Source organism: Oncorhynchus keta, chromosome 19 (assembly GCF_023373465.1).
Source record: "Oncorhynchus keta strain PuntledgeMale-10-30-2019 chromosome 19, Oket_V2, whole genome shotgun sequence".
NCBI lineage: Eukaryota > Metazoa > Chordata > Actinopteri > Salmoniformes > Salmonidae > Oncorhynchus > Oncorhynchus keta.
In genome coordinates this window covers 32587587-32659675 of record NC_068439.1, presented here as the reverse complement: position 1 = coordinate 32659675, position 72089 = coordinate 32587587, and the positions used below count along the sequence as shown (strand labels likewise).

At 42.6% G+C, this 72089-nt stretch overlaps 3 protein-coding genes and 1 non-coding gene across 5 annotated transcripts in view; 2 read left to right on the top strand and 2 right to left on the bottom strand.

Moving 5' to 3' along the window:
• The window catches only part of LOC118397672 (immunoglobulin superfamily DCC subclass member 3-like), a 24867-nt gene extending 476 nt beyond the window's left edge, over positions 1-24391 (bottom strand). Inside the window, exons 1-14 of the mRNA XM_035792576.1 lie at positions 24364-24391; positions 23305-23616; positions 20519-20663; positions 19571-19701; positions 19030-19167; positions 16695-16853; positions 8957-9122; positions 7686-7936; positions 7409-7573; positions 6424-6612; positions 5282-5395; positions 4902-5031; positions 4522-4657; positions 1-3765 (exon numbers count right to left, since the gene is read on the bottom strand). The exon at positions 1-3765 is cut by the window's left edge and continues 476 nt beyond it. Of these exons, the coding sequence (XP_035648469.1) occupies positions 3661-3765; positions 4522-4657; positions 4902-5031; positions 5282-5395; positions 6424-6612; positions 7409-7573; positions 7686-7936; positions 8957-9122; positions 16695-16853; positions 19030-19167; positions 19571-19701; positions 20519-20663; positions 23305-23616; positions 24364-24391 (2169 nt within the window). The 3' untranslated portion in view covers positions 1-3660. The remainder of the gene's footprint in view (positions 3766-4521; positions 4658-4901; positions 5032-5281; positions 5396-6423; positions 6613-7408; positions 7574-7685; positions 7937-8956; positions 9123-16694; positions 16854-19029; positions 19168-19570; positions 19702-20518; positions 20664-23304; positions 23617-24363) is intronic.
• Positions 24392-57565: 33174 nt separating this feature from the next.
• On the top strand, positions 57566-61650 carry LOC118398074 (translocon-associated protein subunit beta-like). The gene is made up of 6 exons (XM_035793070.2): positions 57566-57732; positions 58776-58933; positions 59091-59189; positions 59506-59614; positions 60187-60264; positions 60960-61650. Exons 2-6 carry the CDS (start codon positions 58776-58778, stop codon positions 61068-61070), a joined length of 555 nt encoding a protein of 184 aa, XP_035648963.1. The 5' UTR covers positions 57566-57732; the 3' UTR covers positions 61071-61650.
• On the top strand, positions 60553-60684 carry LOC118398898 (small nucleolar RNA SNORA57). Its single transcript, XR_004828719.1, has one exon. It is a non-coding gene; the product is annotated as a small nucleolar RNA SNORA57 (small nucleolar RNA).
• Positions 61513-70493, bottom strand: LOC118398072 (uncharacterized). 2 transcript variants are annotated; one of them, XM_035793067.2, is made up of 9 exons: positions 70365-70493; positions 68125-68327; positions 66872-67047; positions 65403-65492; positions 65143-65317; positions 64711-64962; positions 64227-64605; positions 62255-62379; positions 61513-62072 (listed from the first exon to the last, which is right to left on the bottom strand). In XM_035793067.2, exons 1-9 carry the CDS (start codon positions 70390-70392, stop codon positions 61911-61913), a joined length of 1590 nt encoding a protein of 529 aa, XP_035648960.1. In that variant the 5' UTR covers positions 70393-70493; the 3' UTR covers positions 61513-61910. The 2 variants fall into 2 exon arrangements, with proteins under 2 accessions (XP_035648960.1, XP_035648961.1); XM_035793068.2 differs by having other exon boundaries at positions 68194-68327.
• Between the last annotated feature and the right edge of the window lie 1596 nt (positions 70494-72089).

Sequence of the window (72089 nt, the reverse complement as noted above, 5' to 3'; positions counted from 1 at the left end):
ACTTGTGTATGTTTTTTTTTTCTTGAGTGTTATGTACTAAATAGTCTCAAGAAAACATTGTGTCACCAAGATGGCCGACTTGTTGTATTTTTACAAGGTTAACAGATAATGAGCCAGACAGCTCAATTAATTTAACTTCTGTGTGAATATGGTGACAGAAGCACGACATTCTTGAGTTGATTTATGTAATTCTGTGTCTTGAACTAATTCAATAAATACATCTGTAATGACGTTTGCTTTTTGTACCACACGGCCTGTGAAATGATCAATACAAAGACATGCAGAAAATGAGACAGCTCGGTCTCCGTCTATGGCTACAGCTTTCAAACACATTATGCTAGTCCCTTACTTTCTTTCTTGGCCCTGAGACAAGGACACATCATCGTCTCTAAACAGTGTCGTATTACAGTTTCATGTTATATACTCACCAGAGGTATGGTTTCAGAAAGCAAAAGAAATCAACTTTAAAGCATTGTTTTTTCTCATTGGTCCTAGCAATCAGTTTCTAGTTCTCTACATTTGTTTTGATTTGTTTCTATCTGATGGGCCTTGTGGGCAGATGAGTATCACGTTGTAAGGCTTTGCCAAGAAAAACTTGAATTTGTTTAAATGCTCTGTTAGGGTACACGTTATCTTTAAAGTATTATGTTTTCTCACCAAAATCCCACCTTCTTTTGCCCAAAACCCAACTAGTGTCCGTGTTTTTCTCTTAATTTCTAACAAATTGTTTTACATCATCCTTACATTTCTACAAACCAAAAAATGGGAAAGGGGTTAAGATAAAAAATCAAATAAAAATTTAAATTCACATAAAGTCTCAGTTTTGGTAACTTTTCCTGTCTACAGCAGTAAGAACAACATGTTGAGGAGGATAAATACATTTTTAAAAGAAGAACCAGCAAAGATTTGTATTAATGAGAAATCTAGTTCTGCCGCTAAAATGGCTTCAAACTAAAAAGAAAAGTAGTTTAAAACATCTCCCAGATCACAACACTTTTTTTTCTTTCTTTTGATATCACATTTGTTTCACCCCTTTCAATTCTAAAATAAGAAACGAGACCTGGAGTAAAAGTCTTTGTCAGACTTTTATACTGCAGTGTTTTTGCTAAACCTTTAACACTCATTGACATGAACCTTGAGGACTGTAGAGCTTTATTAGGAAACCACCTCTCTTGGTCCTTTTCCTTGGAATATGGGAGCCACTGTGGGCCTATACATCCGTTTTTATTTTGTACCAATATACCCTGTTAAAGACTTTAATAACAGTTCAGTTACATGTTTAATACAACCAAATGCGAGTAACAAGCACTTGTCTGATACTTGGACCTAAAATAGTTATGTTCTTTGGTTTATCCCGTTATCTTCTGTTAACAATTTAAAGCTGTTTTAGATGATTCCTGTTGGCATATTTTGCCCTCAAGGTTCACAAACTGTCACAGAGTACACACATATACATACATACTGTCATACATACACGGATGATCCTGTGCTTTGGTCATGAGTAAATGTCATCAAAGGTAAAGACTATGAATGTTAAAATATGTCAAAGGTATTTGGTCACAATAGTATTTTTCATAAGACAGCTAGTTATTTGGCAATTTCAACTCTACAATTAGAAAGAGAAAGTAAGTACTCATTTTTGTATCAACATAGAACATCTCCTTGAAAATATATCCCATTTTCATTTGGTTTCTCTTTAAAGGTTAAAAGTTATATTCAACAAAATGTGATAGTTCCATGTCAAAAGGGGCAAGCCAAGAAAGCCATACAAAAAGACTTGCTTCTATTAAACAAGGCTAATTCACGTATCCTATAATGGCAATTAAATCAAAAGGAACGTTTTTAGCTTAGGTTCAGTTAAAGCACTCTTCATACTGGCTACCCCTTAATACAGGAACAACACAAATCTGAAAACAATGGCGTAGTTTATCTCTTAAAGGAAGGTTTTGAAGGAAAAAAACGAAAACCATTACAAATTTTACATCTTTGGACATCATTCAGCTTGGTTTTCATATAAAAACTTTTTGGGATAGGCTGAGGAGGTGTTCTATAGTGGAAACTAGTGCCATGTCCATGCGTTCCAGGTTAGTATCTCCATTAAACTCCCTGGAAACAACATTTTCAGCCGTCGGCTCAAAGCACCCACAAGTTCCCATGACAACCGATTTGGCATCTGGAGAGCCAACCAATCAGTATGGCCTAGAACAATCACCTGTTTGGCTTTGTGTCGGAGACCTTTCGAAATTCCATCGGGTTTGTGTGGACAAAACAAGCAAGTGAATTGACCCTTTTTTTAAGGATGACCACCTCTTGTTTTTTTTTGGAGGACTCTATGAAAAAGGCCAGAGAATATCTCATTTCCTTTCATAACGGGGCAAAGGATCGTAGATACATTCTTTCGGGTCCATGTTTTCCATAAGGTACCATCCAATCACAAATACATCTTTGGAGATGGACATTCGTACAACATAGGAGGTGTTGTCGCAGGTATGATCAACAAAACGGCATGCCTACATCTTGAAGGAAATTGCCGGAAAATTACAAAACCTGTTGGACCCCCTGGACCTCCCCCTCAACCGGACGGAGTTCTGTCTCAGCAGGTCCCTGGCAAGGACAAAGGCTTGTGCTCGTGACAAAGGGTGGAGTGGGTTTGGCTAAGGCAAGTGGACAGGGTGTCGGGATGTTAACGCTCAGACACTGCCACAGTTTGGCTCTCCATGGCAGTCATTCAGGTGGGCACCCTGATGCTGGGCGGTGGCTGGCACGGGACTCTGGCATTGGCACAAAAAGTAAGGGGGAAGGGGGGATCAAGGGTATAGGATTTATTATGGGGTTCTGAGGTAGGCTTGCTCAAGCAGCATCCATCAGGCTAACGTTAGCCTCAATCACATCAGACTGAGGTAGCTATCTTTGGAGGTAGATTTTGGTTAGAGTGGTTTGGGTAAATGTGGGGGAGGGTTGTGGTTGCCTTAAATGGTTCCTCCGGACATTGAGGCTAGTATGGTGATAAAGACAATCAACTCAATAAGGCTATTAGCAAGGCCGCGTCGTCACTTGTGTCTGTTAAGTATTGCAGAGGCTAATTAAAGATAATGTAATGTTCCCTGACAAGAAGTTAGCAGGAATTCTCAGTGGAGTTTAGTACACTTAGTGCAAAGATTTCCTAAGTGGACCGGAACGTATATAGAGATCCTAAAAGGCCCCAGTAAGTCATTATATTTGGCATCAGCTGGGGCCTTATTAGCACAGTGTGAATGCATGTACTGTTACCAAGGGGACATCATTGAAACAGAACATTTTGGTTATATCTGCTCCCCTTGGCAAGATAAGAAAGCCCAACATAATAGGACGGCATCTGTAGGAGGAGGCATTTCTCAAGGCTAGCGTTCTGAATTCACATGTGCACGTGCACAGAACAGACTTTGGTTTAAGAGGAGGGAAGGCGAGAGAGTACAGTGGAAACATGGAGCCTTTTTTTGTTTGTTAGCAGCAGCAGGTTTGTTGGTGGATGGATAGAACTATGGCGGACCCCTGGCATCACAGGATACTAGGGTGGCGTGTGGATGGGGATTTGGTTGGGCAGGCGAGGTAGAGTATCCATCGTGAGGCAAACTGTTGGGATGGAGGGTAGGTAAGGGTTTGGGGGGTTATTGGCCAATGCTAGCCTGTGCCCATGCCAGGCAGACCAGACGAGTGCTGCTCGATGAGGACCTGGCATTGGGCCGGACGCACCGGAGCCCCGCCATGACAGGTGGAGTCACGACTCTGGAAAAGAAAGAAAGAGAAAAGACAGAGTGTCAGTCTATCATTTATTCCTCCTTTTGTCCAATGATAATTGCTTCTGCATTGTTCACAATCATCTTTTTCACAATTTCTACTCCTGGACTTAGTAACATCGATATTGTTCAACACAGCTCTGGGGATCCAATTCAATCAAATAAAAAAACGAAGTGCCACGTTAGCCCCAAAGCTTTTGAAAAACACACCCTAGTCTCTAGAACACCTTGAAGTAATATTTTTTCCTTGACGTGGTAACAATGTTTCGTTCAGTGGTAACAAATCCAGGCTTGATTGACTAGAGCCCGGAGGCTTGTAATCTATCATGGGGTCAGAAATCACAGACGGATGAGATCTAGATCTCAGATTGAATAGTTGGATGAGCTTGTGACAACAGAGAGATGGGAGTGCGAGCATGATAGATCAATTCATCCTGAGATATTGGATGTCCTTGAAGGTGTCAACTTTGTTTTAGAAAGTGAGTTACAACTGGAGGCCAAACTAATGTGACGTCAATGCATGTGTCCTGGCAACTCATATCCTGCAGCTCTGATGTCATCGATGATTCAATTATAAGACTGCGACCTCTATTTAGCCACCTCCTGTCTGTTACAGGGATGAAAATAGCCAATAGAACCGTGGGCGAACAAAACGAATGGCCACATTGCGTGAGAGGTTAGCTTAGTGTTTGCTGTGCAGTGAATGAGTCAGTATGCCAATGTATCAGCGCACCGGCCCTCCTACCTGAGGCACTAACTCCAGGGTGACTTCTACAGGACGAGTGACCCCCTCTTTGGGGATCCCGTTTTGTCCCAGCTGTCCCCGGTCCTCCCCTCTTGGAACAGACCAGCTGTACTGAGTCCCTTTACTGCAGAACAAACTGGGGACATTAATACATTTCAATATTACATGCATACAAGTCCACTGTAAAAAAAAAACACACACGGCTTCACAAATACAACTAACATGTAATGTACCAAAGTTGACGTTCACAATCTCACACTGACGAGATACATCATAGGCGATCAGGATATATCTAAAGTTTACCTGGCCTTAAAAACCCAATCTTATAATGAAAGTACAGTACTAGAAGCAAAGCAACACCTAGTGGTTCCCCTCCTTACCTGTGACGGTACCCAAACATGAGGAAGAGCACACAGAAGATGATGCAGGCCATGCCGATATGAATGCCCACCACTATACCACCCATCGAGCCCTCACTCTCCTGTCTACAGGTACACTGGTTCTCCCCACCTGCAACCAAGAAACACATGATGAGTACATCCATACATTCATTAGCCCGCACAAATACAGAGACAGAAACATTATGAGAAAACATTTTGTATCCTTGTGGCAATGCCAAACACAAGTCTAACTAAGAGATTCACCCCAAAATAAACTTGAAGCAAAAATGACAGATGATGACCAAATAATTAATACTTGTCTTGAAAATAGTGTTTATTATGCAGTACTGACTCGACTCTAATATTTATTGGAAACTCACCACTGGTTTTGGCACTGCTGCCTTCTTCTGCCAGTGACACCAGCCTCTTGGAGCAGTCGCTCTCGCCGTTCCCGTTATAGGCCACTAGTTTGACTTCATACACCGCGCCGGTTTCTGCAAGAACAAGTCATAAGGCGACAGTGCCACATTATAAAATCCCTTCGACAATTTCGAAGGTCATATTTTTTTTAAATGGGGAGAAATTGAACGAGTTTTATTGACTGCTTGCGCGATATAAGCCACGCTATTGATTGGGCGATTGAAAGAGATTGAATTTTGGGAGCATGTCATTTTTCACTCTTCCCTGGACTATTCCTTTCCCCTAATGCCTCCCTCCCTAACCCACTTAAACTGTCTTTCCTCTCACTCTGTCATCTCTATCTTGATATCTCCAACATCCTCCCATGTCTCCCTCTTTTAATCTCTCCATATAGATTTAGTCATTGCTACAGTATGAGAAAGCTTATGCTCTGAATGCAATGATGCCGATAGCTGACACCAATCCATCCAGTAATTTTCCACTAGGTGGCTTCACATTTAACAGTTGTTGTTTTTTTTTACAGATACAGCAAAACATGTCAGAAAAATAAACTAAAGGAACATTCGAAGGTCTCCTTTTCACATTTCGTGAAGTTTATCTTCCATGCGCATGGTAATTAACTCGCTGTCACATGATCATTCAAATATGGGGTAATTGTTATTCTCGGCACCACTACAACCTTTTAAATCCAGCACTGGCCTGAAGATAACCTCATTGGAAAATCAATATCACATTTCATCTTCTTCAGAATTTTCTGACATTCAGTTATAGGACAAAACATGTGGCGGCAGTGCAGGAGTATAGGATGAAAGATTGGACCCCAGATGGTTAAAACTGCTGTATTACACCAGGTGTAAGTACAACTTATTTGAATGATGACAAAGTATTTAAAAATATTTTTTTTATTATTTAATATATTATTTTATACCATCAAATATAATAAATCTCTCACTCTCTCTCTCACTCTCACTCTCACTCTCTCACTCTCTCTCACTCTCACTCTCTCACTCTCACTCTCTCTCTCTCACTCTCTCACTCTTACTCTCACTCTCACTCTCACTCTCTCACTCTCTCACTCTGTCACTCTCACTCTCTCACTCACCAAGGCGGGAGATGGTGTGGGCATTGACGTGGCAAGGGAACTGAACTGGCCCCTGGAAGTCGGCATGGGGGACCCTGCGGTAGGTGAGCCTGAAGCCCTCTGCCTTGCCAGGCTTGCTGGGGAGCTCCCATAGCACCTGGACTGCAGTGGAGTTCACCACCTTGGTGAAGAAGGTAGGGGGAGAGGGCACTACAGGAGGACAGATGAAGATTAGAACATTGGATGTGAAAAATAGAAATGAATGAATGATTGAAAAGGTCAGCGGAAAGAAAGAAAGACTATAGAGATGGTTAGAGAAGCAGTATGACTGAGAGATTGTGTAGTAATTCAATTCATATGGAGAGAGAGAAAAAGAGAGGGGTGAGGATGAAATGATGATCGAACTCAAAGAGATAGTAAGACAGGGAGGTGTTTTTATCAGTGACAGTAGATGATTGGAATAGTATATGGGAAATTAAATAAGTGCACGGACGTGGAGAGAACAGATGAGAAAAGTGGGATGTGAGATGTAAAATTGATGAAATTACATAAAGAGAGGGAAGAGGCGATAAGCACCTTTGATCGATCACAGGTTGTAAATAACCAGGCAGACTATCAGACCGTAGAACCATTTAAAAAACATCTCAATCTTACCCCAGCCATATTCTAAATCTTATACTAGTCTAGCTACATCATCCTAAACACTCTGCTGTCCGCTTTGTGCAATATACATGGAGCTACTGTATTTGGGGTAGGGGGAAGTACAGTTTGACATTTTCTCCCATAATATAATAGATTATGAATAATATAATATTATCTATGTTTAGGAATGCTTATAAATGTGAGTACATGTTTTCAAATGTTTGCAAATAATAAAATACTCATTTATTAATAGTATATGTACACTATAGGTATAATCATACACCGTTTATAAATGGTTATTGTTGAAAGTAATTATAAAGTGTAACTGATCATAGCGTGTAATAGCATGTTCCTGGTGACTTACCACCCCCTAGTGTTGTGGCCACCACAGTGCTGGACTGCTGGCTGGCACCCAGTGGGGAGTAGGCCTTGAGGTAGATAGAGTAGGTGGTGGCTGGCTCCAGGTTGGTGAAGTCATGCTGGAAGGTGGTTTTACTGACTGCTTCCTGCAGCTCTCTACTGTCTGGCTCTGGGGGGAACAACAAGCAGTGGTATCATTAGGGTTAGGTTCCATTTCAGCAGGCATACTCAGTCAAGTGAAGCTACAGTATTTAAAAGAAAACACAAAGACTCTCACTCACCGCTGATCTTGCGGATGTGGAGCACATAGCCGATGATGCCGTCGGTGATCTCTACGGGCGGTTGGATCCAAGCGAGCTGCAGGGCGCTGGGGGAGAGGGCGGTGGCCGTGAGGCCCTGGGGGGAGTCGGGCAGATCCTTGGCCAGGGATACGGCCAGACGGGCGCTAGCCTGGTTGGTGCCAGCCATGTTCTCAGCGATGCACTGGTAGATGGCCTCGTCCTCCGAGGTGATGCGCGTCACGGCCAGGGTGCTGGAGGATGGAGATTAAAGATGATTTTTTCATAATTTATTTGAGTTACGACATATTAAAACATTGGTATATTGGGTAAACAACAAGGGTTCATTTCTAACAGATGGGTTGGTTGGTTGTATGAATATGCATTCAAACAAATATTCAGATATACAACAGAATTATTTGTGATTCAAAACATAATCAGGCAGCTAATGAATCCCATCCTCTCGTGTTCAGTGCAAATGCAGAATTTCAGCCTACTTAACAGAGAGAGATGTCAGCCACTGTCGAACAGTGCCACCTTCAGGTGGAATATTCTCTTGATGAGAATGATATCATACCAGCACGAACTAATTTATATCAATTGAGAGGATGGGACCATGGTCCCAAAGCGTACACATCATTCAGTTAAATTGGTAATTCATAAATAATGTCTCGGATATGTCAAGGCAAAAACATTAAACACAGGATAATGGAAAGATCAACATTACTTCAAATGAGATTACACATATTTCACCATTTCTGATCATGGACTTTAGCCTAAATCAACTGCTAGTATGTGGGAATAACAAAATCATCTCTATTGCTGCCCAACAAAAGTACTTTGTTTCTGCTTTCAGTGGACAACCTTGGTTCCAGAGAATCTGGATGTTGATTTGGGGGTCTTTACGATTCCCCTTGGAAAAAAATCTAGGGGAAACGCTGATTTTACAGATTTAGCGTCTATTGTCAACAAACGTTTTACTTGCAATGATTTTGGTATGTGTTTGTTTTACAAACTTAAGCTGAATGCACTGACTGTAGGCCTAATTCACTATAGATAAGACTAAATTACAAAAAAAAACATACATGTAAACCCATGGATGTATTCATTATATAACCTGCTTACCGTTTAAGAATGGAAGCAAACACAACAAAACAAGAGTTTCTATTGTACAAATTCAGGAAGGCCCCTCCCCGTTTCATTCAGTTTGCTTCCGTTTAAGAAATGTCTTGCAACAGAATCGGTGGAATGAATACACCTCTGGTGTACAGTACCTGTTGTTGTTGGTGAGCTTGACATTGTCACCGGGCATCAGGATCTTGCCATTCTTCAGCCAGATGAGGTGAGGCTCGGGGACGCCCTGGGCCACACAGGTGAACACAGCACTGCCTCCCGCTGGTTTTGAGACAGACTGCGGCCACTGCATGAACTCAGGGGGAGCTGGTGGGAAGAGAATGATGTAAATTCAGCAAATAAAAAAAATGTTCTCTCACTGTCAACTGTGCTTATTTTCAGCAAACTTAACGTGTAAATATTTGTATGAACTTAACAAGATTCAACAACTGAGACATAAACTGAACAAGTTCCACAGACATGGGACTAACAGAAATTGAATAATGTGTCCCTGAACAAAGGGGCAGGGGGTCTAAATCAAAATGAACAGTCAGTATCTGGTGTGGCCACCAGCTGAATGAAATACTGCAGTGCATCTCTTCCTCAAGGACTGCACCATATTTTCTGGTGTTACCCCACCAGAGATGTTACCCCACTCTTCCACCAAGGCACCTGCAAGTTCCCGGACATTTCTGGGGGGAATGTCCCTAGCCCTCACCTTCTGATTCAATAGGTCCCAGACGTGCTCAATGGGATTTAGATCCGGGCTCTTCGCTGGCCATGGCAGAACACTGACATTCCTGTCTTGCAGGAAATCACGCACAGAACGAGCCGTTTGGCTGGTGGCATTGTCATGCTGGAGGGTCATGTCAGGATGAGCCTGCAGGAAGGGTACCACATAAGGGAGGAGGATGTCTTCCCTGTAAAGTTCAGCATAGAGATTGCCTGTAATAACAACAAGCTCAGTCCCATGATGCTGTGACACACCGCCCCAGACCATGACGGACCCTCCACCTTCAAATCGATCCCGCTCCAGAGTACAAGCCTCAATGTAACGCTCATTCCTTCAACAATAAATCCAACCATCACCCCTGGTGAGACAAAACCACGACTCGTCAGTGAAGAGCACTTTTTTGCCAGTCCTGTCTAGTCCCGCAACGGTGGGTTTGTGCCCATAGGCGACGTTGTTGCCGGTGATGTCTGGTGAGAACCTGCCTTACAACAAGCCTACAAGCCCTCAGTCCAGCCTCTCTCATCCTATTGCAGACAGTCTGAGAACTGATGGAGGGATTGTGTGTTCCTGGTGTAACTCGGGTAGTTGTTGTTGCCATCCTGTACCTGTCCTGTAGTTGCCATCCTGTACCTGTCCCGCAGGTGTGATGTTCAGATACCAATCCTGTGCAGGTGCTGTCACTGCAAGGACGATCAGCTGTCCGTCCTGTCTCCTTTTAGCGCTGCCTTAAGGAGTCTCACAGTACGGACATTGCAATGTATTGCCCTGGCCACATCTACAGTCCTCATGCTTCCTTGCAGCATGCCTAAGGCACATTCACACAGATGAGCAGGGACCCTGGGCTTCTTTCTTTTGGTGTTTTTCAGATTTAGTAGAAAGGCCTCTTTAGTGTCCTAAGTTTTCATAACTGTGACCTTAATTACCTACCATCTGTAAGCTGTTAGTGACCGTTCCACAGGTCCATGTTCATTAATTGTTTATGGTTCATTGAACAAGCATGGGAAACAGTGTTTAAACCCTTTACAATGAAGATCTGTGAAGTTGTTTGGATTTTTACAAATTATCTTTGAAAGACAGGGCCGTTTCTTTTTTTGCTGAGTTTATTTGTATGTAAGTGTATTGATTCATCTTTGTACTAATGGCATTCGCTTGTGATACTATGTAACTTTGCATGAAAGTAAAATATAGGACTAGCACTTTCAAGAAGTCAAGAGGGGAGGTGGAGGATATGAGGAAAATGGGAGGAGGCCAATAGTAGAGGAGAAGAGAGGAGAGGAGACGAAAGGAGAGTAAGCAGGTTAGTGATGTGGAGTGATGAAAAGGTTGTTTGGAGAAAAGATAGGAAGAAGGCAGAAGAACAGAGGAGGATGACAATAGAGGAATGATCTAGGGTGAAAGTAGAGAGAGGGAGAACGGCATCGATTAGAATGACAAGGCCTTTTGGGGGAGAGCATTGAGTTCTATGTGCTGTCAGTCTCACAATGAACTATAGAGGGCAGTACTGATCATGTTTTGGGGCAGCTGTACTATCATATAAAGGTGGTTATGATAATTGCAGTCCTTATAGTAAGGACCTTGAGAAGTGAATGTGATTTGATCATATCTCTAGACCCTATAGTTTTATACAGTTTCCTCTAACTTGGTAGAAACATAGCTCTCAAATCTAACTATCTAAATACACAGTAGGTCCCTGAGTTTGTCCTGACCATGTGACCTGACCAGGAAACACTTTGTCCTTAGTTATAGTAGCCTATAGCATACAACCCACATTACATATACTTCAATGTGTATCAATACATACAAACATCCCTACATCTACCACAACAGATCGATAAAAACATTCCCAATGATTTCCCCTCCTCTTCCCGGAGCTTGAACTTAACATATGGAGAGCCTAGACTTCCAGAGGACAGCCTAATCTAACCCTAACCCCAGTCCCCACTTCTCTATCCCCATTTTGACCCTGCCTGGCCCTCTGGTGTCCCCGGGACAGATGCAGGGTTCGTCGTCCCGCCTGACACCAGGCTCAATAGCACACAATGGGACATGCATATATGTAGAGACCCCCAGCCCCTTTTCCCCTAAGCATCTAATTGATCTATTGACACTGACACCCCCTGAGCCCCTGTCCTCACCCCTCCCTGGCTGAGACCCGGAGAGACTGGGCCTGGGAAGAGAGAGAAACAGGGTCCAATGGGAGGTAGAGAGGGAGGGAGGGAGGGAGGGAGGGAGGGAGGGAGGGAGGGAGGGAGGGAGGGAGGGAGGGAGGGAGGGAGGGAGGGAGGGAGGGAGGGAGGGAGGGAGAGTATGAGAGAAGACAGAGAGAGAGTGTGAGAGAGAAGGGAGAAATATAGAGAAAGAGAAAGGGAGAGAGAGAGATGAAGAAAGAAAGAAAGAAAGAAAGAAAGAAAGAAAGAAAGAAAGAAAGGGAGAGAGATGGAGGGAGGGAGGGAGGGAGGGAGGGATGGAGAGATGAGGTTGTGAGTACTGGAGGGTGTGTGTGTCTGGGGGGGGTCAAGGGTCATAGAGACACCCATTAAAATAGAAGACCATTAATCAATGGAGGCATAGATTTTATATTCCCCAAACTGCTTTCCCTCTGATGGGCCCCAATTTCTTTAAACATACGGACACCAATACAGATCCCCAGGATCTATAAAAGGCTTGGAGGGAGTTGTTGTTGAGCAATGGCCGTCAAAGTGTCTTTTGTCTTTTGCTTGTTTGTTTAATCGGTAAGAGGAATGTTGAGGGAGGTGTGAGGACATAGAGAGACATTAAAAGAAATTGAATTGCAAGAGAACTCTTGGAAGTTAATCTGAAGTTCACTTCAGCCTGTTTGAGTTTGTCATTAAATCTAAGGCATTGCCAGCTGTAGCACTGAGCACTGTAGCATTTAGGTTAATGGCCTTCAAATATGTCTACACTATGTTTTTTTCCATTATATTTTACACCGAATTCTCACAGAGCTCTAATGGATGATGAACAATAACTTGAAATTGAGAGTGACTATATCATGTCACTACTATGTCATGTCACTACTATATCACGTAGGTTATGTTGTTACTAGTTATAGTTTCCTAGATAGTGTGAATCAGAGTTGTATAGAGATCCTTATACAGTATGACTTGAATATGGCCCTCGCCTCCGTTACTTCATATACATTGTGTGAAGTATATTTATCAAAAGGTAACTGATTTAGTTCTAACACAATTTATTTTGTAAATCGAGTTTTGGAATATGTTTTACATATTTACATAATGGACACAATTTGGTATGTTTCTAACATGTGTTTTATAGTCCGCTTACAAAGTATGACGGTGATGTTTCTAACTTTATACATTCTGATGTTTATTTTATTCTAATCCATGTGGTGTGTTCTGTCACTTAAGTGACACATTCATGAAATAATGCCCTATTTCCAAATATGTATGTTCTACTTTCTGACAAATATGCCGTTTGGTTCTGACACTCATATCTAACGTGAGCAATTCCCCCTCAGTAAGCTGACAGCTGTGGGATATGAATTTTAAAGCATTTCAACGATTCCAACCTTCTCCACATTTTTCATATGAAAATGTTCTACCCCAAAAAAAGTCTATGGATGAGGGGATGGTTATAACTGGCGCTCCATTCAGAGAAAGCAGTCATCACACAATGGCCTGGCACCTTTTGTGTCCCCCCTCACTCGGTGTGTCCCCCTGAACTCTGTCCCCCACCTCCTGACCACCAGCTGTGACAAGAACAACTGCCCCCCCCCCCCCCACCCAAACACCGCAGTAACGAACGACAGGGGGTGGGGACTGGGGGAGTGGTCACCTTCCTCCCTCTTTGGGGATGCATCTGTCTTACCCTCCTCCAACTAAAACCCCACCCCCTTCTCTATCTCCTTCCATATCTGTCCAGTCCGGTACGGTGTCCCGTCCTCTCTCCTCCCTGACTTTGACGATTTTCCTATAGCAGGCCCTCCAGGACAGGACAGGGGTAAGGGATGAGAGGTGATCCCTCCCCTCCCCTCCCACACACAATGACCATCTTCAGCTTCTGCTCCTTCTTTTTTCTCCCTCATTCTTTCTCTCCTCTCTCCCATTGTTCAAATCTCTGGCCTTGCATCTGTCCTGTCCTATCCTGGCTGTCCTCCTGTCCTGTCCATGACCATGACCATGACTGGTTCAAGAGCAGAAGGGAGAGGGAATTGGACTGTCTGTCATGAGGACAGTGTGTGTGAAAGAGCAGACCTCTATGCCCTCCAATAACCTTTAAGCAGTGCATATGGCTAAGGGTTACCAACTTTAAAGTAGGACTTTCAACTTGTGTGGAGTCTGACATCACAATAACAGCATGATATCTCAGGGTATTCCATATTATTCTATATTATCAGACTTGCCTTATTGGTAGAAATAGGGAACAAAAAATAGATGAATGAGCTAAAAATAGTGAATTAATTAAATAATGAATTCGTCCCATGGTCATTGCTATTCTATATGATTTGTGCCTAACCAATACGTTTGTATTATTATTATTGGGTGCAGCATGGCCATTTTAAGTCCATACTATGGTGGTGGATTGTAGCCACAGTATCAAGTATCATAGAAAATATTGAGAGGACATTCAAGCTGAATAAACCTTGAGTATCACACTTTGAAAGGGACTAAGATTTTAGATCACTTTGGGCCTCCATTTGACATTGACAATGTCCATGAACCAATAATTTCACCCATTTCATGTGACCACCATCCTAAAAAGCTCTTTGTTCTTTTTTTCTTTAACAAATAGAGAGAAATAAATAAATGAATTAATTAATACATTAAAGACCACCTCGTCCAGGGCCAATCCACTTGTGAAAGACTGATAGGGAGAACTATTGATTGACCAGGTCAAAGAGGCTGACACAACATGGATATGGGAGAGCCTTAACAGCTGGGTGCAAAGTAGAGTGATTTAAATGGAATACGGGGGTGAAGGGATATATGGATATTTACGTTACATGACTAAGATATAGGCCTACCTTCTTTTAGGTTTTTACTTTCTAGGTAATATTCTGCTAGCTTGGTATCAGGTAACATTTTGCTAGCTATAGGTTACATTTTGTTAGGTATTATGTAAGGTGTTGGTAGCTAGGGATTGTAACAGTTTGCTTACTACTAGCTATTGTAACTAAGCAAGCAAGCCTTGTCGAAACCAGAACTCCCATAAGGGCAGGAGCCTATCTCCTGTTTCTGTAGCTTGAGGCAGCTTTATGTACAAGTACACCCCCTGGGCAGGACGCTAGCCTATCACAGGTATTGTCACTAGGTATTGTAATAAGTCCTCCAAAACAACTATATTTGGCTAGATCATTAAGGAAAAGCTAAATACATTGTAATATACTGATTGACTTTGAAAGTGCAAATGCATTATTAGATATATTACATCAACATCAATATATTGCATATACAGTATCAGTTACATATTCAGTGGGAATTATTGCTTCTAGAGAGGCAGGGGAGAAAACGCATGATTACATTCTGATATACAGTGCATTCGGAAAGTATTCAGATCCCTTGACTTTTTCCACATTTTGTTACGTTACAGCCTTATTCTAAAATGGATTAAATGGTTTTTTTCCTCTGATAAATCTACACACAATATCCCGTTATGAAAAAGAAAAACAGTTTTTTTGACGTTTTAGCAAATGTATTAAAAATGAAAAAAATAAATATCACATTTACGTAAGTATTCAGTCCCTTTACTCTGTACTTTGTTGAAGCACCTTTGTCAGTCTCTGAGCTCTATGGACAATTCCTTCATGGCTTGGTTTTTGCTCTGACATGCACTGTCAACTGGGGACCTTAAATAGACAGGTGTGTGCCTTTCCAAATCATGTCCAATCAATTGAATTTACCACAGGTGGACTCCAATTAAGTTGTAGAAACATCTCAAGGATGATCGATGGAACCAGGATGCACCTGAGCTCAATTTCGAGTCTCATAGTAAAGGGTCTGAATACTTATATAAATAAGCTATTTCAATACATTTGCAAAAATGACAAAAAAAATGTTTTCACTTTGTCATTATGGGGTATTATGTGCAGATTAATGAGAATCCATTTTAATCCATTTTCTAATAAGGCTGTAATGTCACAAAATGTGAAAAAAGTCAAGGGGTTTGAATACTTTCCAAATGCACTGTAATCCTATCCATAGTTGTTTATGGTAGGGCAATTTTTTTCTTATTATGTTGTTGGTCACTCACATTACCCAGAGATGGTCCTTAGTATATTGGTCAACCCTTAGGATAGCCAATTAAAATGGGGGAGGGTGAAATATGAGGAGGGTGAACATATGGACAGTTCCTGGGTGATGGATGGGCCTGATGGATGAGGTATTGGTAGCAGTGGACACACACACAAGTCCAGCTGGAGACCAGTGTCAATGTTTAATTACAAGTGGGAACTCGGGGTCTCTCTCACGCCAATAGTATCACCAAAAACGACCAACCCCCATCCCCACCTGCACCTCACCCCTCCCTTCAAAGCTCTAAGGGGGCCAAAGGTGAGGTGAAAGGGTGGAGCTTGGGTATCGACTCCTCTCTCCCAAACTCACCCATTTTCCTTCCCTTCCCTGGCAGAAGTCATGGCCAATACAGGTTCATGTGATGGCATCAGCAAGTCCCAATAGCCCAAAGTTCAAACCCTACACCCACACACCCCCATCACCACCACACTTTCTGGACATGGACCCCCCCATCCCCTATCCTGCTCCTGTGATCACGTGTATCTGTCAGTGTCACAGTCAGTTGATGGTCATTTACTGACCCAGGATAAAGCTTTATCAATGTGATCAGCAGCACTGGGTTGAAACGATAGAACCATTGGCTAAGGCTCACTCTGTGACTTGTAAAGCTATTCTTGGAGGATATCACTTACTGTATAAATGCTTAATTAATCATTTAAACTTTACTTTGACTCAGGCTCTGCCTCTTAGTGAGGTGAGGCAGGTACAGTATTACAGTTTGCATACTATTGTGTTGACCTTAACTGTACTCTCCTGGCTCTGATATTTTATTTTCACATTGTCATGTTCAGCACAGTGCTAGCAACATTGGTGGATGTGATACTAGGCCAGCTCAACAACCTGGCTCGGGTTGCTTCGGCATAGTAGTGTGGAAAGGGTTAGGAGGGAGCTCACCTTGCACCACCAGTCTTCCCAGTGCAGTACGCCTCATCCTGGTCCCGGGGCGGTTGGCGGCGCACACGTACACCCCCGAGTGCTGCAGCGACACGTCCGAGATCATCAGGTTTCCAGTGCCCAACACCTGGATGCCCTCCACCCCGATGGAGCGCCCATCTGGAGAAGGCACACACACACAAAGGAATAAGACATAGGCCAACATAATACAAAAAAACACAGGGTTTAATGAAAATCAAGTTTGAAACCTTAAGTTTATAGGAGGGTTGGTTGTTTAGCAACAAAATCAACGCGTGCACAACTATGGGGCAAAACAGGGTTGGCTTAGATTGTTGACAACATGTAAACTAGATTTCATCTCCAATGTTTATTAAAAACATAACGTTGTACAATGAGCACTTGTTGTCTCAAATACAGCATTACAGTTGTTGGTTAGCTAGCTAGCACATTTTTGCCATGTTAGCATAGACGTGACATCAGTAAAAACACCTCAAAACAAGGTATGGTATCAAGAAGAAGATAAAACTAACTAAAACAAGCCACTTACGATTCCCTACACGGCAGTTTATTGTTATTGTTGCTAGCTATCAGGCCATCCACAATCACAACAACAACAGCCTTCTGCCCCATTGAAGGGGGCACATTGTTTTCGTGATGTTCTCAGCTCACTCATCTATAGAGCAACATAGTACATAATACGCAGAATAGCTAATACAGAGATCAACTAATTGTTTAGCTACAGTCGTGGCCAAAAGTTTTGAGAATGACACAAATATTAATTTTCACAAAGTCTGCTGCCTCAGTTTGTATGATGGCAATTCGCATATACTCCAGAATGTTATGAAGAGTGATCAGATGAATTGCAATTAATTGCAAAATCCCTCTTTGCCATGCAAATTAAATGAATAAAAAAAACATTTCCACTGCATTTCAGCCATGCCACAAAAGGACCAGCTGACATCATGTCAGTGATTCTCTCGTTAACACAGGTGTGAGTGTTGACGAGGACAAGGCTGGAGATCACTCTGTCATGCTGATTGAGTTCGAATAACAGACTGGATGCTTCAAAAGAAGGGTGATGCTTGGCATCATTGTTCTTCTCTGTCAACCATGGTTACCTGCAAGGAAACACGTGCCGTCATCATTGCTTTGCACAAAAAGGGCTTCACAGGCAAGGATATTGCTGCCAGTAAGATTGCACCTAAATCAACCATTTATCGAATCATCAAGAAGGAGAGCAATTGTTGTGAAGAAGGCTTCAGGGCCCCCAAGAAAGTCCAGCAAGAGCAAGGACCGTCTCCTAAAGTTGATTCAGCTGCGGGATCGGGGCACCACCAGTACAGAGCTTTCTCAGGAATGGCAGCAGGCAGGTGTGAGTGCATCTGCATGCACAGTGAGGCAAAGACTTGGAGGATGGCCTGGTGTTTTCTCTCCAGGAAAAACATCAGGAACAGACTGATATTCTGCAAAAGGTACAGGGATTGGACTGCTGAGGACTGGGGTAAAGTCATTTTCTCTGATGCATCCCCTTTCCGATTGTTTAGGACATTTGGAAAAAAGCTTGTCCGGAGAAGACAAGCTACCACCAGTCCTGTGTCATGCCAACAGTAAGGCATCCTGAGACCATTCACGTGTGGGGTTGCTTCTCAGCCAAGGGAGTGGTCTCTCTCACAATTTTGCCTAAGAACACAGCAATGAATAAAGAATGGTACCAACACATCCTCCGAGAGCAACTTCTCCCAACCATCCAGGAACAGTTTGGTGACGAACAATGCCTTTTCCAGCATGATGGAGCACCTTGCAATAAGGCAAAAGTGATAACTAAGTGGCTCGGGGAACAAAACATCGATAATTTGGGTCCATGGCCAGGAAACTCCCAGACCTTAATCCCATTGAGAACTTGTGGTCAATCCTCAAGAGGCGGGTGGACAAACAAAACCCCACAAATTCTGAAGAACTCCAAGCATTGATTATGCAAGAATGGGCTGCCATCAGTCAGGATGTGGCCCAGAAGTTAATTGACAGCATGCCAGGGCGGATTGAAGAGGTCTTGAAAAAGAAGGGTCAACACTGCAAATATTGACTCTTTGCATCAACTTCATGTAATTGTCAATAAAAGCCTTTGACACTTATGAAATGCTTGTAATTATACTTCAGTATTCCATAGTAACATCTGACAAAAATATCTAAAGACACTGAGGCAGCAAACTTTGTGGAAATTAATATTTGTGTCACTCTCAAAACTTTTGGCCACGACTGTACCATCATTAACTCAGTGTGTGGTATAAATTAAGGCTAATGTATGCCATTCTGATTGCATGAGAATAGTTGTTACCCAGCCTGCTCCAGGACACAATGGGCCGGGGGTTCCCTGTGGCAATGCACTCCAAAATGGCTGTCTGGTGGACGGTGATGGTCAGGTTCTGGGGCCCAGAGAGGATAACTGGCTCCTTGTAGATCCTGGAAGCCTCACCTGTAGAGAGCGAAAAAGGACACGAACACAAACAAAGAGAGAGAAGATAAAACTACTGTTAAACAGGTTCCTCGGCTGAACCAGACCATGTTCGGACTTTGGCTTTAGCCTATAGGGATTTTTGTCAACATTTATGTGATTAGCATAAACGTGGTCAGTTTGATATTCTTTATAGTGTCCAAAACAACTAAAATATAGATTGAAAAGCTACATGAACAAACCCATTGAAAGTGCACTATTGACAGGTCCCTCTAATTATATGATCTATACTGTAAGGGCTGGTTTCCCAGGAACAGATTAAGACTAGTCCTGAAATAAGATGTGCTATCAATGGAGAGCTGCCATTGAGCATGCTTTTTAGTCCAGGACATGGCTTCATGTGAGTGGGGTCAGTACCACTCACCGGTTACATTGAGCACAGCCTCATGGCTGAAGCGTGTGTTGGCGATGTTGGAGGCCATACAACGGTACACCCCGGCATCAATCCGCCTCACACCAGTCACCTGGAGGATACCCATTGGCAGGAGAGTGTACCTGGACAAGGGAAAGAGAGGGGTTTAGAGAGGTGTGAGTGCACAGGTAGATGTGACATATAGTTCGGCTGAGAATTTAAAAGTTAGCTACTTTTTCAAAATCTCTGTCTGCAGCATGGTAGCTACATCGCTAATGTAGCAATTTATCTTGCAGGGTGACACCAAGCGCCAAGTTCATTAGCAATCATCCCAAAATAATAACATTATGAACCGTGTGTGTCTGTGTGTGTGTGCGTGCGTAGGAGTGTATAGGCCTATATACACTGAGTGTCCAAAACATAAGAAACCCCTTCCTAATTTTCAGTTACAGCCCCTTTTGCCCTCAGAACAGACTCAATTTGTCAGGTTTAGACTACAATGTGTTGAAATCGTTTCACAGGGATGCTGGCACATGTTGACTCCGAAGCTTCCAACAGTTGTGTCAAGTTGGCTGGAATGTTCTTTGGGTGGTGGACCATTCTTGATACACAAGGGAAACTGTTGAGCGTGGAAACCCCAGCAGTGTTGCAGTTCTTGACACACTCAACCCAGTGCACCTGGCAGCTACTGCCATAACCCACTCAAAGGCACTTAAATCTTTTTTCTTGCCCATTCACCCGCTGAATGGCACACATACACAATTCATGTCTCAATTGTCTTCAGGCTTAAAAATCCTTCTTTAACCTGACTCCTCCCCTTCATCTACACTGATTGAAGTGGACTTAACAGGTGACATTAATAAGGGATCATAGCTTTACCGTGGATTCACCTGGTCAGTCTATGTCATGGAAAGGTGTTCGTAAATGTTTTATACATTCAGTGTATTATGATGATGTTACCTGTTGTCGGTAGTAGTGAGTGGGGTTCTGTCCCTTTCCCAAGTGATGTTGGCCTCTGGCACACTATTAACTTGGCACTTGAAGCGAGCCACACCGCCATCGTCCACTGACATGGACTCTGGGTGTGTGTGGAACTTAGGGAGGGCTGAGGAAGAAAGAACAACAAAAGTTATATCTCCATTTAACATTTATTGACACGGGATATTCAAATTGAGAGAAAATCTCTCTTGTGCAAGAGGAGACCTGGTCCAAGAGCCAACAATATTATACAAAAATATATATCTATAAGATGTACATATAATTAATATGCATATGCACAACATATGAAAGTCGTTCATTCGGTCACGTGTGTGTGTGTGTGTGTGTGTGTGTGTGTGTGTGTGTGTGTGTGTGTGTGTGTGTGTGTGTGTGTGTGTGTGTGTGTGTGTGCGTGTGTGCGTGTGTGTGTGTGTGTGTGTGTGTGTGTGTGTGTGTGTGTGTGTGTGTGTGTGTGTGTGTGTGTGTGTGTGTGTGTGTGTGTGTGTGAAAGAGACAGCAAAAGGAGAGGAAGAGAGCGAGAGAGATGAGGGCTTTGGGATTTGGGTGTTGAACAGTATGCGTAGGACAGTTTGTGTCTGTACAGAATGCACGTGTTTATCTCTTGTCTGAACACAATGCTTTGTGTGTGTGTGTGTGTTTTGTGTGTGGCAGTACACTTAGTCGGGTGTACCATTCATCACCCACAATGTCACAAAGAAACACAAGAGATGAAAAAGTCTGAGGTGGTCTCGGGTTGCCAGATATGCAATTAAGGTGTTCTCAGCGTGGAGCATCATGTATAACAGTCTATAGATTCCGATGGGGTTTTGGGTTGCCAGGTATGTGACAATGGTGTTCGCAGTATGGAGAACAGAACAGACTCTCCTGTTATGACAGAAAGGGGACTACATGTAGTGATCTCCTATAGATAAGACAAAAGCCGTTGTTTGGCCTCCGCTGTTTTTATGACTTCTGATTAAAGCAGGGACATATAAACAATGTCTGGTAAAATGACTATAGCATTACACTGGAGTGAATGGGAGGACCTGGTAACATTCACTGCTGGTTCTCTTATAAATCACATTCAGAGGGGAATATTATTGACTAATTGTGTGTTTGTGTAGCCAGGCTACACATTGAACATATTACTCATTGTAAAGCCTTGTTCACATTACCCATAAGCACTCCGTTACGAATGTCATGCATTTCAATGGGGACGTCCACAACGGAGGGAAAATTAAACGGCCCCTTGTGTTTGAAGGCTCCGTTGCGAGCGAGACGCCGCATACTTTGACATTTTCCAAACTTTGCTTCGTCTTCAATCCAGCCAGAGTCCGTTGAAAAACAGAAAGTTACCAAACCAAAGCAGACGGTGAAAATATTTGGTTTTCGGTGATGTCTTTCTGGGATAGCTAGAAACATATAAACAATTACCCATTATATTATATGACTGTTGCCTCCCGTTTAAGTTTATTGTGATTGTAATGATTTAAATAAAAATTATAATTATTAGGTGGAGGTTGCTGGCTACAGTGAGGTCCTGTGCGCTCTGGAGCAGGTTTTCATCAAGGATCTCTCTGTACTCCATTCATCTTTCCCTCGACTAGTCTCCCAGTCCCTGCCACTGAAAATATCACCACAGCATGATGCTCCCACCACCATGTTTCACCGTAGGGATGGTGCCAGTTTACTTATAGACATGCTTGACATTCAGGCCAAAGACTTCAATCTTGGTTTCATCAGACCAGAGAATCTTGTTTCTCATGGTCTGAGAATCCTTTAGGTGCCTTTTGGCAAACTCCAAGCAGGCTGTCATGTGCTTTTTACTGAGGAGTGGATTCCTTCTGGCCACTCTACCATAAAGGCCTGATTGGTAGAGTCCTGCAGAGATGGTTGTCCTTCTGGAAGGTTGTCCCAACTCCACAAAGAAATTCTGGATCTCTGTCATAGTGACCATCGGGTTCTTGGTCACCTCCCTGACAAAGTCCATTCTCCTCCGGTTGCAGAGTTTGGCCGGGCGGCCAAGTCTTGGAAGAGTCGCCACCATTCTTCTATTTAAGAACGATGGAGGCCACTGTGCTCTTGGGGCCCTTCAATGCTTCAGACATTTTTGGTACCCTTCCCCACAATCCTGTCTCGGAGCTCTACGGGCAATTCCTTCGACCTCATGGCTTGGTTTTTGCTCTGACATGCACTGTCAACTGTGGGACCTTTTTATCTACATATGTGTGCCTTTCCAAATCATGTCCAATCAATTGAATTTACCACAGGTGGACTCCAATCAATTCGTAGAAACATCTAAAGGATGATCAATGGAAACAGCAGGCACCAGAGCTCAATTTCGAGTTTCATAGCAAAGGGTCTGACTTAAGATGGGTAATCTTTGCATTGATACAGTCTTTAAAATTAGTTATTTAGCTACTGTATTTCTAAGTGAAATTAGCACAAGTAGTGAGTGATTGGCTGGTGGAGAGCAACCATGCCAGAAAGAGTAAATTAACCATTTCCTTTAATACTCAATACTATTGTGTCTTGTGTTGTGTATAGATAGATAGATAGATAGATAGATAGATAGATAGATAGATAGATAGATAGATAGATAGATAGATAGATAGATAGATAGATAGATGTAAGTGTTTTCTGTTTATTGTACTGTATGTGTATTGAGTGTTAGATATGCCCTCTACATAAGTGACTGTTACGTAGGTCACCATTACATAAATAACACTAGTGAACCATAAAACAGTATGTAAGGCAGGTGAACTCACATGCCAGCTGAACCCGGGCCTTGCGGCTGACCAGCATGCCAAAGCGGTTCTGAGCGGCGCAGTCGTACTCTCCAACATCCGTCTCACTTCCGACTCTGTCTAGTCGTTTCTGGAAGCTCTGGATGAAGAGGGTCCCATTGGGCAGCACCTGTACACGCTCCCCCACAACTACGGGCACCCCGTTCTTGCGCCACGTGATCGAGATGGAACCCTCGCCCTCTACCCGGCAGTCCAGCATCAGCGGCCGATCCCGCACAGCGATGACGTCACTGGGCTCCAATAGGATCGCCAGCTCCTTGGCACCACATACATCTAGAAAGGGGTGTGAAGAAGATCATTGGCTGTTAAGGTTGAGAACATCAGTGTTGGTTCATTTTGTAGACCAGTACAGTGGGGGTGATGCTATTGCATGTGTCTAATCACCCACTATGAGTGAATTCACTAAGGAACTTTATGTTGGCTATATATAGTAGCTTACCTGTTCATCCAATCACTTTAAGATCAGTTAAGAGGACCAGTAAGGGAGATTGATACTCTGACCCTATGGGACCATCCATTAAAGGAAAAACTTCAAACTGAATTTGTAAACTATACCTCACAGAACTTTCTACTTGGGCATTGACCATGCCATGGCGGGAGCCTTGCCTGTCTCTAATCCATTCATACACCAAGATTCCTATCCCATTCCATATGTATCTGTGTTTACAAGCAAAGTCTGAGACGCAACAACACAGAAGGGGACCGGAATAGAGATGGACAGCCACGTTCGCCAGGTGACGAACTCTTCCTACCCCAAAAACTGCCCTTGACACTCTACACTGGCCAACTGATTGATGGCTGTGTTAGTTCCGCGACCAAAACACTTTTACTGAAACCGGCCACAATAATAGGGCTGAATGCCGGGGAGTCATTGAGCCAAAGAGGGCAGGAACAATGGCTGAGATGGAGGCAGAAGACTAGAGCGGGTTAGTGGGGTCAAGTTAGGAGAACTTCTATTGAACCAAGCGCAGACCGGCAACAATGGCGCAGTGACGACACTTACACTTGTTTTTACCCTACCTTCCGACAACCCCCTAGAAAGTCCCATCACCATAAACCTACACCCCCACCCCCTATGGGGGCCATCTGCCCCTCTTATGCCCCCCCCCTGCATCCCTGCCTCCCTTTCACCAAGGCTCCGGGGTGACTTTCCCATGCCACTGGATCACCCCATTCGCCTCTTGAAGTTGACCCCACCAACATGGCAAGTCTTCCCAAAAACCGCTGTCCCGCCCTGACCCCTCAAGATGGCCGTTCCCTTTCTCCCAGCTGTTGAAGTGGGGGAGGGAAAGGGAGTCAGAGAGTGACACACCCGAAAAGCCTCAATGCCCCCTGCTCTTGAACTTGCATGATAAGACACACCATCAAAATAATGGATAACTTTTGCATGTTTATCTGAACTGAATAGTCATTTACACCATTAAAACTGTCTACACTGTATTTCTGATCAATTTGATGTTATGTAATGGACAAAAAAAGGCTTTTCTTTAAAAAACAAGGACATTTCTAAGTAACCCCAAACTGTTGAACGGGAGTGTAGCTCTCGCTACTTTGCACAGAAGGATACCTTTTTTCTAAGGGTACCTTGCCAAGCCTTAAAGAAAAAACACTTTTCATTAGTCCACTGTTGATAGAAAAAAAAAAAAATGTAACACTAGCTGTCAAGGTTTTCATTTTGCATCATCATGATGATGTCGCTGGTGTTACTTTGCTTCATGCAAAACCTTTAGGGACTGTATCAACAGTTAACTAATGAAACAAATACCAAAATATATATATTTTTTGTTGTTGTTGCATTTCACCCCTTTTTTCTCCCCAATTTCGTGGTATCCAATTGGTAGTAGTTACAGTCTTGTCTCATCGCTGCAACTTCCGTACGGACTCGGGAGAGGCGAAGGTCAAGAGCCATGCGTCCCCCGAAACACAACCCAACCAAGCCGCACTGTTTCTTGACACAATGCCCATCCAACCCAGAAGCCAGCCGCACCAATGTGTCAGAGGAAACACCGTACACCTGGCGACCGTGTCAGCATGCACTGCGCCTGGCCCGCCACAGGAGTCACTAGTGCGCAATGAGACAAGTATATCCCTGCCGGCCAAACCCTCCCCTAACCTGGATGACGCTGGGCCCCATGGGCCTCCCTGTTGCGGCCGGCTGCGACAGAGCTTGGACTTGAATACAGAATCTCTAGTGGCACAGCTAGCACTGCGATGCAGTGCCTTAGACCACTGCTCCACTCAGGAGGCCCTCAAAATATTGTTTTTGAGTGTATTTTCCATTTAAGCTTCTACAGCCCCAAAGTGGTAAGGTCAGGTTCCAAGTTCAGCTCAGAACAACATAATATATCACATCCAGGCTGCATCACATCCGGACATGATTGGGAGTCCCATAGGGCAGCGTACAATTGACACAGCATCGTCCGGGTGTGGCCAGGGTAGGCCGTCATTATAAATAAGAATTTGTTCTTAACTGACTTGCCTTGTTAAATAAAGGTTAAATAAAATAAAAAATAAATACAACATGTATGGTATTCACACTTTTCCCACATTTTGTTATGCTACCGCATTAATTTAAAATGGACTAAATTGAGATGTTGTGTCACTGGCCGACACACAATACCCCATAATATCAAGGTGGAATTGTGTTTTTAGAAATGTTTACAAATTAATTCAAAATTAAAAGCTGAAATGTCTTGAGTCAACAAGTATTCAACCCCTTTGTTATGGCAAGCCTAAATAAGTTCAGGAGTAGAAATGTGCTTAACAAGTCAAGTAAGTTGCATGGACTCACTATGTGTGCAATAATAGTGTTTAACGTGATTTTTGGATGACTACTTCATCTCTGTATCCCGCACATACAATTTTCTGTAAGGTCCTTCAGTCGAGTAGGGAATTTCAAACACAAATTCAACCACAAAGACCAGGCAGGTTTTCCAATGCCTCGCAAAGAAGGGCACCTATTGGTAGATGGGTAAATGTAAAAACAGCAGACATTGAATATCCGTTTGAGCATGGTGAAGTTATTAATTACACTTTCGATGGTGTATCAATACACCCAGTCACTACAAAGATACAGGCCTCCTTCCTAACTCAGTTGCCGAAGAAGAAGGAACCCGCTCAGGGATTTCACAATGAGGCCAATAGTAACTTTAAAACAGAGTTTAATTGGCTGTGATAGGAGAAAACTGAGGATGGATCAACAACATTGTAGCTACTCCACAATACTAACCTACAGAAATTACTGAGTGAAAAGAAGGAAGCCTGTACATAATAAATGATTCCCAAACCTGCATTCTGTTTGCATTCTGTCCAACAATGATCAACAACCAAATTGACAAAGCTTGAAGAATTTTTAAAATAATAATGTTTAAATATTGTACAAAGCTCTTAGATAGTTACCCAGAAAGACTCACAGCTGTAATTGCTGCCAAAGGTGATTCTAACATGTATTTACTCAGAGGTATGAATGCTTATGTAAATTTGATAATTCTGTATTTAATTTTCAATACATTTTCAAACATTTCCAAAAACATGTTTTCACAATGTCATTATGGGATATTGTGTGTAGATGGTGGTGAAAAAAATGTATCAATACATTTTTATTTCAGGGTGTAACACTAAGAAATGTGGAATAAGTGAAGGGTAATGAATATTTTCTGAAGGCACTGTGTCAGTATAATGGACCAACATATTTTAGATATATGGCTTTCTAAACCCAGTTCAAATTGCTAGGCCACAGCCTAACTTTGCACTGAATAGCCACCATAATAATATGCATCTCTATACGCATCGACAAAGAGATTGATCAAGGGTCCCCTTCTTTTGTGTCCGGATAAACGTATTCACAATGCTCTAATCTGGGTGATGTGATGCCTTCAAGGCAGCAATGCAATCACTATGGCCACGGCTGCTACATATTGCTAGCTAGCGACAAGAAATTGGGTGCTAGATTAAGGCCTTTGAAGTTAGCCCACATGTGCTCTCTCTCTCTCTAAAACAGTCAAATGTTGGCCCAACTATGCTACTTATCCATTATTACCATGTGGTCTGTTCTTATATGGATGTGTGATGGAGTGCTCAAATTAGAGGAATTTCAATTTCAGAGGTGGAGGGTCCGAAAATAGTTTTTTGGGGGTTTTCCTGAGCAGCAGGGATCCCCCACCCTGTCCTCACCCTGGAGGCTGTGACCCTAATCCTTCAGGGGTCATGAGAGAGTTGGAGAAGAGTTTATGGAAGGGAGGAGGAGGGGATGGAGGGATAGAGGGGACACTTGGATCCGGCCACCAGGTCTGTCACATCCCCCCCCACTCGGTAACCAATGTCTCCTGGGCCGCTGGCCCTGAACTTTACAAGCTATTGTGACGTGGACCAGTGATCTTCTTAGCCAGCCACCCACACCCAAAAAAGAGAGGGAGAGAGTGAAAGGGGGTCCTGAGCGCCGGGATAAGGCAAACATACGCAAATCCCCTCATTGATTGTGTAATGCTTTCCTCTAGCATTGCCTTCCCTGTCTCTCTCTATATCTGTTTGAGTGGCAGCCAGCTACGGCTGACTATGACTGAAGAACCAGTATATTAAAACTGAGAAACTCCCGCTTTACAGGGCTGTAACAGTGCAATGAAGTTTTGAGGCAAGGAGAGAACATTTGGTCTCACATTCGTAATCAGGTGGCATATTTGATTTAAAAAATCCAATGACTATTGGCCTTAGTGTTATAACCAGTAGTGCATCAAATGTAGGCTGCACTTGTGCTGAAAATGTCTAAAAGTAGAAAACACATGTTTAAGCTTGCAGGCATAATGACTTAAATCCTGCAGGCATAATGACTGAAAGCCTGCAGGCATAATGACTTAAAGCCTGCAGGCATAATGACTGAAAGCCTGCAGGCATAATGACTGAAAGCCTGCAGGCATAATGACTTAAAGCCTGCAGGCATAATGACTGAAAGCCTGCAGGCATAATGACTTAAAGCCTGCAGGCATAATGACTGAAAGCCTGCAGGCATAATGACTGAAAGCCTGCAGGCATAATGACTGAAAGCCTGCAGGCATAATGACTTAAAGCCTGCAGGCATAATGACTGAAAGCCTGCAGGCATAATGACTGAAAGCCTGCAGGCATAATGACTTAAAGCCTGCAGGCATAATGACTGAAAGCCTGCAGGCATAATGACTTAAAGCCTGCAGGCATAATGACTGAAAGCCTGCAGGCATAATGACTGAAAGCCTGCAGGCATAATGACTAAAAGCCTGCAGGCATAATGACTGAAAGCCTGCAGGCATAATGACTTAAAGCCTGCAGGCATAATGACTGAAAGCCTGCAGGCATAATGACTTAAAGCCTGCAGGCATAATGACTGAAAGCCTGCAGGCATAATGACTTAAAGCCTGCAGGCATAATGACTGAAAGCCTGCAGGCATAATGACTGAAAGCCTGCAGGCATAATGACTAAAAGCCTGCAGGCATAATGACTTAAAGCCTGCAGGCATAATGACTGAAAGCCTGCAGGCATAATGACTAAAAGCCTGCAGGCATAATGACTTAAAGCCTGCAGGCATAATGACTGAAAGCCTGCAGGCATAATGACTTAAAGCCTGCAGGCATAATGACTGAAAGCCTGCAGGCATAATGACTTAAAGCCTGCAGGCATAATGACTGAAAGCCTGCAGGCATAATGACTTAAAGCCTGCAGGCATAATGACTGAAAGCCTGCAGGCATAATGACTGAAAGCCTGCAGGCATAATGACTGAAAGCCTGCAGGCATAATGACTTAAAGCCTGCAGGCATAATGACTGAAAGCCTGCAGGCATAATGACTTAAAGCCTGCAGGCATAATGACTGAAAGCCTGCAGGCATAATGACTTAAAGCCTGCAGGCATAATGACTGAAAGCCTGCAGGCATAATGACTTAAAGCCTGCAGGCATAATGACTGAAAGCCTGCAGGCATAATGACTTAAAGCCTGCAGGCATAATGACTGAAAGCCTGCAGGCATAATGACTTAAAGCCTGCAGGCATAATGACTGAAAGCCTGCAGGCATAATGACTGAAAGCCTGCAGGCATAATGACTAAAAGCCTGCAGGCATAATGACTTAAAGCCTGCAGGCATAATGACTGAAAGCCTGCAGGCATAATGACTAAAAGCCTGCAGGCATAATGACTTAAAGCCTGCAGGCATAATGACTTAAAGCCTGCAGGCATAATGCTTTATAACTTGATATAATTTGTTGTGAGCTTTTATCATGTCTGGTAATAAGTCTTGCAATACCTTATGGGGGGAAAAGTGTAACAAAATATACTGTATATATATGTTCGAAGACTGAATTGTAACTACTTTCTTTGGCCACTTTGTTCATCCTCCACAACGGATTATCATTTCAATTTCTGTGGCCAAAAAGGATGAAAAAAGTGAGAAAAACTATTGAAACTATCCCTTTCCTTCCTATCCAAAAAGTAAACCCGGGCTTTTGTGTGGGATTACAAATGTATTCTATGCACCTTGAAAAATTCCTCCCCTCCCCTCCCCTCTCCTCTCCCCATTAGATCCATTACAGCAGTGGGGGAGCCGGCGTAAACAATGCCTGAATGCAGAGCTAGGGAGCTAGGAGGAGAAATCCTGAAGGAACGGGGTGTGGAAATGGGAATCGCTGGGAGGTGTGAGGCTCAGTACCCAGCGGCAAGCCCCTTTGTCTCGCTAATGGGAGTTAAACTCTCTCCCTCGCTCCGTAGCCCCATCTCCTTTTAGTGGTTATGCAAACATGCTATTGTCGCGGGCTACCGGCTTGCGAGGCGGGGGCACCCAAATTGCCCAAGTGTTTTGTTTGAGGATCGTGATTATCTGGCATATGCCAAGTTCAAAGTGGAGTAAACACGACACCACTGTTTCCGATGTTGAGGAGGAAGCTAAGCATGTGCCACCCATGTTTGGACTCCTCCCTCACAGATGTAAATGAGGCAATTAACTAACACTGCATGCAAATTACTGAACTGATTTTGATTGTAATGGCCACATATTATCCATTCATTGGGAGAAGAAAACAATGAATCAGCTAATTTAAAGCTTCGCTTTCTTAGCTGTGGGTTTGTTTTCATGCCTGGAGACATTAACACATTTAATTGACAGCCTTACATTTCAGGCTATTTGCGTGTTTGGATCAACTACATAATCCAGGCCCAATTTGAAACATCTCCACCTCAACTCAAAGAGCCAAGAAATCAGAACGGTCTCTTTTTTTTAGAACTATTGATCCTCTCAGTTCTTATTTATATCACCAGAGAAGGTCCCCAGAGGACAAAGAGCAGAAATGACCATCTGCATTTGGAGATTGGATTGTTTCTGATGGGGATGGACAAACACACCGGTCTTAAAAGGGCCTGGACAAATTTCGGCCTACTCTGGACCCCTCGTTGGATCAATAAACAATAATCTCCAATGCGATGGGGTTGGAGACCTCACTGCTTGCCCTCCCGTTTTTAATCACTTGGGTGTGGGCCAGCAGAAGGGGACACAGCTTATTCCTAGTATCAAGGAAATGTCATTAAACAGAGAAAGGCATTGTGGGCCATGGTGGGTCCTCCTAGGACATAACATAATAAACTACACAGAGGGTGCTATCTTGTAAGGTCCTACCACACTGGGCCTGAAGGCTTTCAATAAATCAATCTACTGGTATATCTGCAGTACCTGGGTGGTATTCAGTTGTGCACACTGTAGCAAAACGCTTTGCAACGGAAAACAAAAACAAGCGCTTCTTACTGGACAGATAGTTCAGATAGTCCCTGAAAGTTCGGCCCAGAGTTAGCAAACTATTGTCTGCTCATTGATTGGGTCATTAATGCTTCTCTTCACCTTTTCCATGTCTGAATGTCTGTTTGAGTTTAACACTGGCTAAAGTTTCTAAAACCTCTATGGTAATTTTGAGTACAAAGTCTTCCATTTTGAATTTGATACCACAGTCACGACCACTGGATATGGCTTCAGAAAATGACACCAAGCCAGGTACCATGTTGGTACCGTGGTAAATATCATTGACAAGTCTGTGCTTTATTTACCTAAACGATGGGTTGGGACTTAATGAAAACCTACAATGATGCAGCCTTTTAATTCAAAACACCAGCTCCTCTGTAAAGGTTACCTCACACTCTGGGTGTTTTAATTAAAATAACGGATGTTTGTACTATACACTGCCGCTCGGGTTAAACATTGAGCATTGGCCTCCCAAGTGGCGCAGGGGTCTAAGGCACTGCATCACACTGCTATCCAGGTTCAGACTCGATCTGTAGATCCGGGTTTGACCTGGGAGACCCATGAGGTGGCGCACAATTGGCCCAGCGTCGTCCGGGTTAGGGGAGGATTTGGCCGGCTAGGATGTCCTTGTCCCATTGCGGTCTAGCGACTCCTTGTGGCGGCCGGGCGCATGCACGCTGACTTCGGACGCCAGCTGTACAGTGTTTCCTAAGAAACATTGGTGCGGCTGGCTTCCAAGTTAAGCGAGCATTGTGTCAAGAAGCAGTGCGGCGTGTCGGGGTTGTGTTTTGGAGGACGTACGGCTGTCGACCTTCGCCTCTCCCGAGTCTGTACGGGAGTTGCAGCGATGGGACAAGACTGTAACTACTAGATTAGATATCATGAAAGTGGGGAGAAAAAAAAAGAGATAAAAAGTACCAAAAAATATACAATGACATTGAGCATTAATACCAGAGAGAATTAACTAACCAGGTGCTCGATCAGGCCACTAATTGTCTGGCCGACTATTGATAAAAACCCAGGCAAAGAGCGATGTCTAATGTCCCAGGTGCCCTTGATGATAGACACACACGGAAGCTGAACTGGAACATTGGAGTGTGTCAGACAATGTTCTGTGTTTGTCACCAACTTCAACTGACTGTTTGTCTCGTAGTTCTGTATAGAGTACCTGTTTTGGTCTCATTAATTGCACACCAAAAGCAAATGGTACAACATATAACTCTCATCAGATAATGGCTTGGATGGCAAAGCTTTAAGAATAACAATAGCATTGAACGGCATGGGAAGTGCATGTCCCAAGGATGCTTACTGCTTGTGTAATTAGAAAGAGCAGTACACATTTGAGCAGATCATGACAGGGTCTCCATAGGACTTCTCTGTCCCCATCATCCCATCAGTGAATGTCAGTGATAGGGGAGGCTATAGTAGGCTCATGTAGCGGCCAATGAATGGGAGCCGCTCTGCTACACAGGAAGAGTAGAGTGAACGTCTGTGGAGGTTTGAGGACCTAGTAGCCTAGGTGAACTCACACTATTAAACACTCACATTATTTAAGCACCTAGAGATGTTGGATATTGATTTAATCACCCTGTTGAAGGAAAACCTTCCTGCAATTCAGGACATTTAAAACTTGTAGTTTATTTGACGGTTTAAAAAGGTTTCTGAAGTTTGTGATTTCCATTTAGAAATTTCAGACTTGATTTTCCCTAATGAAAAATGTATCAACCCCTACAACAATGCCCATTGATTATAATCTACATTTCCTGTTGCTGCAGGATTCTTTTCCTGCCGTAGCAAAATGGCTCAAATTAAGATCCTACATATTTATGGATTGCGATATGCTAATATCATCCACTTCCGTTCCGAATTGATCTTAAAAATAACGGTAGGTTCTATTTTGAGCGGAACATCCCTTTAAGAGATTAGTGACACTGGTTCTACATCTGCTTTACACAACACAGTGGTAGAAAACCCACACACCATGTCATCAGCACGCTATCAGTGTCTCTGTGTCAGGTTTCCCACGAGTCGCCCTGCATGTGTGGGTTATGGGGTGGGATTAGCTCTGTCAGATCTGTGCTGCGATAGGCCTGTCACGTTGGCCCCCATAATTGTATCTTCAGCAGGGGAGATCTGCCATGTATTACCATAAGCCCAAAGAGGATAGAGATGTTTCCCTCCTTTAATGCTGGATGGAGGGATGGAGCAGTGGCCCAGCACAGGGTTGTTGTCCCTGTGTGGATTATACCAATTGAGGGTCTTGTTGGACTTGGAGGGGTCCTATGGTCCCATCCCTATATCTAGGTACCTCTGGATGGTGTGTGTGTGTGGGGGGGGGATATGTGATGTGGACATGGTCCCAGGCAGCTGTGGGAGGATTACCCTTGACGGACACACACACACACCATTTTTAATAAGGTCTCTGGGCCAGACTCACAAAGAGGGAGTGGGGCCAGTATTATGGAGATGAGGGTGTGTGAGGGTCAGGTCACTACTGGGGCGGGGTGAGGCGCCTGGCCATTGTCTCCCTGGCTTTTCTTGTTCCCCCATTACCAACCACTCCATTGACCAGAAGGGGACCCCAAAGGTTAAGTCCCCCACCCTACCCCACCACCCTAGGTCACAACAGCCCCTTCTTTCTCCCTAAAAGGTCATAGGTCCCTCCCTAAAACCCCTTTCTCTAGTCCAACTCTCCCACACACCTTCTGTTCTGCTCCTTCACTGAGTTGTTGTTTAGACTGGATACTATATGTTGCCAGATTTGATTACAATACAAAGGACCCCAACACACTGGGCCTAGGGCCTATTTTAAGTTAGGCCTTAACTTTCTAAATCATATGAAATGCTTTATCTTAGTTTCTTTATATGAAGTCTTCGTATGAGTTGTTAGGCCTATTCATGTGTTTGTGTGTTACAAACTTGGGGGGACATTTTTAAGAGGCAGATGATTTTTTTGGTATTGTTCTAAAAGGAGCCGAAATTAACTTGACTTTGATTTGATCATCACATTTTAGGGTTGAGGAGAGTTGTTCCTATCTGTAATTCCAATGTGGTGTACGTGTTAGGCAAATTATAAATGGGCCTAATCAAACTACCCTTGGTCTCTTCAACTCATTTGATATCACCAGATTTGGTCTCGATATTTATCGATTGACTTGAAAAAAGGTAGCAAAAAATAGCCTCTTCTTTTGAAGTTGGAGTTGGAAGATGAACTCTACGTCAGCAATGGATGGAAGGGGAAGCGATCAAATGATTTTGTAGGCCTATAACTGAGAGGGAAAGGTTGTATCGAAAACGTTTGCATATTATCACATAGGCCTACCTTAGCTCCAAAATAAGGAGCACACACGTGTGTATTCAATGTTCTCTGAAAAGGAACATATTACATTTTATCCTGAAAAGAGCAACATTGTTGTAACAGGATTAACCATACATGAATAGATAATGTTTTATATCTACGTGTAATAGCATCTTATTTTAAATCAAGAGAGAAAATACTTTGTCTAAGGAAATGTAGAGCCGACATAAAGAAAATGCATATGCTTACACACGGCTATTTAAACAGCATAACCAGATGTTGTTCAATGAGACAAGCTAAACAATGAACAAAACATTATTTCGATTCGACATTATGCCGTTTCCATGAATTATAGGCCAACTGTTACGTCCTAATTTATTAAACACATAGACAGAAGAATGAACCGCTGAACCATTGTAGGCCATCAATAGGTCCCCAGTCCCCCACTCCATCAAAGTTGTAGTGCAAAAACAACAAACCCATATAACCGCATACATATTATAATAAAATGCATACTTACTCAAACAGATATAGGCCGCCAAACATGTGAGCAGCATCCTTGGCTGATTCATTTTTTAATTTAAAAAAAACAAGTATTTTGGTCTTGCTAAAATGTCTTCTGACCCCCAACATAAAAATATATATATTCCAATTGCTGAGATGTATCTTCTTTCAACGCATTTGCTGAGATATCCTCTTTGGAGAGGTTGCAATAAATTGGATTCACTTTAATTAAAACATTTATACTGTTCTTTAAAATCCCTTGGCCAGCATATTGGCAGGAGCTGGCTACTGGTCACGTCCAAAGCTACTTTCAGAATAGTATTTTGTCTATTCAGGAACCACGGAAGGGACAGCGGACATTAGGTATGTAGCGTTATTGTTGTCCCCGCTGACACCTACGGTCAGTGAATGGACATTGATACAACAGCTTTCGCCGGCGCTGGCAGGTTGGTCCCCACTGAACCAATCACAGACCGCGGGGCGTTCGAGGGGAGGGGCGTTTTGCATGATTGATATTCATTTGAATGGAGGCCTGGCCACTTCTCCGCTCCGCTCCGCTCTGCTCCGCTGCTCTGTCTTGATGTCACATAACAGAATCACCACCGACAGCTGTGGCCAACCTGTAGAGCAGTGAGGTGTCATGCGCTGTTTTCCTCAGCATATATTGGTGGCACAGGTCTTTTGACAACATTTTCAGCCTGCAGATATACATTTAATGATGTGGTTATAATGCATAATACGACTTAGAATATGACTATGTTGTAATATTTAATAAGGTGAAGCTCATAGGTTTATTTTCATTTGTGAAAAACAATATAAGCAGGATGCATATTTATTGAGCCCTTTCACATAATCCCTTTAATGTTGTGCATTGCCATCAAAAACCATAAGCCATATGACCTCAACCAAGTCCTCCTCTCAGCAGATCCTGTGACATAATAGTCATTACAGACCCTTATCCTGACATATGTCCTATGGCAAGAAATCTCATGACTGTGTGTTATGTAATGAAAGGCGAGATGAACACAGTGCAGTCTAATATACTGAACAAAAATATAAACGCAACATGTAAAGTGTTGGTCCCATGTTTCATGAGCTGAAATAAAACATCCTAGAAATGTTCCATATGTATGAAAGCTTATTTCTCTCAAATTTTGTGCACCAATTTTTTTTACATCCCTGTTAGTGAACACTTCTCCTTTGCCAAGATAATCCATCCACCTGACAGGTGTGCCATAACAAGAAGCTGATCATTACACAGTTGCACCTTGTGCTGGGGACAATAAAAAGCCATTCTAAATTGTGCAGTTTTGTCGCAAAGCATAATATCACAGATGACTCACATTTTGAGGGAGCGTGCAATTGGTATGCTGACTGTTGCCATAGAATTGAATATTAATTCAATTTCTCTACTATAAGCCTCCTGCAACATACATTTTGAGAATTTGGCAGTATGTCCAACCGGCCTCACAACAGCAGACCACATGTAACCATGCCAGCCCAGGACCTCCACATCCGGCTTCTTCACCTGGTTACCCATGGACATCAACCACCCGAGCCACGGCCTGTTCACACCGCTATCATCCAGAAGGTGAGGTCAGTGCAGGTGTATCAAAGCTGGGACAGAGAGACTGAAAAACAGCTTCTATCTCAAGGCCATCAGACTGTTAAATAGACATTTCTAGCTGGGTACCCTGCCCGGGAACTTAGTCACTGTCACTAGCCGGCTACCAGCAGGTTACTCAACCCTGCACCTTAGATGCTGCTGCCCTATGTACATAGACATGGAATCACTGGTCACTTTAATAATGTTTACATAGTGTTTTACTCATTTCATACCTATATATACTGTATTCTAGTCAATGCCACTCCAACATTGCTCGTCCTAATATTTATATATTTCTTAATTCCATTCTTTTAATGTCAGAGTCGTGTGTATAGGTGGCAGGGAAGTCAGGCGCAGGAGAGTCAAACGGAGTGTAAAATGGAGTCTTTTAATGAATGTCCACGTAACATGCTCCATAACACTAATAAGAATAGAATATAAACAAACATGGGTACGAGGACCTGTCGCGCACCTATACAATAAACACAACACTGACAATAAACAATCTCTGACAAAGACATGAGGGGAAACAGAGGGTTAAATACACAACAGGTAATGAAGGGGATTGAAAACAGGTGTGTGGGAAGACAAGACAAAAAATGAAAAATGGATCAATGATGGCTAGAAGACCGGTGACGTCGACCACCGAGCACCGCCCGAACAAGGAGAGGCAACGACTTCGGCAGAAGTCGTGACATTTAATTTTAGATTTGTGTGTATTGTTGTGAAATGTTAGATATTACTGCACTGTTGGAGCTAGGAACACAAGCTTTCCGCCACCCCCACAATAACATATGCTAAATATATGTATGCAACCAATAAAATGTGATTTGATTTGATTTAAAGATCACAGCGCTCTAATCCGTGCTCGCATTCAGGCGGCAGGCCCCACGCGCATTTCACACTATCACTTTCACAAGCTGTTGACTCCATTCTACACAGGCAAATAGAAAGAGAAAGGGGGAAGGAAAAGGGGAGTGTAGGTGAGCAAGAAGAGAAAGAAGGAGCATTGAGGGAAGGAAGAGAGAAGAAGGGAGCCCAGGCCACCATAAAAGCCCAGGAGGGGAGAGAGGCACACAACTGTAAAAGGGGAAGCAAAGAGCAAAGAGATGACAGGATAAAGGAGGTTGAATGAGAGAAGAGAGAGACGACAGGGTAAAGGAGCTTGAATGAGAGAAGAGAGAGACGACAGGGTAAAGGAGGTTGAATGAGAGAAGAGAGAGACGACAGGGTAAAGGAGGTTGAATGAGAGAAGAGAGAGATGACAGGGTAAAGGAGGTTGAATGAGAGAAGAGAGAGACGACAGGGTAAAGGAGCTTGAATGAGAGAAGAGAGAGACGACAGGGTAAAGGAGGTTGAATGAGAGAAGAGAGAGATGACAGGGTAAAGGAGGTTGAATGAGAGAAGAGAGAGATTACAGGGTAAAGGAGGTTGAATGAGAGAAGAGAGACGACAGGGTAAAGGAGGTTGAATGAGAGAAGAGAGAGACGACAGGGTAAAGGAGGTTGAATGAGAGAAGAGAGACGACAGGGTAAAGGAGGTTGAATGAGAGAAGAGAGAGACGACAGGGTAAAGGAGGTTGAATGAGAGAAGAGAGAGATTACAGGGTAAAGGAGGTTGAATGAGAGAAGAGAGACGACAGGGTAAAGGAGGTTGAATGAGAGAAGAGAGAGACGACAGGGTAAAGGAGGTTGAATGAGAGAAGAGAGAGACGACAGTGTAAAGGAGGTTGAATGAGAGAAGAGAGAGATGACAGGGTAAAGGAAGTTGAATGAGAGAAGAGAGACGACAGGGTAAAGGAGGTTGAATGAGAGAAGAGAGAGACGACAGGGTAAAGGAGGTTGAATGAGAGAAGAGAGAGACGACAGTGTAAAGGAGGTTGAATGAGAGAAGAGAGACGACAGGATAAAGGAGGTTGAATGAGAGAAGAGAGAGACGACAGGGTAAAGGAGGTTGAATGAGAGAAGAGAGAGACGACAGGGTAAAGGAGGTTGAATGAGAGAAGAGAGACGACAGGGTAAAGGAGGTTGAATGAGAGAAGAGAGAGACGACAGGGTAAAGGAGGTTGAATGAGAGAAGAGAGAGACGACAGTGTAAAGGAGGTTGAATGAGAGAAGAGAGAGATGACAGGGTAAAGGAGGTTGAATGAGAGAAGAGAGAGATGACAGGGTAAAGGAGGTTGAATGAGAGAAGAGAGAGATTACAGGGTAAAGGAGGTTGAATGAGAGAAGAGAGAGATTACAGGGTAAAGGAGGTTGAATGAGAGAAGAGAGACGACAGGGTAAAGGAGGTTGAATGAGAGAAGAGAGAGACGACAGGGTAAAGGAGGTTGAATGAGAGAAGAGAGACGACAGGGTAAAGGAGGTTGAATGAGAGAAGAGAGAGACGACAGGGTAAAGGAGGTTGAATGAGAGAAGAGAGAGACGACAGGGTAAAGGAGGTTGAATGAGAGAAGAGAGACGACAGGGTAAAGGAGGTTGAATGAGAGAAGAGAGAGACGACAGGTAAAGGAGGTTGAATGAGAGAAGAGAGAGACGACAGGAGGTTGAATGAGAGAAGAGAGAGATGACAGGGTAAAGGAGGTTGAATGAGAGAGAGAGACGACAGGGTAAAGGAGGTTGAATGAGAGAAGAGAGAGATGACAGGGTAAAGGAGGTTGAATGAGAGAAGAGAGACGACAGGGTAAAGGAGGTTGAATGAGAGAAGAGAGAGACGACAGGGTAAAGGAGGTTGAATGAGAGAAGAGAGAGAAAGGAGGTTGAATGAGAGAAGAGAGAGACGACAGGGTTGAATGAGGAGGTTGAATGAGAGAAGAGAGAGATAAAGGACAGGAGGTTGAATGAGAGAAGAGGTTGGGTAATGAGAATGAAGAGAGAGACGAGAGAAGAGAGAGATGTAAAAGGAGGTTGAATGAGAGAAGAGAGAGATGACAGGGTAAAGGAGGTTGAATGAGAGAAGAGAGAGATAAGGGTAAAGGAGGTTGAATGAGAGAAGAGAGAGACGACAGGGTAAAGGAGGTTGAATGAGAGAAGAGAGAGATGACAGGGTAAAGGAGGTGAATGAGAGAAGAGAGAGACGACAGGTAAAGGAGGTTGAATAAGAAGGAGGATTGAATGAGAGAAGAGAGAGATGACAGGGTAAAGGAGGTTGAATGAGAGAAGAGAGAGATTACAGGGTAAAGGAGGTTGAATGAGAGAAGAGAGAGACGACAGGGTAAAGGAGGTTGAATGAGAGAAGAGAGACGACAGGGTAAAGGAGGTTGAATGAGAGAAGAGAGAGATGACAGGGTAAAGGAGGTTGAATGAGAGAAGAGAGAGACGACAGGGTAAAGGAGGTTGAATGAGAGAAGAGAGAGACGACAGGGTAAAGGAGGTTGAATGAGAGAAGAGACAGGGTAAAGAGGTTGAATGAGAGAAGAGAGAGATGACGACAGGAGGTAAAGGAGGTTGAATGAGAGAAGAGAGAAAGGAGGTTGAATGAGGGTAAAGGAGGTTGAATGAGAGAAGAGAGAGACGACAGGGTAAAGGAGGTTGAATGAGAGAAGAGAGAGACGACAGGGTAAAGGAGGTTGAATGAAAGAGAGAGAGAGATGACAGGGTGGAGAGAAGAGAGAGACGACAGGGTAAAGGAGGTTGAATGAGAGAAGAGAGAGACGACAGGGTAAAGGAGGTTGAATGAGAGAAGAGAGAGACGACAGGGTAAAGGAGGTTGAATGAGAGAAGAGAGAGATGACAGGGTAAAGGAGGTTGAATGAGAGAAGAGAGAGATGACAGGGTAAAGGAGGTTGAATGAGAGAAGAGAGAGATGACAGGGTAAAGGAGGTTGAATGAGAGAAGAGAGAGATGACAGGGTAAAGGAAGTTGAATGAGAGAAGAGAGAGACGACAGGGTAAAGGAGGTTGAATGAGAGAAGAGAGACGACAGGGTAAAGGAGGTTGAATGAGAGAAGAGAGAGATGACAGGGTAAAGGAGGTTGAATGAGAGAAGAGAGAATAGTGAGAGAGGAGGGGAGAGAGGCAAGAGATTGGAAAAGAGGGGAAAGAGAAAGCCGTGAGGGACAGAGGAAGTGTAGGAGAGAGAGAAGAGAGAAGGAGCCTTGAGGGACAGAAGAGCGAAGGGTGAGAAGGAAGAGGAAATGGGAGAAGAAGGAACAGAGCAGAGTAGAGGGCGAGAAGAGGCTGCTCAGAGAGGAGTGAAAAAATGAAAAGTTTTCAACAAAGTTTTAAAGAGGTTGAAAAAAGTCACTGCATTTGTTTATTCATAAAACACACTCAATACAATATAACTCATACAATGATGAAAAGCATCTCATGTAAATACAAGCTAACACATCAGGTGAATTGTCAAGAGAGCTACAGTGCAAAGATTTGCAACCAATACATTCAAATTCAATGTCTTATATAAGCTAGCCTATATCTTGTACATGTGTATCCTACAGGTGGATTCAAGTGAGGGGCTACGACAATGGGCATGGAACCTTTCATTCACAGTAACTTTAAGCACAGACCATCACTGAGATAACTTTAGGGGAAGACAAGTTCAAGTTCAAGTCCACTATGTGGCACAAAAATATTCAACTCTACAATTGAATTCCATTGTAATAGCACATTGAATATATTGTAATAGCACGAGACACAGCTTTATGTAGCTGAGCTAAGATCTAACTGTAAACTCACTCCACAGCTAGCTTTAAATGCCAATGGAGCTATCCAATTGGATCTCTTTGTACAGCTCAATCGGTTCACATGTTGTCAAGTGGGCGTTCACATGTATTGACTGGTTCAAGCCCAGTCAGACGCAAGTTAAGGGAGGCAGCACTATATGCCGAGCTACTACGCTGCGGCCGGTTATATTTACACATTTGAAACCTACTGCTAAGTTATAGCCATCTAATATCCAAGAGTGTTGTCCCCTCATTAAGTCATTTAGATCACATGTATATATGGGGTGTAATCTTAGCACCCCCACGTTTCTGTATGGCACCTCTGGACACATTGAGAACACAGTGACAGACAAGAGTGACATGGACAACTCTAACCCTTTGCAGATCAATAGTCGCTCATCAACCGAGGGGGTGCAATGAAGACAGGCACGACCAGAGACGGCAACAAAACAATAAAGGGACGGTGACATTTCACTCGTGACATTTTAATGGAGAACGATTCAAAAATATGGGTATTGGACATGTGGCTAAGACCTCCTGGTGTTACCCTCAGTCATTGTTAGAGCTGGTCTTTTTTGCATGACTGACGAGTTGCCTTGTACCTCCTCCAACTACCACTTCTCTCGTGACACAGCCTAAGTAGTGTAAAGTACAGTGCAGACAGCTACAGTATACAGAGCAGTAAAAAAATGCCATTGAACATGATAATTAAGTTATTTCTGGTTGTAAATTTCTTTTTTGGTTCTAGAGACGTCAGATTGACTTACTTATTTACTTACTTAAACCTCTTGGCCCCCTTCGGAGCATAGGGCATCCACCATGGCTCTCCACATTGCTCTCTTCTGTACAAGGGCTTTTTCCTCTTGCCAGGAGATCCCCGCTTTACTTTTCTTTTTCCTTTGTGGGGTTTCCTTGTGAGTTTCATTGTGTTTTTCCTGAGTGTTTGTCCAATCCATCTCCATTTCCTTCTCCTGATCAGACTGCTTATGGCCTCTTGTTTTTCGTTTTCTTCCAGGTCATGGTTGGTTAATTTATCTTGCCACCATATCCTCAGTATGTAACGTAGGTAGTAGTTCATGAAGACTTATATTTTATTGATTAGGGGTTGTGTGGTTATCCAGGTTTCGCAGCTACAGAGGCGGAACGATTTTACATTTGTTTTGAAGATGATGATCTTGCTGTTTGTGTTTCAGCGACGTCAGATTACCAGTTCACAACCATCTAGAATAAATGTCATATTTTGGTAATTATCTTTTTTAGGGCCAGCCCTACCAATAAGTGACATAAACGGCTGCTTAGGGCCCCGAGGCCGGTAGGGGGGCCCCCAACTTAATTTTTTTTTTTAAATAACTCAGTCGGGGTCTCAACTAACTATTGAGAGATAGAATAGTAGAATACACAACCTCATGTCAGCATTTTTTAAATATTGCTAGGTAAGCTGTCTAGCCAGCTTGTAGTAATCATGGCCAAATTAATGATCGGCATGCAGGGCACTTGCCCAGTCCTCTAGGGGGCCCACATTGATTTAGTTAGTCACTCAGATATCATATGAAAATGGCATTTGTTTTGGCAAAATCTGTAGATTTGCAGGAAATTTGCAGAAAACTGTAAAACGTTCTCTCAACCCCATGGCAAAATGAGCTTGGTTTTAAAATGGTTACATTATCTCACCATCTAATGGAAAAATGTGTAGAATTGCAAAAAACATTCTTTAAAACTATAACATGTTGTACTCTTGGCAAAATTTGTAGAACTGCAGGAAATGTACTCTAAAATATATATTTCTTATTTTCGCCGCCAAGGGTTCACCCCTCAAATGGGTTGACAGCGAGGTGAGTGTGCCCTCCAACCAAATCTCGCTTAGCGCCCCAAAAAGGCTAGGGTTGGCCCTGATCTGGTCAGATAACAAGAATAAAACCAGTTAAATGTTTATACCGTTTTACAATCAGTATGCGACCTGACGTCATCTTGGTAGGACAATGGATCTTTCCTTTAACAATAAATCGTTTTGTATATGTTACATTACCAAGGTGTACGATCAAAACACATAGAGCCAGATTTACTAAGCATTTGCACCAAGTACAGAGGTCTGCTTAAACAGCAAGGGATTAAACATGTTAAAACATGAAATTGTGATGATTTAAAATGTAACTTACTGCTTCATCATTTCTTCTGTCTTCATTCTACCTTAACATGTTGACCTTTTGATTATGCAAACATTTGCACAAAATGTTGTGCAAACATTGATTAAGCAATTTCATCCACCATGATCTGACCAAGATAACTCTAATCACTAATAAACCCCATTAACCTCTCATACATCTGTCCTCCAGTAAGCATATCTGTCAATGGTGAAACAGTTAATTCACTCCTGAAAGAAATGAGAAGAAGAGGAAGCACTCCCTCTACTGGGTAAGCAACACTTCAAGCAGCAGTAATAGGCCCTCATCCTTTCATCTCACCAACAAACCAAATTGTCACTTGTAATCAGGGAATGCTACACAGTGGAAATGTTACTTGAGGGATTACTTGATAAATAAGGATAACTAACATAGCCATACTATACCACTTTTTTTTGTATAATGAGGTGAGATTCTCAGAGCTAATTATTAAAAACACAAGTTCATCAAAACCAGGAGCAAGGGAATAGTAGACAGTTGCAATGCAACAGTAGTCTATTTAATTTCCAGTTTCCAGATCCCCATGGAAGGGACAAACATGTTATAGAGTTCAGATTAGTAGGTCAGTCAATGAAAATCTCAGTTCAATCAATGATGCACCTACATTTTTTGAATCTTCTTTAGAAATATTTTGGCACATTTTGGAAACATTCTTGCTTGGCCACTTTATAAGAGGTTTTACAGGCAGGTTCTTAATATAGCTATTTGCACTCCATTACAAAAACTCTGAAGGTGATCTCCTTGTTGCTGCTACTTAATCTGAGTTTCATTAGAGCGACCAATAAGAGGTTCTCAAAGCTCAGACATCCACACCCTACTTCCACACTGCTCTTTAGATTGTTGAGAATCCATTAAAAGACTGCAGTAGTCATACCAGTGAAAACAGAAACTACAATCCTTTTGTTAAATAAACCTAAAAGAAAAACATATATTTCTGAGAGTTTCTTTTAGTTTGATGTTCTCGTCTTACATTAAAATGTTGGTAATTTAGCAGGCCAGACGCTCTTATCCAGAGAGACTTACAGTCAGTGTATTCAACTAGCCATGTTTCTGAAGATCAAATTACTGAGAACAATTGTATAGAAAAACATACACAAATTATAATTATAAAACACCCATCTAAAATAGTACTTCTGCTGAGCCTTGTCAGCTGTGGAGGAGGCTGTACTGTAGATTGGACAGAGTACCTGCCTTGTGATCAATCAGTGACTCAGCAGTAATGGTGCTGGAATGTACAGTACCAGTCAAAAGTTTGGATACACCTACTCATTCAAGTAGCCTCTTCAACCTCAGGAGGCTGAAGAAATTTGGCTTGTCACCTAAAACCCTCACAAACATTTACAAATGCACAATTGAGAGCATCCTGTCAGGCTGTATCACCGCCTGGTACGGCAACTGCAGCGCCGACAACTACAGGGCTCTCAAGAGGGTGGTGTGGTCTGCACAACACATCACTGGGGGCAAACTACCTGCCCTCCATGACAAGACCCGATGTCACAGGAAGGCCAAAAAGATCCTCAAGGACAACAACCATCCGAGCCACTGCCTGTTCACCCCGCAACCATCCAGAAGGCGAGGTCAGTACAGGTGTATCAAAGCTGGGACCGAGAGACTGAAAAACAGCTTCTATCTCAAGGCCATCAGACTGTTAAACAGCCATCACTAGCACAGAGAGGCTGTTGCCTACATACAGACTTGAAATCATTGGTCACTTTAATAATGCCACTTTAATTTTACATATCTGGCATTACTCATCTCATATGTTTTCTGTATTCTATACTATCTATTGCATCTTAGCCATGCCACGCTGACATTGCTCATCCATATATTTATATTTCTATATATATTCTTATTCCATTCCTTTACTTAGATTTGTGTGTATTAGATATTTGTTGTTGAATTGGTAGATATTAATTGTTAGATATTGCTGCACTGTCGGAACTAGAAGCACAAGCATTTCACTACATTTGCAATAACATCTGCTAACCATGTGTATGTGACAAATACAATTTGATTTGACTTGATTTGAAGATAAATGATAGATAATCAGTGCTCATCGGCCATTGGGCATAAACATTACACAAGTTGTAATTTGCAAATTCACGAATGAGTGGTTTGTAAGGAATCAGTGGCTAACCGCAGGCGTTGCAAAGCAATCACTATTTTACTTCCCCTGCCAGCTATTCGGTGGAGAGTGTATGTGGTCTAAATCTGTGTTTAAGGGTCTTTTCCAAGCTTCAAAGGATAAATATTCACATGCAACAGGGCAGAAAAGGTTGAATACATTGGCCATGCTGTCAATCAAGCATGACTTCCAAACGACCTCCAACTGGGAAAATACGCTTTGAACTGTCATCCAAATTGGAGTTCCAAGCCGGGAACTCTGGCCTCTTTCTAGAGCTCCGACCTGAAGATCACCGACGTCATGATTCAACTATATTTTTTTCTGAGTTCCAAGTTGTCTTGAAAGCACAATAAATCCAGAGAATAACAGACATTGATGACAAAGTTTCATGACAGAATTTGACCACAAGAAGGATCGGTGTGCCACATTCCTATTCAAGTAAGCACAGCACAGCACAACCATGTGAGTCCAAAAATGTATTGTATAATGCTGCATAAATTATGTGATATGCTAGAGAGAGATGTAGACTGTAGCTAAGAAAGTAATACTAAGTGTATGTTGTGTAGTAAGCTGTTAGTAACCCATGTGCCTCACCCTAATAATTTGATCCCTTTCCCCCTCATAACTCAGCCTACTGTTCTGAGTTGGTGGTGCACATTTAGCATATAGCCTGTTTTAGAGAAATGTCATCATTATAAACTGCTCAAAAAAATAAAGGTAACATTTAAACAACACAATGTAACTCCAAGTCAATCACACTTCTGTGAAATCAAACTGTCCACTTAGGAAGCAACACTGATTGACAATACTTTCACATGCTGTTGTGCAAATGGAATAGACAACAGGTGGAAATTATAGGCAATTAGCAAGACACCCCCAATAAAGGAGTGGTTCTGCAGGTGGTGACCACAGACCACTTCTCAGTTCCTATGCTTCCTGGCTGATGTTTTGGTCACTTTTGAATGATGGCGGTGCTTTCACTCTAGTGGTAGCATGAGACGGAGTCTACAACCCACACAAGTGGCTCAGGTAGTGCAGCTCATCCAGGATGGCGCATCAATGCGAGCTGTGGCAAGAAGGTTTGCTGCGCTACCTCCTTCTTTGTGCAACGGAGGAGCAGGAGGAGCACCGCCAGAGCAATGCAAAATTACCTCCAGCAGGCCACAAATGTGCATGTGTCTGCTCAAACAGTCAGAAACAGACTCCATGAGGGTGGTATGAGGGCCCGACATCCACAGATGGGGGTTGTGCTTACAGACCAACACCGTGCAGGACGTTTGGCATTTGCCAGAGAACATCAAGATTGGCAAATTCGCCACTGGCGCCCTGTGCTCTTCACAGATGAAAGCAGGTTCACACTGAGCACATGTAACAGACGTGACAGAGTCTGGAGACGCTGTGGAGATCGTTCTGCTGCCTGCAACATCCTCCAGCATGACCGGTTTGGCGGTGGGTCAGTCATGGTGTGGGGTGGCATTTCTTTGGGGGGCCGAACAGCCCTCCATGTGCACGCCAGAGGTAGCCTGACTGCCATCAGGTACCGAGATGAGATCCTCAGACCCCTTGTGAGACCATATGCTGGTGCGGTTGGCCCTGGGTTCCTCCTAATGCAAGACAATGCTAGACCTCATGTGGCTGTAGTGTGTCAGCAGTTCCTGCAAGAGGAAGGCATTGATGCTATGGACTGGCCCGCCCATTCCCCAGAACTGAATCCAATTGAGCACATCTGGGACATCATGTCTCGCTCCATCCACCAACGCCACGTTGCACCACAGACTGTCCAGGAGTTGGCGGATGCTTTAGTCCAGGTCTGGGAGGAGATCCCTCAGGAGACTATCCGCTACCTCATCAGGAGCATGCCTAAGCATTGTAGGGAGGTCATACAGGCACGTGGAGGCCACACACACTACTGAGCCTCATTTTGACTTGTTTTAAGGACATTACATCAAAGTTGGATCAGCCTGTAGTGTGGTTTTCCACTTTAATGTTGAGTGTGACTCCAAATCCAGACCTCCATGGGTTGATCAATTGGATTTCCATTGATAATTTTTGTGTGATTTTGTTGTCAGCACATTCAACTATGTAAAGAAAAAAGTATTGAATAAGAATATTTCATTCATTCAAATCTAGGATGTGTTATTTTAGTGTTCCCTTTATTTTTTTGAGCAGTGTATATAATAATTGTAAGAGCTTTCATTGTCTGCTTATATGCCCCCTTTATTTATCCTACGGTTCTGACTTGGTTTACAGGGAGAATACTATAAGAACGGCCCATGTTCTAAATTCTGTCACTGTACATTTAAAAAATGCTAAACAAATAGTTATATTGACTACGTCAGTCTTAGCTCACTCATTAATGTTGTTGTGTCTTTGGCTATGCCGGATTAAGTGATGTGACATGCTATTCTATAAAATAATTTCTCCATAATTAATATTACCTGATTGAGCTAATCATGTAAATGTAATTAACTAGAGAGTCGGGGCACCACTAAATAATATTTATAGAGCTGTTATCTTCTGAACAAACTCATAAAGACCTAGTAATATTTTACATCAATAGCAGTCAATATTAATCATCATCTGAATTCAGTCTCATCTCAACGTTGTAAATTCTTGGTTATCTGCATGAACCCTGGCTAACAAGTGGAATCAGCAATACAAAATTGGGTTTAATGATTTATTTACTAAATACATAACTAATCACACAGAATTACACATACACATAATTAAATCATAGCATGATTACAAATTAAGTCATAAAGGAATACGTCACTAGCGGGCGGAACAGATATGACAGCTGGTTACACAAAAGAAAAGGGCTGGGTTTGAGTGAAAGAGTGGGAAGACTGAGGAACAAAGGGAATACGCTGTGCTATCATAAATACAGTATCTTATGCATTTTAAATTAACGCTCATTTGGAAAAGGAAAATGCAATAAATATTTACTCTGAGCTGCGCTTCGGTAGGTTGGTGGTAGATAGAAGGCCGTGTTGCCCAACTGAGTCCTTTGAAGAATGTCTCTACTGGTAGATTGGATACGTTGTAGTAATGTTGTTGTGTTGTAGATGGGATACTCTGTCTGTTCCTTCCTAACCTGCGTTTGCAGCTGCTGTTGCTAACTCAACGGCTAGGAGGTAAGAGTGAATAAGAGTTCAAAGTTCATACCATTCGCAACCAAAGCTCACGCTGATGTTGGCTTCGTTCTGTAGTTATTATCTGAACCATTCTGACATCGGACCGTCGTCCTCACATCCTCGGAACAGGAGGTTATATTGTCGTCAAGGCTTTATACAGGAAGGGAGAGGAGGGCGTGTTTGAAAGGTTTTATAGCCCATGTCCCTTCACAGGGGCGGGCCACTGATTGAGCAGAGCCCTACCTTATGAAAACCCAAATCTCACATTTTAGAAGCTAAAATCACATTTCATCCCATCACGAATAATTTCATATTCAAACATTTAAATTGAACAACAATTCCATGTGAATCCGATAACTCTGATGTGTAGACTTTCCACTGTAGAGTTTATGTCATTTTATCATTGATGAGAATGTCTCAGATGACAACCGAACTGACATCATATTCATTAAGTAACACCGCATATGTACAACTGGTCGGATTACCAGAATATAGTTCATTTCCCCCCACCTTCTGATGTTCCCAGAACCTCTATGTTCACCAAGGGTTTTGCAAATGTAACATCAGTAGGGCAGAGAGAGGAAAAAGGGAGGGGGGGAAGAGGTATTTATGACTGTCATAAACCTACCCCCAGGCCAACGTCATGACAATGTCTTAATCGAAATTACAAATGGCCTCTTATCTGCTCATCATTCCATTATGCCATAGTTTGTACATCTAAATTGTCTGTAGAAACCCCATTTGTTTAAACAATTCAGCCATATCAACTATGTTTTTTAAAAAGGCAGTAAATGAGGCTGAATTAACTGTTTCGCTGCCAGACAAGGCTCCGCTGATAGCCAGGTGTAGGATAGACATAGGTCTGTAACAGTTTGGGTCTAGAGTGTCTCCCCCTTTGAAGAGGGGGACAACCGCGGTAGCTTTGCAATCTCTGGGGATCTCAGACGATACGAAAGAGAGGTTGAACAGGCTAGTAATAGGGGATGCAACAACTGTGGTGGATAATTTTAGAAAGAGAGGGTCCAGATTGTCTAGCCCAGCTGATTTGTAGGGGTCCAGATTTTGCAACTCTTTCAGATCATCAGCTATCTGGATTTGGGTGAAGGAGAAATGGGGGAGGCAATGAGATATTTTTTGTAGATTCTGTTCAATATATTTCTGTACGTTACTGTTCTGTCTTGCATATCCACATTATGCCAATCATAAATGTATTTTATCATTTTTTTATGCTTACAGTAAGTGTCATAAAAAGCCAGAAAACTCAGGAGTTCAATGTGTTGTGGGCCCTCTGGAAAGTCCTAAAATGGTGGAGAAGGATGAGAAGTATGTACTGAGCAAGTTGCTCTTTTCTGTAGACATATCTAAGGTATAACTGACACAAACCTCAACTAGTACCATGGGAATACTTTTAGCCAGCTGATTCCACAATTTCTTCAGGAATGTCCTCTCTTCACTGCAGATTTGACCCATCACACCACTCACTAATCAAGAAACCCACTACTGTCACGTCTCTTGTCAGAATGAGGATCGGACCAAAGCGCAGCATGGTAAGTGTTCATGATTTTTTATTACTCAAAACACTCTAACATAATAACAAGGAGAAAACACAAACAGTTCTGTAAGGCAAATCAACTATACAGAAAACAACTACACACAAAACACAGGTGGGGAAAAAGGCTGCCTAAGTATGATTCCCAATCAGAGACAACGATAGACAGCTGCCTCTGATTGAGAACCACACTTGGCCAAAAACAAAGAAATAGAAAACATAGAAATAAAGAAACTAGAATGCCCACACTAGTCACACCCTGGCCTAACCAAAATAGAGAATAAAAGCCTCTCTATGACCAGGGCGTGACAACTACGCTCCAGATCGCCTTCTGTGCCCATAGGTCCTTCATGAGGATCTACCCCATCACATCACTCTTATTAATCATTAATAAAATAAAACAATGTGTCTTTCTATGCATATGTAATGTCTGTGGGTGAATTATGAAACAATTAGTGGATGAATATGTGCAAAAAAAATGTGATGTAGATTTGTTTTTGCCATTGCTTGATCTATTTTAAATGTAAGAATATGTTGCAGATTTTCTGCAACAATACGTTCTCAACAAAAACTTTTTTCAGATCAGGTAGCGACTACTCTCTTCATTTGGAAGGGATGTAAATACAGCACTAAATAAAAAAAAGTTAAGGACGCCACCCAGTGCTCTAACTATCGCCCGCTATCTTTTATAAACACAGATATTCAACTATTTTCTACAATTCTTTCGTCACCTCTCGAAACATGCTTAACTAAATTGGTACATCTGTACCTGTTAAACTATCCTCAGATAACCCCCGTCATCTATTACATATCCTACATGCTTCGTCAGAAACCAAAGCTCCTTGGGCAGTTCATACCTCAAAGCAGAAAAAGATTTTGATAGACTATAATGGTCATATCTTTGATCGACGTTGGAACATATGGGACTTGGCATCAATATCCTTAATATTATTTAAGTACTAAATGCCAGTTCCTCAGCCATAGTAATAACAGGCAATATCTGCTCTTTTCCATTCAGAAGAACTAGAAGTAGCAGGCAAGTTCTCTGGCAAAGGCATTTCAACAATCGAAAGAAATTACACCAATATCTCTCAATTCTACAGATCACGTCATCTCATTAAAACGATATATCTTACTTTATCTAGAAAATGTATCTCAATCCCTCCCAAAGACTTTCATGATCATAGACTAATTCAGCTCCATCTCAAGTTATACAATGAATCTAACCAAATCGGCCCTACTGCCTCTCAAGACCCTGATGGAGGACTCTATCTCTACTTATGGAATCCCAATCGTTTACCATTTGAAATATTTGGGAATAGATATATTTCCTTCCTTAAATATCCTAAAATCATTGCCAGAAACTTTAACAGTAGATGGACTAACGTCCCAGTTACTTTAACTGGCAGAATATCAATATATAATCTATTGTTAAAATGAATATATTGCCACAGTTGAATTTCTATAGTTCAATGCTTTCCTTGTCTACCCCTTCTGGCTATCGGGGGGAAAAAATCCATAGTGCGGTTTTGAAATGTATATGGCAAGGTAAGCAATCCCGGATAAAACTCACAAATTTACAAAAAGAGAAAGACGTAGGATTATCGGTACCAAATTTAAAGTTGTATTTCCAGCTACTAGAGCTTCGTCCCATCCTAAATTGGTTTAGACATGATTCTACCGCTCCCTGGCTGAGTATAGAGAGACATATGGTGTCTCCTATTGCCCTGGAAGAGGTGGTCTTCACTGATATATCCATTGAACAATGTAAACTACGCTTTGGTCCTATTATTGCTCACACAATCTCTAAATGGCGCAAAATTGAAAACAATGTAATTGGGAATCAAGATGGCATGCCCATACTCCAATATTTCACAATAATTCCTTGCGATCTGGAGGGCAGCCATATGCATCCCTCCAAAGGTCCAAATGTGGAACCCGTATTTACATTTAAGTAATTTAGCAGATGCTTTTATCCAGAGCGACGAGGATTAAGTTCTTTGCTCTTGGGCACAACAGAAGATTATTCACCTAGTCTGCACAGTGAGCCAAAACAATAACCTTTTGATTACTGAGCCAAAGCTCTACGCTAGGCTATCTACCTGCCATATCCTCGCTGATATCATGGGCAGTAAAGGTTTGAGAACATTCCAAGATTTGAAAGACACATACACAACTCCTTTTTTCTAATACTTACAACTTACTGTAGGTCAGCTATGCTGCCCTATGGAGTCCCTTGGGAAACGTAACTACCGAACCATGCAATGATAGGATTTATAAATAAATGATCTGGGCTCCAGAAAAAAAGGACTTCTCAGTAATATACAAACAACTTTTGGAAAGCACATATTCTGAGCTAGCCATTAAAAAGTATGGTCCACAGGTCTAAGTGAATATGAACAACCCTTTATCTGGAACAGAATATGGAAAAATATGACCCTGGCATCACATAGTCCAAACCATCAACTTTGTTCACAAACAAATCTGTTCCACCGCTCATTGACTCTGTGCTGGTACCCCCTGTATATAGCCTCATTATTGTTATTTTATTGTGCTACTTATATAGATTTTTTTTTTAAATAAACTTTGGTTTATTTAGTAAATATTTTCTTAAGTCTCATTTTTCTTAAAACTGCATTGTTGGTTAAGGGCTTGAATGGGTGGGGTTGGGGGTGGAGGCTAACCTCTTTTTTCCTGTCTGTGTATAGTTACTTTTTGGCTCTGTGATGCATTAAATTATATTATTTTCTGTATTGTGCATGTAGCCACCCCCCAACAGGAACAATTTAGAAAAAAAGTTAATAAAGATTGTCACAAAATAATATGTTGCTGATTTTAACTTTAATGTGTGCCTATGGCAACAAATAGAACTGTAATGAACAATGTTTTCAATATCCAACTTTATCATCTGCAATAGTTTTTACAGTAGCTAATAATCTAGTCAGGTGGTCATTACCAGTAATCATGAGGTCTTAATCAAATGTATTTATAAAGCCCTTTCAACATCAGCCAATGTCACAAAGTGCTATACAAAAATCTATCCGAAACCCCCAAACAGCAAGCAATGCAGATGTAGAAGCACGGTAAGCAAGGAAAAACTAGGAAGAAACCAGGCTCTGAGGGGTGGCCAGTCCTCTTCTGGCTGTGCCGGTTGGAGATTATATGGCCAATATGTTCAAACATTCATAGACGACCTGCAGGGTCAAATAATAATCACAGTAGTTGAGAGTGCAACAGGTCAGCACCTCAGGAGTAAATGTCAGTTGGCTTTTCATGGCCGAGCATTCATAGTTAGAGACAGCAGGTGCGGTAGGTGCAGGCAGAACAGTTGAAACTGGAGCAGCAGCACGACCAGGTGGACTGGGGTCTACAAGGAGTCATCAGTCCAGGTAGTCCTGAGGCATGGTCCTAGAGAGAAAGAGAGAAGGAATTAGAGGGAGCATACTTAAATTCACACAGGACACCGGATAAGACAGGAGAAAAACTCCAGATATAACAGACTGACCCTAGACCCCGACAAAAACTATTTCAGCATAAATACTGGAGGCTGACACACTGTGCACCCACCCCCATCCCAAAGCACTCACAGGCGGCTCAGTCCTCGCCCAGCAGTCCCTCCCAGCTGCAGTCAGAGCAGGAGATGTTCACCCCTCCACGTCCAGACTGCAAATGAATCGAGGATGCAGGAAGCCGCCGCTGGCTGATCCCACCCTGGCTTACATTCAGGGTGGGATGTAAATGTAAAATGTTCTTTGTCTAAAATAAAATCACTGCACAAGCATAAATCACTTCATTTGACTCACACAGCCGCAGTCACTTACTCACCTTGTCCACTGTGTGCGTTCCTCTCTGTGACATAAGCTTAACACCTAGCTCAAATCAAATTTCATTTGTCACATACACATGGTTAGCAGATGTTAATGCGAGTGTAGCGAAATGCTTGTGCTTCTAGTTCCGACAATGCACTAATAACCAACGAGTAATCTAACCTAACAATTCCACAACTACTACCTTATACACACAGGTGTAAAGGGATAAAGAATATGTACATAAAGATACATGAATGAGTGATGGTACAGAACGGCATAGGCAAGATGCAGTAGATGGTATCGAGTACAGTATATACATATGAGATGAGTAATGTAGGGTATGTAAACATTATATTAAGTGGCATTGTTTAAAGTGGCTAGTGATACATTTTTACATCCATTTCCATTATTAAAGTGGCTGGAGTTGAGTCAGTATGTTGGCAGCAGCCACTCAATGTTGGTGGTGGCTGATGGCCTTGAGATAGAAGCTGTTTTTCAGTCTCTCTGTCCCTGCTTTGATGCACCTGTACTGACCTCGCCTTCTGGATGATAGCGGGGTGAACAGGCAGTGGCTCAGGTGGTTGTTGTCCTTGATGATCTTTATGGCCTTCCCGTGACATCGGGTGGTGTAGGTGTCCTGGAGGGCAGTTAGTTTGCCCCCGGTGATGCGTTGTGCAGACCTCACTACCCTCTGAAAAGTCTTACAGTTGTGGGCGGAGCAGTTGCCATACCAGGCGGTGATACAGCCCGACAGGATGCTCTCGATTGTACATCTGTAGAAGTTTGTGAGTGCTTTTGGTGACAAGCCAAATTTCTTCAGCCTCCTGAGGTTGAAGAGGCGCTGCTGCGCCTTCTTCACAACGCTGTCTGTGTGGGTGGACCAATTCAGTTTGTCCGTGATGTGTACGCCGAGGAACTTAAAACGTACTACTTCTCCACTACTGTCCCATCGATGTGGATAGTGGGGTGCTCCCTCTGCTGTTTCCTGAAGTTCACAATCATCTCCTTTGTTTTGTTGACGTTGAGTGTGAGGTTATTTTCCTGACACCACACTCCGAGGGCCCTCACTTCCTCCCTGTAGGCCGTTTCGTCGTTGTTGGTAATCAAGCCTACCACTGTAGTGTCGTCTGCAAACTTGTTGATTGAGTTGGAGGCGTGCATGGCCACACAGTCGTGGGTGAACAGGGAGTACAGGAGAGGGCTCAGAACGCACCCTTGTGGGGCCCGAGTGTTGAGGATCAGTGGGGTGGAGATGTTGTTACCTACCCTCACTACCAGGGGGCAGCCCGTCAGGAAGTCCAGCACCCAGTTGCACAGGGCGGGGTCGAGACCCAGGGTCTTGAGTTTGATGACGAGTTTGGAGGGTACTATGGTGTTAAATGCTGAACTGTAGTCGATGAACAGCACATAGGTATTCCTCTTGTCCAGATGGGTTAGGGCAGTGTGCAGTGTGGTTGCGATTGCATCGTCTGTGGACCTATTGGGGCTGTAAGCAAATTGCAGTGGGTCTAGGGTGTCAGGTAGGGTGGAGGTGATATGGTCCTTGACTAGTCTCTCAAAGCACTTCATGATGACGGAAGTGAGTGCTACGGGAAGGTAGTTGTTTAGCTCAGTTACCTTAGCTTTCTTGGGAACAGGAATAATGGTGGCCCTCTTGAAGCATGTGGGAACAGCAGACTGGGATAAGGATTGATTGAATATGTCCGTAAACACACCAGCCAGCTGGTCTGTGCATGCTCTGAGGACGTGGCTGGGGATGCCGTCTGGACCTGCAGTCTTGCGAGGGTTAACACGTTTAAATGTTTTACTCACGTCGGCTGCAGTGAAGGAGAGTCCGCAGGTTTTGGTAGCGGGCTGTGTCAGTGGCACTGTATTGTCCTCAAAGCAAGCAAAAAGGTTATTTAGTCTGTCTGGGAGCAAGACATCCTGGTCCACGACGGGGCTGGTTTTCTTTTTGTAATCCGTGATTGACTGTAGACCCTGCCACATACCTCTTGTGTCTGAGCCGTTGAATTGCGACACTACTTTGTCTCTATACTAACGCTTAGCTTGTTTGATTGCCTTGGAGGGAATAGCTACACTGTTTGTATTTGGTCATGTTTCTGGTCACCTTGCCCTGGTTAAAAGCTGGCTAGCTCATCATGTCTCAGTCTAAACTGTGCACTCAGAAATAGGAGTGGGAATCAAACCCTGAATTCAAAGGCTAGTTGAAGCCGTTTATTGGAAATGATACAAGGGCATACTGCCTGTACTGTCAGGACGATTTCTAAGCCAAACTTAGTGATGTATAAAAACACATGACAACTCTAAAACATACTCAAAAGGCAAAGCCTTATAACAGTTCCACCCAAAACAAGCTGCCATTTCTGTTAAAAAAAAAAAAAAAACTCTGCAAAAAAGGCTGAGGCCACCATGGCATTAGCTATCGCTGAACACTGTTCCATGCTGGTGTAACCGATGTGAAATGGCTAGCTAGTTAGCAGTGGTGTGCGCTAATAGTGCCGCGGCATTTGTGGAGCGATGGGTAACGATGCTTGAGGGAGACTGTTGATGTGTGCAGAGCGTCCCTGCAGGGCGAGGGGGCGGGCGTAAAGTCTATACTGTTACACTGGCATGTGATCACATCGGAGAAGCGTGTAGAGCTGCTTTCTCAGACTCCACTGCTGCTACCTACTTCAAAATGCACAGGACAAAGTGCACAGGCATGATTAATGGTGTTCTAGCACCATACTTTCTGAAAAAGTTGGTCGCTGATGTGGGTGACCAGCGTTTCAGCCTCCTCGATGAGTCCACGGATGTAAGTGTTTCTAAGTACCTGGGGGTTGTGATAAAGTACTTTAGTGACACCAAGCAGAGAATTGTATTAACATTTCTGGGGCTTGTTGAGTTGGAGGGAGGAGATGCCAAATCTATAGCCCGTGCTGTTGTGGCTTTCCTCGAGAAGTGTTGACTTAAAAAAGAAAAACTCCTGGGGATAGGGACTGACAATGCCTCTGTTATGACGGGGATTAACAATGGGGTCCATAAAGTGCTGAAGGAAGAGGAGTATGTCCTCAAATGTCCTTATTCGCTGTGTGTGCCAATCTCTGCAGCTTCCTCATTTGTAGTTCTAAACATATTTAGGGTTTTTTACTCACTTTTTTGTCTCTCCCAGGACGTCACCTACAGCGTCCATCACAATTACATGCACATGGCTAATTATGCAAATTAGGCGAATGCGTCATTTAACGCCTTTTAGGACAGCCAATGGCTACTTTCCTTACTGAGGAGTTGGCAACACTGCTCTTTGGGAAGGCATGGAAGAACACGAGTAAGTCAGTGATTGAGCCCCCGTAATAGGGTTAGAGGCATAGAATCCCAGCGGAGAAAGGGGAACCGGGCCAGGCAGAGACAGCAAGGGCGGTTCGTAGCTCCAGTGCCTTCCGTTCACAACCCTGGGCCAGACGATAATCAATCATAGGACCTATTGAAGAGATGAGTCTTCAATAAAGACTTAAAGGTCTCTCACATGGACAGGCAGACCATTCCATAAAAATGAAGCTCTATAGAAAGTCCTGCCCTACTACTTAGCTTCGGCTGGTGGAGGTCCAGATAAAGCGTCCGGGGTGAAAAAGTTTCATGATAAAAGTTGAGCGAGTGAAAAAAATGTAACATTGGCAACAGCAGCACGTAAACCGGAATGACGTCACTGGTCACGTCACTCCAAACGAGGGCTGAAATATATTGAGCATGCGTGTTGATATTCTTTGCTGATTTGACAGGAAACGAAAGGAAGGTGAGACTGCTTTATCTGTTATGGTTTGTATCGTTTTATGTGTTTTACCCTGTTATAATATAAAACGGACAAAGGAATTCATGATTTTTAATACATCGTCAAAGATTCACGTATTATTTGTAAATATACTATTTGCAAGTTGGCTATGTTCTTGACTGCAAGTCGTCGACCCAGTTAACGTTAGTTAGCCAAGTACACGTAAGCGTAAACCTGCAGATTTTTATTTTTTTTGCTATCTAGCTGCTAACCGGTATCTCGTAATGTTAATTTTGTCAGATTGTGGTTAACGCTTTGCTTTGTTGACCATGTGGTTTTTGTAATCCATTCAAGAAAATTGCAGCTAGTTAGTTAACTAAGGTCATCTTTCGTTTTAACATCTGGTTGTAGATAATCGTTAGCTACCGTAGCTAGCTAGCACATCTCATAGCGCCAAGTTCAAAGTTGACACCATGTACACGTATGCTTTGGCTGTTTAAAAAAAAAAATCAGAATCAAATTTGTACCACGATCAAATTGTGGTAGATTGGCCGATAATCTATAACGTCATTAGCTAACGTTAGATGGGTGTATTTAATTATCCAATACTATGTTGAAATCTTAGTTTTGACACTAATGGATCAAATATTGGTCCTTTTATCCTCACTTAGCATTGCTAGTTGGCACTAAGCTTTATCTTATCATACGAAGTGAATGAGTTTTACAATATTTAGTAATATAACGTTAGGCATATGTGAGGCGGCAGGTAGCCTAGTGACTAGAGCGTTGGACTCGTAACCTGATCGAATCCCTCCAGCTGAAAAGGTAAAAATCTGTTCGTTCTGTCCCTGAACAAGGAAGTAAACCCACTTCATAGGCCGTCATTGAAAATAAGAATTTGTTCTTAACTGACTTGCCTAGTTAAATAAAGGTAATAAAAAAAATATGCTACTCTTGTATTTTTGTCAGGGATCAATGATTCTTTGACGGGACTGAAGTACACACGGCACTTTTTCATTGTAATTTCACTTGAGTTTGTATTGACTACTGTTCCTACTCTATTGCAGATGAGGGCCCTGTACGTGTTTACTCTACTGGGTCTGCTGGGTTTGGGGACAGGAGAGGAGGGGGCTCGTCTGTTAGCTTCCAAGTCCCTGTTGAACCGTTATGCCGTTGAGGGCCGTGATCTCACACTGCAGTACAACATCTACAACGTTGGAACCAGGTATTGAAAAATGACATTTAGTGTTAAGACAAGCCATTCAATGTCAGTCTCTGTGCTGAAAATTAGTTTATTTGTTTGCTTCCCAATTCTGTACCCTTATCCCAGAGTGTGAGGTTTCACAATCAGCCTTAACTCATTCTGAATACTCGTTCCACAGCGCTGCCCTAGAGGTTGAGCTGTCTGACGACTCCTTCCCCCCTGAGGATTTCGGCATCGTCTCTGGGATGCTGAACGTAAAATGGGACAGGATCGCCCCGTATCCTTTAAAGGCACAATCCTAAAATGTCTCAGCTCAACGGCTCCTAAGCACCAATCTTTTACGAAGCCTACCGCATACTCTGAAGTTGTATTACAGTTTCTCAAGTTCAGTTGTCAAACTCATTCCACGGAGGGCTAGTGTCTGCAGATTTTCGCTCCTTCCTTATACTTAATTGAGGAATTAATTAGTAAGGAACTCTACTCTCGACACCTGGTTGTCTAGGGCTTAATTGAAGAAAAAAAACTAGACACTAGGCCTTGCATGGAATGAGTGACAACCCTGCTCTAGTTGTTTATATCTTAACTGTCCCCAGTGCCAGCAACGTCTCTCATACTGTGGTACTGCGCCCCCTGAAGGCCGGATACTTCAACTTCACCTCTGCCTCCGTCAGCTACCTGGCTCAGGAGGGAGGACAAGTTGTGGTAAGGGAGAGCAGAATCATCTATGCAGACCAGGGCCTGTATATATAAACCAGTTTAGGAGTAGGAATAATGATCTTGGATAATGTTTTCCCTTTTACATCATAATGAATAAGATTGCATGGACAGCATGGACTTGATCCTAGATCAACACTCCTATACTGAGGTGCTTTATAAATACGGGCCCTAACCTGGTTTGAAATTATATTTGAAATCTTTCAGATACTTTGAGCGTTTGCTTGAGCACTGGCATGTGGTCAGGGTTTGAACTCTTTGTGCTTTTGTATTGGTCCCATTGCAATAGGTAGTTCCATCAAGCAGAGCTGAAGTATTTGAACTCCAGTCTGATGCAGACTTGCTCTGTTCTCTATTGGAAGTTTTTCTCTGCTACATTAACGTGCAGAATGTAGCTTAATAGCCTATTAGGCTGGTGTTGATATTTCCTGGCAATTGTTTTTATGCATTGTTATGGATTTCAAATAATTGGAAACTCGTCAATTCAAATAGAGACTGATGCAGAGTAGTGATGTTTGTGACCTTTTGAGGAAATTAAACCCCCTTCTGTCTTCCTACAGGTTGGCTACACCAGTGCCCCTGGACAGGGTGGGATTTTAGCTCAAAGGGAGTTTGACAGGCGTTTCTCCCCCCACTATGTAAGTCATTTGTCCTTTCAAAGCATTATGGTTGTTATAGACCTCTTACAGGAGTGTCTGGTGATATACCACATATTTGGAGGTAACTTGATGCCCTTCCTGGACCCAGATTACTCTTAATCCTAGTCTTAAATGCACGCTCAATGGCAAACCTTTTATTTGAAGTGATTTTTACTCGAATGTCTCAATCTGAGTCCAGGAAACCAGCATTTTGTTGGACAGAGGCCTAGACTAAAATATCCTTGAAAAAATACATGGCTTTAGTATGTTCATCAGAAAGAACTAGACTCTCCATTTCTTGGCATACATATAGTTGCTCAGTATTTGTGTAATGTATGGAGGTAGAACAAAGCCAGTACTATGTCTTCGGTACCAGTGTGTTATCGTCTCCTGGTCCTATCCTCAATTGCTGGCAAACTTGAAAATAAATGACAAGGCCTCTGTTTACCAACCAGTTACCAGCCACCCCAAACAAACTAGACTGCAAGCAGCCATGCTTAATTTTGTTTTATTATCCATGCCCTGTTTTTTTAAATGGAACCCCACTTCATTAGGGTTTTGAAAGACCCCCCCTATTTTTAATGGACAAGAAGTACTTGCCCATTTTTCAAAGTGGTATCTTGCTGAATTTGACCCAAGCCTTGAATTGGCTGTGACATCACATCTCCTTCTCTCACCCCCCTCTCTCTCTCCAGCTGGACTGGGCCGCTTTCGGTGTAATGACCCTCCCCTCCATTGGCATCCCCCTGCTCTTGTGGTTCTCCAGCAAGAGGAAATACGACTCGCCCAAGGCCAAGAAGAACTGAACACTACTCTCCACTGTGGAACTAGCTAGGGATGGGGTTGAGGTTTAATAACTTGTACCGTTTCACACTCTTGTGTTGACACAAATGTGCAGGCTCAGATATTTTTTTGTCACTTTGTCCTTTCCAGCATAGTTATAGCAACCATGCTGGATTTGTAACCACACTAATGCTGTTCATCTCAGTTCTGCTCAGTGGTGTGAAAAGGGTATTAGTAGATTGGGAGGCGAGTGACTGTATTTTATTAAAATAGTGTAATTACCCATATTGGGGGTAAACGAGAACATGTAATGAGTGATCGGGGAAGATGTGCTTCCTTGTGATTGGGAGATTGAGCTTTGTCGACTATAGCGGTCGATGATGGGCTAGAGGTTTCATTGCTGGTTTTTCTATTCCATACACACATGCATTCCATACGGTACACAAAGTCCCACTACAGCTACAATGCAAGAATGGCTGCATTTTGTTTTATTTTGAAATTAATTTGAAACCCTCAAAGTAATTTCTACAGAAAGTAATTTCTCAGGTGACTTGGAACTTCATGTTTGGGAAATAAACAAACACGCTGGGTTTTATAAAGTGAGATTCTTGTGTTTACCAGTCTATCTTCAAGGGCAGATTGGGGCACAACTTCTGTGGATGCATTTTTGGCACACAGAGATTTGACATTCAGGATGATCAAGCCTCGAGTTCAATAGAAAACATACTGTAATCTGTTAAGTGTACAGTAAGGCTTAAAATATATTTGGGTTGTCATTATTTTGTTAAATGATAATTGCAGAGAGGGTCTTGGGTGTGGGGTTTACAAGTGGAGTTGTATGACAGGGTCTTAGTAAAGAGTGGTCAGGGGTTGGGTGGAGGCAGTGAAGGCTTTGCACTGGTTGGCCTCGCTGGGATCTGTTCGTAGATGCTGGTGCCTGAGTCATCAGTCAAAGGTCGTTCTGAACGAGGTGGCAGAAAGACCCCAGGTCGGGATGGGGAAGAAAAGATGGCATCTCCACATCTCTAGAAAAATGAGAAAATATGGGCCTAACTAAGTATTTTTATATGAAATATTTCACATTTTCAAAGTAACTTAATCTACCAATGTATTTCTTTTCTCTCAATGAAAAAGCTTAACATTTACAATCAGCTATAATGTATTGACAAAATAGATAATATGCACAACCATATGTTTGTTCCAGTACCTGCACACTTCTGTCTGATCGAGGTGGTCGTAAAGGCCGGTTGGGGGCTGTCCTGGCTGGAAGGGGAACATGACTGGAGGCCTCTCTCCTTAGGTTCACCTCTGAATAGATGTGATGCTGGGGGTCTGCAAATGAGAGCGAATATTGTAATACATGTATACCGTCATACAGTGCCGTAGGAAAATATTCAGCCCCCATGACTTTTTCCACATTTTGTTCAGTTACATCCTTATTCTAGAATGTATTATTCCCCCCCTGTCAATCTAAACACAACACCCCATAATTACAACAAAAACAGGGTTTTAGAATTTTTAGCAAATTTATTAAATATAAACAATTACACTACCAGTCAAAAGTTAACACCTCGTCATTCAAGGGGTTCTTTATTTGTACTATTTTCTACATTGTAGTATAGTGCACGCAACCAAAAGTAAAACTAAGCAAATTTCAATTAATGCATTTGAGCCAATCTGTTGTGACAAGATAGGGGGTATATGGTAAAAGACAGAGTCCGTATTATGGCAAGAACAGCTCAAATAAGCAAAGGGCATGAATACAGAAAATTAAGAATTTTGAAAGTTTCTTCAAGTGCAGTTGCAAAAAATATCAAGCGCTATGATGAAACTGGCTCTCATGAGGACCACCACAGGAACGAAAGACCCAGAGTTAACTCTGCTGCAGAGGATAAGTTAATTAGAGTTACCAGCCTCAGAAATTGCAGCCCAAATAAATGCTTGAGAGTTCAAGTAACAGACAACTGTTCAGAAGAGACTGTGTGAATCAGGCCTTAATGGTCAACTTGCTGCAAAGAAACCATTAGTAAAGGACACCAATAATAAGAGACTTGCTTGGGCCAAGCAACACTGGCAATGGACATTTGCCTCGATCCCCACAGCATGATGCTGCCACCACCATGCTTGACCGTGGGGATGGTGCCAGGATTCCTCCAGACGTGAAAATTGGCATTCAGGCCAAAAAGTTCAATCTTGGTTTCATCAGACCAGAGAATTTTGTTTCTCATGGTCTGAGAGTCTTTAAGTGCCTTCTGACAAACTCCAAGCAGGCTGTCATGTGCCTTTTACTGAGGAGTGGCTTCCTTCTGATCACTCTACCATAAAGGCCTAATTGGTGGAGTGCTGCGGAGATGGTTGTCCCTCTGGTAGGTTCTCCCATCTCCACAGAGGAACTCAAAGAGTTCTGTCAGAGTGACCATCAGGTTCTTGGTCACCTCCCTGACCAAGGCCCTTCTCCCCCAATTGCTCAGTTTGGCCAGGTGGCCAGCTGTAGGAAGAGTCTTGGTGGTTCCAAACTTCTTTCATTTAAGAATGATGTAGGCCACTGTTCTTGGGGACCGTCAATGCTGCACACATTTTTTGGTACACATTCTTTTCCCCCAGATCTGTGCCTCGACACAATCCTGTCTCAGCACTCTACGTACAATCCACTATCAACTGTGGGGACCTTTATATAGACAGGTATCTGCCTTTCCAAATCATGTCCAATCAATTGAATTTACCACAGGTGGACTCCAATCAAGTTGTAGAAACATCTCAAGGATCATCAATGGAAACAGGATGCAGCTGAGCTCAATTTCGAGTCTCAACAGCAATATTGTTTTTTATTTTCAAAACATTTGGAACATTTTCAAAAACCCTGTTTTCACTGTCATTATGGGGTTTTGTGTGTAGATTGCTGATGATTTTGTATTTATTTAATCAATTTTAGAATAAGGTGGTAATGTGACAAAATGTGGAAAAAGTCAAGGGGTTTGAATACTTTCCGAAGACACTGTATATGTACATTGTTCATTCTAGGCATGGATAAAAATTGGGCTGTATAAATATAACATAAAATTAAGGAGCAGCTAAAACTGTGTAATGGGTCATTTCAGGTCGAATCAGGCATGCTGTGCCTTGCTCAGGCCAATAACAATACAACCCCTGAAAGATAAGTGGCTGGTCTTGTCTTTCACCTTGCCCGCCTGCGCTCCTCTCGGCATCCCGCCAGCGCCCCATGACGTAGAAGTCAATGTGTTCCTTTGCCTCTTCTTCTTCGTGTTGGGCCAGATGAGGGGTTTCCTCGTAGGTGTGCAGGGGCTCCAGCTTCCAGTAACTCGGGTCCTCGTCGGAGCCACTGCTCGTGAGCAGGACGGAGGACGCTGCCTCCGCCCTCTGGCCTGGTGGGTTGCCCACATTGACTTTGGGAGTTATGTCTGCCTGGGAAAGCATGCTTGGTGGCTTGTTGACCTGAGCGTACAGTGCTTCGGTGTCGTCACCACCTCTCCCACATGCTCCTACACAGCTAACACCAGTTTTTGTCACATCTTGGGGGGGGGCGATCAGATTTGTCACCTGAAAAAAACATTGGTAAGGTAGTTCTGTAAATCCATTAATAACGTTGACTTTTTAAGTGGGTTTGTTTAACTTACAAATGTTAAAGTGAGGATAGTTCCTCACCTCCATCAGTTCCCTAAACTGGCTTTCTGGTAGAGAACAGGACTTCTTGAGCACCTTCCTGACCACAGCATACTCTGGCACCACATCATCTGTAGGGGCTGAGCTAGCCAATATCTCTTGAACTCGGACAATGTCAGGAGCCGAGGGTGCAGTTGATGACCATACAGTGGCTTCCTTTTCGGTCACTTTCGTTGTCTTTCCACCTTCATCCTGCAACCCCAGTTTAACTGTACTCTCAAAACTTTCATTGGACTGCGAGAGAGAGTAAAAGAGATACAGAAATATTGAGAAACAAACGGTTGCATTTCAGTTGACCAAAAAGGATAGTTTGCCACAAAATGTTAGATGTTTAGAGGCTAATTAGGTCGTGCCAATGATTATTTTCCTTTCGTTCATGAAGGAGGCATGGGGTGTGGAATATGTACTCGGCACCTCGTCACAGGGCGTGTTGAGAATCTCGTTGAAGGGCCCCACGGGATTCTGGGTGTAGTGGCTGACCAGCTCCTGCAGGCTTCTATGGCGACTTTCCTCCCCAGCGATGAGGTAACATGCCCCTCTGCCACCCTCTTCTTCCTCTATGATGAAATGGCGGCATCTATCCTTTCCTCTGGGGGGAAAATGATGTGTCTATCTAAAGATGTCTTTAGGTATGTGTGTGTGTATGGTGTATGTGTGGTCTGTCATGACTTTACCTGTACGAGAGTACAAAACCAATCTTTGACTCGCTGAGCCTGATCAGAAAACAGCCCTGCTGCTTGTCCTTCAGAAGCTCCTCTGCCTCCCTATCCAATCAGTCGACAGACAGACAGACAGACAGACAGACAGAAAAATGAGAACAAACAGAGCACCTATGTATGTACAATTGTGTCTTTGCTTTGACTCGTCTCTTTCTGAACTATTTTCTATTTCGTGTGCATACTGTATGTACCCATAGCCGCGGGATTTAGGGGTGCTGAGGGTGCTGTAGCACCCCCTGAATTAAAAAAATTATTTAAAGAAATAAAAAATATTATTTTTATCACAAAAGTAGTGTTTTTTAATAGTCCTGTATTAGCAGACCGATATAGCCTTCTGCTATGTTTTCCTCAGCAACCCCCACCCCCTTATGTATGTATGTATGTGTGAATATGTTTAAATATGACCTGTTTCATTGATTGCATTTATTAGACAATTTTATAAACATACATAAGAGAGCGCTCCAGCTTCAGTGGCTAAAAACAATGACAGAACAATTTCTGTTCGTGTCATAAAATGAGTCAATAGTACATTGCCTATAAACAACACTCTCATTTACCTCTAATATATACAGTAGCCTAGTAACCTAGGGGCGGCAGGATAGCCTAGTGGTTAGAGCATTGGACTTGTAGCCGGAAGGTTGCAAGTTCAAACCCCCGAGCTGACAAGGTACAAATCTGTCGTTCTGCCCCTGAACAGGCAGTTAACCCACTGTTCCTAGGCCGTCATTGAAAATAAGAATTTGTTCTTAACTGACTTGCCTAGTTAATAATAAAGGTAAAGTAAAATAAAAAAATCCCTGATATATACAAGACAATCACTTTTACACAATATACAACACACTAGGCACCAAAAGTCAGTCCATATGCTATCCCGGGCATTATCTTCTCACCCACGTAGACCTACTCCTCACTTTCGTGACATGCTACTATTCAGCCATTTTCTCAGTAAGAACTTGAAACTGACCATGGAGGTTATTCATTTCAAGTTCTTTGGAAGACTATTCCGAAGAATGGCAGCTGAGTTCAAAAAAGTTTCCCTCCCCATACCATCCTTAACAATGTCAGTTTCACTTCTTCTAGTGGAATAGTTGTGGTTATCCCTGACCAAGTGAAAGTAGTCTGAGTGAATCTCTCCTCCACTTTGAACCATCTGAGGCTTTCAAAGTGGGAATGGTCAAGATGAGTATGTGTATCCCTATATATGTGTTGTGTCATCTGTGGTCTTGTGTGTGCGCATATGCATTTTATGGGTGTTTGAGTGTACGTGTGTGCATGTGTGTCTGTGGTCTTCTTGCATATGCACTTGTTTCCCTGGATGCACAATGTTTCTTTATTTCTATTGCAGATAATGTGTATACCAGTATATGTTTCTGTGTGTGCTAGCAGTCTGACAGACAGACAGACAGACAGTCAGTCAGTCTAACCTGCGCGTGGCGAAGCCATGTAGCCAGCAGGGTAGGGGGTGGCCAAGCTGACGCAGGCGGGGGAGCTGTGTCCTCTCGAACCACAGCATGGTGTGGGCCCGAAGGGACGGAGACAAGGGTTTCAGGGGCCCGGGGCCACCCAGAGTCAGGGCAGGAGACACCCTCTTCACTACTGTCTGAGATAGGGAGGGATAGAGGGAGATAGAAATGGAGGGTTGTGAGATTGATAAGCATATTCAATAGTTTCTCTGTTGAGCTGTCTGGTATCTTTTCATTATTGTGGAGATTTTAAGGCCATATTGAATAGAAAACAAAAAAGGTGAAAAGGGAGAGCGAAAGAGAACAATGCCCGGTCCAGAAACAGCACCTACCAACTACCACTTTGTGTAGGTCTGAAAGGAAAGAGAGAGAGGTAGAGAGGGGGGTGGGAGAGGGAGAAAACGGCTGTTGTTCACACACATAAGCTTGAATACGTTCCCACAGAAGTTACCCCAGCAAGAGAAGACAGTTATATTTTAAACACTTGATATACACTTGATATGCTAATCCATGCCTTTTTAATTCCAGCATGCAGTCAACTACATGGAAGTGGCCTACATGCCTCCCATCCTAGACATTGGGCCTTACCCGCAGCTCATCCAGTTGGTGCTCTCCGTCACAAACAGAAAGACACTACAGTCACCGGCATCTGATACAACATTACTGTGTTATATCAGGCCTTTTCAGTAGGTACGGTGTGTAAGTCAAAGTGCGTAAGGTATAAACTTTCATAGGTCAAATAAACCCATCATAATATTTCACCTATCCTTTCCCATGTATGCACATCAAACCGGTAGGATCTTCGAGAAGGCTCTAGAGACAGAATCTGAACTGGGCTGACCCACGCAACACTGAAGGTAGAGAGGTAACTTTCAGTTCTCTTTGTTTTAACGTTTCGTGAAATGGCTTTTTAAAAAACCGAACCACAGGAAGTTGTGTGTCTCTAACTGTACTGTGTGGTTTAGGGTGTAATGTGTGGCTGATGGTTTCACACCTGACAATCTGACTGGAGGCTTACGGGAAATTCTCTACAAAGACACAGACATATGTATTTTTAGAAACAAGCATTCACACAGTAGAAATACACGTCAATTAATGCACAGATACTTGTCTGTGTCATGTCTACCAAGCATAGAAAACACTATTGAAAAGCATGCAAATTTGCTGATCTGGGATCTGAAGTTAAATATAATTTCAGATTTAAATTCTGTAACCTCATTCTCCTGGCCAATGGTTTGTTTGGCTGGTAGAGCCACCACCTCCTCCCGAGGGTTTTTGGGGACCTTTAAGCTCCTCCTGGGTTTGATTGGAGGAGTCTGCCGGGTGGGCGGGTCTTGAGCAGAATGCTGGTGTGGTACAAGCTTTTGGGGTTGGATAGCCAGGCAGCTGATATGCTCCTCTCGCCTGCTTTCAACATCTGCAAACCAACACAAAATAATCTATAAAGCTAACCAGTAACCATCACAAGTGACAGCCACTAACACAATATATACTTTATATTTAACCTTTATATAACCAGAAGTCACATTGACTTTCACATCTCTTTTAAAAAAGTGAACCCTAGCCAAAAAGCAGCATACATATAAAGTGCCTTCAGAAAGTATTCACAGACCTTGAATGTTTTCCAAATTGTGTTAAAGCCTGAATTTAAAATGGATTACATTTAGATTTTGTGTCACTGGCCAGTCAAAGTAGAATAACATTTTGAGAATTTTTTTGAAATGTATTAAAAATGAAAAGCTGAAATTTGTTGAGTCAATAAGTATTCAACCCATTTGTTATGTCAAGCCTAAATAAGTTCAGGAGTAAAAATGTGCTTAACAAGTCACATAATAAGTTGCATGGACTCACCCTGTGTGCAATACTATTGTTTCATTTATTTGAGTAGCGACAGATGCAATAACATTGACACATTGCAATTTACACCATAACATGTTAGCTTGCGCTAATTTACAGTGCCTGTCCCTTATCTTGTACATAATTTTTGGATGACTGCCTCATCTCTGTAACCAACTCATACAATTATCTGTGAGGTCCCTCAGTCAAGCAGTGACTTTCAAACACAGATTCAACCACAGGGAGATTTCCAGGGAGATTTTCCAATGCCCCGCAAAGAAGGACACCTACAGTATTAGTAGATAGGTACATTTTTAAAAAGTAGACATCGAATATCCCTTTAACTATGGTAAAATTATTGATGACACTTTGGATGGTGCATAAATACACCCAGTCACTACAAAGATACAGGGGTCCTTCCTAACTCAGTTACTGGAGAGGAAGGAAACTGCTCAAGGATTTCACCATGAGGCCAATGGTGACTTTAAAACAGTTACATAGTTTAATGGCTGTGATAGGAGGATGGATCAACAACATTGTAGTTACTTCACAATACTAACCTAAACGACAGATTGAAAATGTAGAATACATTCAAAATCATGCATCCTGTTTGCAATAAGACACTAAAGTAAAATTGTCAAAACAATGTGCAAAGAAAGGAACTTTATGTCCTGAATACAGAGCATTATTTGGTGCAAATACAATTCACTGAGTACCACTCTTCATATTTTCAAGAATGGTAGTGGATGCATCATGTTATGGGTATGCTTGTCATCAGCAAGGACTAGGGAGTTTTTTTTAGGATAAAAATAAATGAAACAGAGCTAAGCACAGGCAAAATCTTAGAGGAAAACCAGGTTCAGTCTGCTTTCCAACAGACACTGGTAGACAAATTCACCTTATAGCTGGAAAATAACATCAAACACAAGGCCAAATATAGACCGGAGGTGTTTACCAAGACAGTATTGAATGTTCCTGAGTGGCCTAGTTACAGTTTTGACTTAAATTGTCTCGAAAACTTATTGCAAGATTTGAAAATGTCTGTCACGCAATGATCAACAACCATTTTGACAGAGCTTGAAGAATTTAAAAAAGAATCATGTGCAAATGTTGTACAATCCAGGTGTGTAAAGCTCTTAGAGACTTACCCGGAACAACTGTAATCGCTGCCATAGGTTATTCTGACATTTATTGGCTCAGTGGTGTGAATATTTATGGCAATTATATATTTAATTTTCAATAAATGTGCAAACATTTCTAAAAACATGTTTTCAAAAATATATATTGAATAAATGATGAACCCAGGCTGTGACACAACAACATGTGAAATAAGTCAAGGGGTATGAATACTTTCTGAAGACACTGTAGTAACACAACATAAAAAACATAACAATGAATAGAAGTTAAAATGGTGTAAAGTGCATACTTGCTCTGACAATAAATCGATTCAGATCACTTTTAGCATCAACTTCAGATGTCGATAATATTGTAGATAATGAAATATTCACATTAGTGCAAAGGATTCATTTAGTAGAATAAACACAAATAATCAATTGTATAACAAGCAGTAAGTTTGGTCATTTGATGAATATGAAATTATTAAAAGTTTAAGCCTGACCTTTTAAGCGCTGGTAGTCGAAGTCCATGTTGATGTTTAAAATAGGTTGTCACAAGACAGCTGTGAAAACGGATGTCTGAACATCTCTTTCCTCCTCTACATATACTGTATTTTGTCTGTGTGTGTCAATGAGAGAGAAAGAAAGGGAGAGAGAGCGATAGAGACAGAGAGAGAGATGAGGAAGTGGGAGAGAGAGAGGATATATAATAGAGAGATAAACAAGAAGAGTTTTGTGGGTGGGGGAGGGAAAATGTCATCTTTACAAATTTCTTAATTACATAATGATGTCCTAAGTTGTGCATGTATCTACAATTGTCAGGTATTATTTTATTTAAAAAACATGCACGCACGCACACACACACACGCACACACACACATACACACACTTCCTTCCTTTCCACTTCCTTTCACCTAAAAATATCCAGGTGAGTCACAGCTGTGACTCAACTTGTCATGTGACTTGGCACTTACTAATTATGAAGCATTTAGAGCTGTTTGTTTTTCTAAGAGCTCATATTATGTCCCCAACTGTTCTGTTCCATCAATGTAGGTCTGCTTACTGTATGTTACTGTATAAAGAAAATACAAGAATAATAATTTACTACATTTATTAATCAGGTGTATTCCATTCCTTTCTTTATAATGAGAATTTATCTGAATATTAGGCCAAAGACTTGTGGTTATTCCAATGTGAAAGACCACGTGAAAGGATGAAGGCAGAACTACAGTAGGCCTAAGCTCCTTATAAGAAACAGTTCAATTTTACTTCCACAGAGTGGCGCAAGAGCCAAACGCATCCCACAATAATGTTTTGGTGACAGTACGGCACACGTGCCATAATAAAAACATGACATCTTGTAACAAATGGTCATGGGCCAATTGCTTATCATCATCGTCATTATTAATCATCAGCATCATCATCAATTCATGAATGTCGATTAGCAAATTTCAATGAAGAAGTGAGTATAGCCACACCACAGGAAGACACACACACACACACACACACACACACACACACACACACACACACACACACACACACACACACACACACACACACACACACACACACACACACACACACACACACACACACACACACACACACACACACACACACACACACACACACACACAGGCTGACAGTATCTCACCATCATTGTGTGTTACAGCATGATGACTTGACAAGTGTGATTGAATGACTGGTAGTGGTTCTTTCTTTCGAGTTGCATAGCATGCCAAAACGACTCAACATACAGCGCATTCGGAAAGCATTCAGACCCATTGACTTTTTCCACATTTTGTTTCATTACAGCCTAATTCTAAAATGGATTAAATAACTTTTTACCCTCATCAATCTACACACAATACCCCATAATGAGGAAGCAAAAACAGGTTTAATACATTTTCGCAAATGTATTAAAAATAAAAAACAGAAATACTATATTTACATAAGTATTCAGCTTTGAGCCTCAAAATTGAGCTCAGGTGCATCCTGTTTCCATTGATCATCCTTGAGATGTTTCTACAACTTGATTGGAGTCCACCTGTGGTATATTCAATTGATTGGTCATGATTTGGAAAGGTACACACCTGTCTATATAAGGTCCCACAGATGACAGTGGATGTCAGAGAAAAAAACGAAGCCATGAGGTTGAAGGAATTGTCTGTAGAGTTCCGAGACAGGATTGTGTCTAGACACAGATCTGGGAAAGGGTAACAAAA

What these genes read in the sequence shown, in the direction of transcription:
- LOC118398074 (XM_035793070.2), top strand. Translation starts at nt 58,776, where the DNA reads ATGAGGGCCCTGTACGTGTTTACTCTACTGGGTCTGCTGGGTTTGGGG. An exon ending in AAATGGGACAGGATCGCCCC is followed by an intron (nt 59,190 to 59,505) that starts GTATCCTTTAAA and finishes AACTGTCCCCAG; the next exon opens with TGCCAGCAACGTCTCTCATA. An exon ending in AGGAGGGAGGACAAGTTGTG is followed by an intron (nt 59,615 to 60,186) that starts GTAAGGGAGAGC and finishes GTCTTCCTACAG; the next exon opens with GTTGGCTACACCAGTGCCCC.
- LOC118398072 (XM_035793067.2), bottom strand. Translation starts at nt 70,392, where the DNA reads ATGGACTTCGACTACCAGCGCTTAAAAG. An exon ending in GGTTTTGTACTCTCGTACAG is followed by an intron (nt 65,318 to 65,402) that starts GTAAAGTCATGA and finishes TTTTCCCCCCAG; the next exon opens with AGGAAAGGATAGATGCCGCC. An exon ending in GATCAGACAGAAGTGTGCAG is followed by an intron (nt 62,073 to 62,254) that starts GTACTGGAACAA and finishes TCATTTTTCTAG; the next exon opens with AGATGTGGAGATGCCATCTT.